Here is a 64,005-nt window from a genome sequence, read left to right on the forward strand (position 1 = left end):
TTGTTCATCTAGCGGAGTACTTCACCTGTTCACTCAACACCAGCTCCATCACCAAGAAAGCCCAGCGGCGTCTCTACTTCTTACAAAGGCCGAGTAAGGCACATCTCCCTCCCCCCATCCTGACCATGTTCTACAGAGGGACCATTGAGATCATTCTGAGCAGCTGCATCACTGTCTGGTTTGGGAACTGCACCATCTCGGATCACAAGCTGATAGTGAGGAAAGCTGAGAAGATCATTGGAGTGTCTCTTCCCTCTATCATGTACACTTACACCACACGCTGCATCCGCAAAGCCAACAGCATTGTGGACCTCACACACACCCAACACACACACTCTTCACCCCACAAGCATCCTTCACACAAACTCTTCACCCCACAATACACTGCCTTTTGTCTCTCATTGTCTTTTGTCCTGCACTGTTCTATGTAGCTCCATGGACCTGGATGAACTTTGTCTCATGTCACTCTGTACTGTATCACATATATATGGATGAAATGACAATTAAGGCTTCTTGACCTGACTTGTGTGTCAAGGAGTGATTTTAACATGAACCAGCATCAACACAGTGATGAATAAAACAATTGCATTCGCTCCTAGATATGAACTGAAATGTCTGAAATACATCTTTTTAAATTAATTTTAAACTTTAATTGTATATACTGGGGGGGCACGGTGGCTTAGTGGTTAGCACATTCACCTCACACCTCCAGGGTTGGGGGTTCGATTCCCGCCTCCACCTTGTGTGTGTGTAGTTTGCATGTTCTCCCCGTGCCTCGGGGGTTTCCTCCGGGTACTCCTGTTTCCTCCCCCGGTCCAAAGACATGCATGGTAGGTTGATTGGCATCTCTGGAAAATTGTCCGTAGTGTGTGAGTGTGTGAGTGAATGAGAGTGTGTGTGTGCCCTGTGATGGGTTGGCACTCCGTCCAGGGTGTATCCTGCCTCGATGCCCGATGACGCCTGAGATCACAGGCTCCCCGTGACCCGAGAAGTTCGGATAAGCGGTAGAAAATGAGTGAGTGAGAGTGAGAATTGTATATATTCACTTATTTCTTCTTCTTCTTCTTCTTCTTCTTCTTCTTCTTCTTATTATTATTATTATTATTATTATTATTATTATTATGTATTTAGCAATTTTTCTCTCTTCTGTTTCCATACTTCTGTAAAGCTGCTTTGAAAAAAGCGCCATACAAATGAATTAAATTGAACTGAATTGAATCACAAAGAAAATCAGATGAGTGGCCAGACAACAAAAGGTTTGCTGATCTTAAATCTAAATTTAAATATAATACACACATTATATTGCTCACCTGTCTCAGATATTGTGTTATTTTTTATTTCTGATGCTTGGAAGCAGTTTCTAGTTGTATCTGATTGACAGCTCCAGAGATCGAAACCTTTCCAAGCCTGATGAGGTTCTGTACAGTAGGTGTGCCCTTGGTGTGCTGTCATTGTGGGTAGAGATGTGTCTTTGTACGACCAAAGCTAATCATCAGACAAACAATAACAAATAAAGCAAAAGAAAAACAATATGTAATAAAAACATAAATAGATATGAATTAATTAATAGACAAAACAACTGCATTTCAGAAAGGTATGCAGTGTTAAATGAAAGTATATGGATTGTGTTTGTAAGGAAAGTTTCCTTAGATAAACAATCTATTTTTTTTTCATTCATGCCTCACAAATATTAACATTAATTAAAAAATGGTATCATGTTGATTGCAGTTTCTGTAAGATATAGTGCATCTGATTAATGAGGATGACCCATTTCCCATCATGCATATCTTTCTCAGATGAAAATGATATATTTCCCGCTAAAATGTACAAACAGGCATTTTTGTGATGTACTATCCTGTGTTTGTTTATAAGCAGTAAGGTGCATTAGGCAAATAGGAATTAATCTGAAAATAACTTTAACTCGAATAGTAAAGGCTTAGTGTACTTCTCAAGGCTACCAGCCCAAATCAAATTAATGTTTATTGTCATTCAGCCAGGCAACAGGATGTGCAGAGCAGAACGAAACTGAGTTTTTTCAAAGCTCTATTGTGCAGTTGTAAAATATACAACAGTCGACAACCAGAACAGATAACAGATACGCAGCACAATAGACAGTACAGTAATCAACTGGACGTATACAACAATATACACACCAGTTTACACTGAAAGTTTTTTTTGTTTGTTTTTTTATCGCACACAAAATACCATTTACATGGTTGGATTTTTGCACAATAATATATGCACCAGTCAGCAACAAGAAGTAGCACAATAAACATTCAGCATAATAAACAACAGTACAGGAAAAAAAATTTAGACAAACAAGGACATAAAAAAATAGTGCAAGTCAGTTCACAAACGTTAGCTTATTGCATAATAAATGTCAGTTCACATTGCTTGGTTTAGTGTATAAGTGGCACTACATGTAAAATCACTATATGTGATAAATAGTAAAGTGCTTAAGTGATAAAAGTGAATAGTTGCACATGACTAGTCTGGCTGTACAAGACTTATGGCATGTGGCAAAAAGCTCTTGCATTGCTCACTGCAGCAATATTTTCCAGAGGGAAGGAGTTTTTAAAAAAGCATTTTTCTGGTCAGTGAAGTGATTGTGGATTTACTGACCATAGGCACATTTTTGGATCACACTGTTTTGGATCAACTTGGCTATTGCAGAATTAATAGCATCTTAAGGGAAACATTATGCGCTATCAGGAGCTTATGCACAGCTCCAGGCTTTCTGGTTGGCACATGTTGTGAAATTTTTGATGATTGTTACATCTTCCACACACATCACAGACTCAGCCTACTCTCCTATATTGATATATCGATTGACATTGGCAGCTTTCTTAACACGTTCCATTCCATGCACCTTCAGTCCCGGAGTGCTGAAACAGCTCTTTTGGACCAGGTTCTTGTGTGCTTCAAAGATGGTTTACTTCTCACAAACAAGATGGTTTACTTCTCACAAACAGTGGCCTGTATCCCAGAATTAGTGCTACAAATGGTGAATCAAATTTGCAAGGTGGTGATGGGTTGCAAAGAACACATGTTGGTAAAGGTATGGTAGAACGGTCTTCGACACACTGTCTGGGGTAGCATTTATCATCATCCTGACCGTCTGTGTGTCTTTTATATTTCTAATGGGTGAATAATATACAACATAATGCTAATGTCTGTTGTTACAACCTGTGAAAATAGGGTATTGTATTGTGTTTTTTTGTACATGTCTGTGTGCAGGTTGATTCCAGGCCAGAGTTTGCAACCTGCCCTAGCCTGTCCTGATCCTGCCCCCCATATTGATGACATCACTAATGGTCTATATAAAGAGGAAGCAGAAGAAGAAGGAGGAGGGTGTTGTTAGTAGTGGTGGTTTGTTGTTGTGGCGTTGTGATAGTTGGATTATTGTTATTTTGTGATTGTTCTGGTATTGACTTCCACCTGTTTTTTGACTCTGAGCTTGGTTTACCCTTTGGACTTGTTGCTGTGTTGCTGTTTTGTATATATATATATATATATATATATATATATATATATATATATATATATATATATATATATATAATCACCGTACAATTGTCACTGTTTCACTGGCAGTAGGGGTGTGGCTGCCTTTTTTCTTTGGGAGTGGGTTCCTTTTTCCCCCGTGTGTGTTTGGTAGGGAGTTAGGGAAGTTCCCCTGTATTTTTCTTTTCTTTGTTTTCAGGTAAGCATAGTTATATCACTGTTAGCCCTTTTTGTTTATTATTTTGGCCTGGGCCCACCTTGAAGAGATGCCTGTGTACTGTTGGCTACATATCTATACTTTATATCTGTAATACACTTACCTACAAATTCTACCTTGTGTGGTTTCTTGTGGTATTTTTAAAGATATCCAATCACTGTGCAGCCCAACCCTAGACTGGGTTGTAACAGATTTGGGGGCTCATCCGGGATCTCTTTATATTCAGTGTATAGTGTGTGTGGGTATATTGTCTGTGTGGATCATGGCATTTGATTTAATCACGTTTACGCTGTGTCCTTCGTTGGAAGCTTTTGATAGGTGCAGGAAAGATGATCTGCTCCTCATTGCTGTTTTTTTTCAATGTGCCAGTTTGCCGGACAGCTAGCAAAAACGTAGTCAAAGCAGAACTATATGAGGCACTTGCGGCTCAACAGGTCCTACCTGAGCGGGAAGCACTCCCGGGGAGCACTGTACAGACCACCCAACCCCTCCAGGTTCACAGCAGAGCGGAGGCTAGGACGGAGCTGGGGGAGGCTGAGGTAAGTCTGGCACAGCCTCAAGCTGGTGTGGCAGATCCGGGTTGACAGCTTGCTCTAAAGGAAATGGAGATTAAGAGGCAAGAGTACAACACGCAGCTCTTGAGAGTCCGTGAACAGGAGTTGGATATTGAAGGGAAAAAGCTCGACCTGGCAGCTCAGCGGCAGAAGCCGGTGCCGCTGCCACGAACATTCAGTTCCTCGAAACCAACCTCCCCGTCTCCTATTGCCTCCGAATGCACCAGGCCACCGCCTGCTACAGCCGAGTCCTCATCCGTAAGTCCATTTGCCTTTGATGTTAGCTGACATATTGGTTTAGTGCCTGTGTTCCGTGAAGATGAGGTTGATGCCTACTTTGCAGTTTTTGAGAGAATAGCCACTACGTTGAACTGGCCTGAAAGTTTATACACATTGTTGCTGCAATGTAAACTGTCACGTAAGGCACAGGAAGCATATTCTGCTCTCACTCTTGAGCAGAGTTTGAATTATGACACAGTTAAAACGACAGTGCTCCGTGCATATGAGTGTGTGCCGGAAGCCTACAGACAAAACTTTAGGAACACTGTTGAGTCTCCTCACCAGACCTATGTTGAGTTTGCACGTGAGAAAACCACACTGCTCGATAAATGGTGTTCAGCTAATGGGGTAGAGTTGGTATTGCTGGAAGAATTTAAGTCATGTCTGCCAGAACAGTTGGCAGTGCATTTAAATGAACAGAAAATTGAAACCCTGTCTAAAGCTGCTATATTTTCAGATGAGTTTGTATTAACTCATAAGGTTGTGTTTAGTCCACCCTCATCTCGTAAAGATGCATCGGCACGTTCCTTTAAGCCTACAAATAGAACTGGAACCATGGCTAATCCCTCAGCTGGCTCTCGTACTTGTTTCTATTGTCATGAGATGGGTCATATCATTGCCAACTGTCCCGTGCTCAAACGGAAGCAAACTAAGCAGCCAGCAGAGGTTAAAAAGGTTAATGCAGTAGCGGTTTCAAAAGGCATCTCTGAGAGTCACTGCCTCATTGAGCCAATGTTTAGATCTTTTGTATGTTCAGGTTATGTCTCATTAAGTACTGAGGATGTGAAACAGTCTGTAAGAGTACTGAGAGATACTGGTTCGGCACAGACATGTGTGTTGGAAAGTACACTACCGTTTTCTGAAGCCTTGTATGCAGGTAGTGACGTCTTAATTCAAGGTATTGTATGGAGGTCATTCGTGTGCCATTACATCATGTATATTTGGAAACTGAGAATTTCTCTGGGCTGGTTAAGGTAGCTGTGCGCTCAGAGCTACCAGTCGCAGGAGTTTCAGTCATTCTAGGTAATGACATAGCTGGAAATAGCGTGTTCATTTTACCCGAAGTAGTTTCTGAACCAGTGACTGATACTTCTCAAGTTAGTGACCAGTATTCTTCTCTGTTCCCTGTTTGTGTCTTGACACGGGCCCAACAAAAGAAGTTTGGTGATGTAGTTGATTTGTCAATGTCCTTCCTATCTCAGGAGGAACCTTGTAAAAATGTTAGTGACAACATTGAGATGACAAATGAGAGTAATATCTATCCTGGCCCTGAGGTAGATTTGCCCATGTCTCGTGATCAGTTAATGTCTGCTCAGCAATCCAACCCTTCATTAGGACAGTGTTTTGAGTCTGTCTATAATCAGTCTGATGTTCAGCAGTATCAGAGCAGGTATTTTGTGGAAGATGGAGTGTTGATGAGGAAATGGTCCCCTCCCGGTAATGATGATCCTTGGTTGGAAATATTCCAGGTAGTGGTTCCTAGTTCGCTGAGAAATTATGTTCTCAACTTAGCTCATAATCATCCTTGTTCTGGACATGCAGGGATCCACAAGACTCATCCACGTATCTTGCGTTATTTCTATTGGCCTGGTATAAAGAATGATGTTGTACAATATTGCCGGACTTGTCATACATGTCAGTTAGTGGGTAAACCTAATCAGGTTATTCCACCGGCTCCCCTGAAACCTATCATAGTCAGCACAGACCCGTTTGAAAGGATTATAGTGGATTGTGTTGGTCCATTGCCTAAAACCCGTTCTGGTAATTCTTACCTTCTGACGATAATGTGTGCTGCCACCCGTTTCCCTGAAGCATTCCCTATGTGTACACTTAAGTAAAAAACAGTGGTTAAGGCCCTTATCAAGTTTTTCACCACATTTGGTCTCCCTAAGTGTATACAAACTGATCGTGGGACAAATTTTACATCACGGCTATTCTCCCAAGTAATGGACACATTGCAGATTTCTCACCAGCTTTCCAGTGCTTACCATCCGGAGTCGCAAGGTGCATTGGAGCATTTTCATCAAACTCTTAAAACCATGCTGCACACATTCTGTGTAGAAGCTGGTAAGGATTGGGATGAGGGGGCGCCTTTCGTACTATTTGCTGTACGTGATGCGGTGCAAGAATCTCTTGGTTTTAGCCTGTCAGACCTTGTGTTTGGTCACTCTTTGAGGGGTCCCCTGAAAGCCCTGCAAGAACAGTGGTTGGCTAAGTCTTCTCCCCCTTTGGGTAAAACAATTGTGAAAGATGTTCGACTTCTTCGTGAGCATTTAGAGTTAGCAAGAGAGATGGCAGGAGCTGCATTGCGCTCTTTACAAGCGGCTATGAAAGAGCGGTATGACCGTAAGGCTGTTTCTCGCTCATTTTGTGTTGGTGACCAAGTGCTGGCACTATTACCGGTGCCTGGATCCTCTCTCCAGACCCGGTTTGCTGGACCTTATGAAGTGAAGCAAAAGTTAAGTTCCACTAACTATGTTCTCAGTACGCCTGGTCGTAGACGTAGTACCCGTGTGTGTCACATTAACCTGTTAAAACAGTATCATGCGCGGCCTTCGCCAGCGGAGTCCAAACCTGCCCCAGCTGTGACATCGGTGATGACCCTCTCTGTAGGTGGGCAGATTCCTCCTGAACTCTGAAGCCTTACAGCAGCTGCCAGAAAAGTTAGGAGGGTTGCCTCTATCATTCCAGGAAGACATTAAAGGATTAATAGGTAAATTTCCTAAACTGTTTGCTGATGTGCCATCACGTACTACAGTCATTGAATATGACATTGATGTGTGTGATCATAAACCGATTAGACAACACCCATATCGGGTGAACCCTTCTAAGCATGCAATTATGCGGCAGGAAACTGATCATTTATTGGAAAATGGGTTAGCTACGCTGAGTGTGAGCCCATGGTGTTCCCCTTGTGTGTTAGTGCCTAAAGCTGATGGCTCCTTTCGTTTCTGTACTGATTACAGAAAAGTTAATGCTGTGACAAAGCCTGATTCATTTCCTCTCCCGCGAATGGAGGATTGTGTTGATTCTGTTGGGGCAGTAAGTTGGACCTTCTTAAGGGTTATTGGCAAGTTCCTCTTACCCCTCGTGCCGCTGAGATCTCTGCCTTTGCTACACCTGATAATTTCCTCCAGTATACTGTTATGGCGTTTGGCCTCCGTAATGCCCCAGCAACCTTCCAGAGGCTGATGAATAGAGTTTTGGGGGATATTCCGAACTGTGCAGCATACTTGGATGATGTGGTTGTCTTTTCGGATACTTGGAAGCAACATCTTAACCACTTAGAAAATGTTTTTACTCGACTCTCAGATGCGTCCTTAGATCTGAACTTGGATAAATGTGAGTTTGGTAAAGGAGTTGTCTCCTATTTGGGTAAGCAGGTAGGACAAGGGGAGGTCAAGCCATTAAGTGCCAAAGTTCAGGCTATATGTATGTTCCCAGCTCCTAAGACTAGGCATGAGCTCCATAGGTTTTTAGGTATGGCTGGTTACTACCGATGTTTTTGTAAAAACTTCTCTGATGTGGTTTTACCCTTGACTAATTGATTGTGTAAGAATGTGTTGTTCCTGTGGACTCCAGAATGTCAGTCTGCCTTTGCGTTTGCTAAACTTCTCCTGACTAGCTCACCAGTTCTGTCTGCTCCAGACTTGAAAAAACCTTTTAAGTTGGAAGTTGATGCGAGTGGCACAGGTGCAGGAGCAGTGCTTCTGCAAGATGATGATTTTGGGATGGAACACCCAGTCTGTTATTTTTCAAAGAAGTTTCTAAAACACCAGCTTAACTACAGTACGATTGAAAAAGAAGCACTTGCATTGTTGTTAGCGATTCAACATTTTGAAGTTTATCTTAGTGATAGCCCCATGCTGATACAAGTCTTTACTGACCACAACCCACTGGTGTTCTTAAATCAAATGTGTAATTCGAACCAGAGGCTAATGCGCTGGTCCCTGATCATGCAAGGTTTTAATTTAGTGATTGAGCATATAAAGGGCAGCCAGAATGTGTTGGCTGATGCCTTATCACTGGGTTGATGTTACGATTGTTGTTTGTTTGTTTTTTTTTTCTTTGATGATTGTGAACCAGTATTTGGTTCACACTTAGGTGGGGGGTGTTACAACCTGTGAAAATAGGGTATTGTATTGTGTTTTTTTGTACATGTCTGTGTGCAGGTTGATTCCAGGCCAGAGTTTGCAACCTGCCCTAGCCTGTCCTGATCCTGCCCCCCATATTGATGACATCATCACTAATGGTCTATATAAAGAGGAAGCAAAAGAAGAAGGAGGAGGGTGTTGTTAGTAGTGGTGGTTTGTTGTTGTGGCGTTGTGATAGTTGGATTATTGTTATTTTGTGATTGTTCTGGTATTGACTTCCGCCTGTTTTTTGACTCTGAGCTTGGTTTATCCTTTGGACTTATTGCTGTGTTGCACTTTTGTAAATATATATATATATATCACTGTACAATTGTCACTGTTTCACTGGCAGTAGGGGTGTGGCTGCCTTTTTTCTTTGGGAGTGGGTTCCTTTTCCCCCCGTGTGTGTTTGGTAGGGAGTTAGGGAAGTTCCCCTGTATTTTTCTTTTATTTGTTTTCAGGTAAGCATAGTTATCTCACTGTTAGCCCTTTTTGTTTATTATTTTGGCCTGGGCCCACCTTGAAGAGATACCTGTGTACTGTTGGCTACATATCTATACTTTATATCTGTAATACACTTACCTACAAATTCTACCTTGTGTGGTTTCTTGTGGTATTTTTAAAGATATCCAATCACTGAATCACTAGACTGGGTTGTAACACTGTGAACTCCCTTGGCAATTAGTATGGTTGGCATTTTTTAACATCAGAGGTTCTATGTTGACGTCCAAAGCTAGTAACCTGATGGATAAGTCACCAGAAATGTTAGACTAATTATGGATTTGACTGAGATAAATTAATTGGTACATGTGACATAAGTCCCCCTCCTTGAACCGTCACCTTATTGTGGTGGAGAGGTTTGCGTGACTGAATGATCCTAGGAGCTGTGTTGTCTGGGGCTTTCTGCCCCGGTAGGGTCTAACAAGGCAAACAGGTCCTGGGTGAAAGCCAGACAAAGACCGGTTCAAAACCCCTTTATGAGAAAAGATAAATCAAGGTCTGTGAAGTCACCCGGTATGGCGCAACCGGGGCCCCGCCCTGGAGCCAGGCCTGGGGTTCGGGCTTGCATGGGAGCACCTGGTGGCCGGGTCTTGCCCGGGCCCGGCCAGGCTCAGCCCGAAAGAGGGACGTGGGGCCGAACTCTTGTGGGCCCACCACCTGCAGGAGGAATCGTAAGAGGCCGGTGCAATGTGGATTGGGTTGCAGTCGAAGGCGGGGGCCTCGGCGACTCAATTCCCGGACACGGAATCTGGCACTAGGGACATGGAATGTCACCTCGCTGGGGGGGAAGGAGCCTGAGCTGGTGCGGGAGGTTGAGAGATACCGACTAGAAATAGTTGGGCTCGACTCCACACACAGCTTGGGCTCTGGGTTCCAACTCCTTGAGAGAGGCTGGACTCTCTACTACTCTGGAGTTGCCCGCGGTGAGAGGCGGCGGACTAGTGTGGGCTTGCTCATAGCCCCCCATCTCAGCAACCAAGTGTTGGAGTTCACCTCGGTGAATGAGAGGGTCATTTTCCTGTGCCTTCGGGTTGGGGATAGGTTTCTCACTGTTATTTGTGCTTACTGGCCATATGGCAGTGTAGAGTACCCAACCTTCTTGGCTTCTCTGGAAGGGGTGCTGGAAAGTGCTCCGACCGAGGACTCTGTCATTCTACTGGGGGACTTCAATGCTCACTTGGGCAGCGACAGTGACACCTGGAAGGGCGTGATTGGGAGGAACGCCCCCCCCCCCGACCTGAAACCGAGTGGTGTTCTGTTATTGGACTCCTGTGCTAGTCACAGTTTGTCCATAACGAACACCATGTTCAAGCATAAGGGTGTCCATCAGTGCACGTGGCACCAGGACAATGTAGGTCGGAGGTCGATGATCAACTTTGTGGTTGTTTCATCTGACCTCCGGCAGTATGTCTTACACTCTCGGGTAAAGATGGGGCGGAGCTGTCAACTGATCACCACCTGGTGGTGAGTTGGATCCGATGGTGGGGGAGGAAGTTGGATAGACTTGGCAGACCCAAACATACTGTGAGGGTCTGCTGGGAATGTTCGACAGAGTCTCCGGTCAGAGAAATCTTCAACTCCCACCTCCGGTAGAGCTTTAACCAGATCCTGAGGGAGGTTGGAGACATTGAGTCTGAGTGGACCATGTTCTCCACCTCCATTGTCGATGCAGCCACTCGGAGCTGTGGCCGTAAAGTCTCTGGTGCCTGTCATGATGGCAATCCCTGAACCCGGTGGTGTACCTGGGAAGTAAGGGATGCCGTCAAGCTGAAGAAGGAGTCCTATTGAGCCTGGTTGGCTCGGGGGACTCCGGAGGCAGCTGATAAGTAACGGAGGGCCAAGTGAGCTTCAGCCCGGGGGGTTGCGGAGGCAAAAACTCGGGTCTGGGAGGAGTTCGGTGAGGCCATGGAGAAGGAATATCGGTTGGCCTCGAAGAAATTCTGGCAAACCGTCCGGCGCCTCAGGAGAGGGAAGCAGTGCCCTGCCCACACTGTTTACGGTGGGAGTGGGAATCTGCTGACTTCGACTGGGGACATCCTCGGACAGTGGAAGGAGTAATTTGAGGTTCTCCTCAACCCCATCGACATGTCCTCCACTGAGGAAGCTCAGTTGTGGACTCGTCGATCCCCCAAGCTGAGGACACTGAGGTAGTTGAGAAGCTCCTCAGTGGCAAGGCAGCGGGGATGGATGAGATCCACCCTAAGTACCACAAGTCTCTGGATGTTGTGGGGCTGTCTTGGTTGACACGACTCTGCAACATTGCGTGGAGGTTGGGGACAGTGCCTCTGGACTGGCAGAATGGGGTGTTGGTCCCTCTGTTTAAGAAGGGGGACCAAAGGGTGTGTTCCAACTGTAGGGAGATCACACTCCTCAACGTCCCGGGAAAAGTCTATGCCAGAGTACTTGAGAGGAGAATTCGGCCAATAGTCGAACCTCGGATTCAGGAGGAACAATGTGGGGGGTGCTCTGGGAGTATGGGGTCCGGGGCCCTCTGCTAAGGGCTGTCCGGTCCCTATATGCCCGGAGCAGGAGTTTGGTTCGCATTGCCGGCAGTAAATCAGACTTGTTCCTGGTGCACGTTGGACTCCGGCAGGGCTGCCCTTTGTCACCGGTCCTGTTCATTATTTATATGGACAAAATTTCTAGGCACAGTCGGGGGCCGGAGAGAGTCCGGTTTGGGGACAACAGGATTTCGTCTCTGCTTTTTGCAGATGATGTCCAGTTGGCTTCCTCAAATCAGGACCTTCAGCATTCACTGGAACGGTTTGCAGCTGAGTGTGAAGCAGCGGGGATGAGAATCAGCACCTCCAAGTCCGAGGCCATGGTTCTCCGGCGGAAAAAGGGTGGCTTGCCCCCTTCAGGTTGGTGGAGAGCTCCTGCCTCAAGTGGAGGAGTTTAAGTATCTAGGGGTCTCATTCACGAGTGACAGAAGGATGGAGCGGGAGATCGACAGGCGGATCGGTGTATCTTCTGCAGTGATGCGATCTACGTCCCTACTCTCACCTATGGTCATAAGCTTTAGGTCATGACCGAAATGACAAGATCCTGGATACAGGCGCCCGAAATGAGTTTCCTCCGCAGGGTGACTGAGCACTTCCTTAGAGATAGGGTGAGGTCACTCGGGAGGAGCTCAGAGTAGAATCGATGCTTCTCCACATTGAGAGGAGTCAGCCGAGGTGGCTCGAGCATCTATTTTCGGATGCCTCCTGAACACCTCTCTGGGGAGGTGTTCCGGGCATGTCCAAATGGGAGGAGGCCCCAGGGAAGACCTAGGACACGCTGGAGGGACTATGTCTCTCGGCTGGCCTGGGAACGCCTCGGTATTCCCCCGGAAGAGCTGGAGGAAGTGTCTGGGGAGAGGGAAGTCTGGGCATCACTGCTTAGACTGCAGCCCCGCGACCCGGCCCTGGATAAGCGGTAGAAGATAGATGGATGTAACATAAATCACATAAAATATGTGCATTTAAAATTAATTGCACATTTAAGAATCCAGCAGGACTTGCTGCTGCAATACAGGGTGATGGGTTTGTTCATTTCTGCAGCAGCTAGTTCCAGAGAAGGTGTCATTTACTGTAGCCTAGTGCTACTGTGTGTTGTGTGCTATTATGCTGATGACACTCAACTTATCTCAAAATTTAGCTGCACAAATTTCTTTCAACATTCCAAAGCTTTATGAGCTATGCTCCCTCCACTGAACTCTGGTAGCTGCCCGATTCCGATTTATAACTCTAATGTTTGCTTACAAAGCCAAATATGGACCAGCACCAAGTTTCCTCAAAGCACTTATTGCTGCTTGCTCTGTATGTTTCCTCAGACCTTATAGCAATTTATATATATCCGAACAGCCCTGTCACTGGCAGTCCCCAAGTAATGTGAAAAGACCTACTTCCAGAATAAACTAGAAACTAGCATTTGTGTGCAAAAGCCTGCGTGCTTCTCTTACTGTATTTGCACTTAACAGCGTTTTACACTCATGGTATTCTTAGGCTATTGACAATTGATACACTATCGATGTTCACTGACAGAGACTTAGAGAAATGTATGTTTGTGAATCATTCTGGATAAAAACATCTTCTAAATACCTTAAGTCAAATTTACATGTAAATCCATCACTCCAGATCTAGAGCTCCACCACAACAAGTAGAAAAACTGAAACAACAAAACAGTAAAAGAGTACACAAACACAGAAATATGCAGACATTTGAAAAAGAAAGCAAAAACAAAAGAAACACTCCAATGAGAAGCATCAGATAATTCATGGGGAATAAAAGAAGAAAGAAAGAAAAAAATGCACAATGCGGTGTAAGACAGGAATGCAGATTAACCAGAATCGTAACTAATGTGTGCTTAGAAATATTGTGTTATTTAAAAAAATGCTAATAAAATACAGTCTCAAATAGGAAACACGTTGTATAATATTTTAATGGAATACCACAAAATACAAAAGTATTCATACCCACTAAACTTTTTCACATTTTGACAGGTTACAACCACAAACAAAAATGTAATTTTATTAGGATTTTATGTGATAGACCAACACAAATTGGGAAGGAAAATGATAAATGGTGTCCAAATCTTTTTTTACAAATAAATATCTGAAAAGTGTGTTGTGCATTTGTATTCAGCCCCACTGAGTCAATACTTTGTAGAACCAACTTTGGCTACAATTACAGCTGCAAGTCTTTTGGGGTTTGTCTCTACCAGCTTTGCACATCTAGAGAGTGAAAATTCAAATTCAATTTATTTGTATAGCACTTTTAACAATTCCTATTCCTCCCACACCTCAGGGACTACCATGTGCTAGTGCACACAGACAACACTGTGGTGGTTTCCTACATCAATCATCAGGGCAGTCTGAATTTGCACCCCCTGTTCAGGTTGGCACAGCAGACTCTGGTCTGGCCAGAGACCAGGTTTCTTTCACTGAGAGTGATTTTTATCCCAGGACATGTAAATCGGGATGCATAATTATTGTCATGGCAGGTGCATCACCACCCCAGGCATTTTTTTCAGATTTTCAGACAAGCGACAGTGGATCTGTTTGCCCCTTCACTAGTCGACCCACTGTCCTATATGGTATTTTCTCTCTCATCTAGTCAAAAAAATTTGTGCTACAGCAGGCTGCGCCTCTCTGCACACCTTTTATCAGGTTCTATCACCTGGACCTGGACCCCATGCTAGGATCCCAGGTCCTGCAGGCTATTAATGTTCTGTTCCCAGTCCACAAAGGGCTCTCATACAGCCTCTGGCACACTCATTGATGGGGTACTGATGTTCCCATAGTGCAGTGGTGTAGTATAGTTTTTTGTAGTGAGTATACTCTGATTTTTTTTCCCCCCTCCCAGCCTCATACGCACCCATCCTAGAGCGACACCCCATAGGCACCACCACACTCACTAATGCATAAAATATGTATCTACATGTAATTTAGAGCATTATTAAAGACTGCTTATGTGTTATCAACATTACAATTTATTATAAGCAACAAAAGACAGTCAGCTGATAAAACCTGTGCTCCAGGTCCCATATTCATATAACATTTAAGGCTAAATGTAGCTCTTAAAGGTAAAGTTCACCCAAAAATGAAAATTGTGTTATTTCCTCACCCTCAATTTGTTCCAAAACTGTATGAGTTTCTTTCTCCTGTTTAACACAAAAGATGATATTTTGAAAAATAACACAATTTTCATTTTTAGGTGAACTTTATACATTTAGCCTTAAATGTTATATGAATATGGGACCTGGAGCACAGGTTTTATCAGCTGTCAATTTTCAATGTACATTTAAGAGTGAACAATAAACATTTGTTCAGTTCTATCACCAACACACTTTCATTGCAGAATACTATAAACTGAATGAACTGGTAGTTTACAAAGCTTTCCAAATACATTTGTACTCGGGCTGTGGGTGAAATGTCACCCGAAGCTGCTGTATCTTTAGGCGCAGGCTTCCGAAAACACTCAGAGTGCAGTTTGGGTCTGCTTTCATTTCATATCTTCTTTTACATTAGTTAGTTAATTTCTAATTTGTGCCAAAAAACACCATCAAGCAACTGATTTTCCTCCTTGGTAGGTGACGTCAGATCAGGTCACAGGCCACAGAAGCCCCAATAGTCCAAAAACTTTATTGATTCTCAATCGCGACCACAGTCTGTGTTCGCAACACAGACGGGTTGAATTTATGAATGAAAGTTCTGTCACAAAACGATATTGTTACGTATCCTCACGCTTTTTAAGTGGGTATACGAAAATCCTTGGCCTTTCCTAGTGGGTATACGGCGTATACCTGCGTATCACGTAGACTACACCACTGCCATAGTGTCAACCTGAGACTGGGTAACATTGAAAAACGAATATGTGTAGTTTTTTCTCCCACATACTGTATCATGAGAATTTCAATTCTAAAAATAAAACAGAAGTGTTATGCAGTGTTTGAAGTAGTGTCAAATGATGATAATCGGACACATACTCAGTGTTTAAATGTAGTCTGAATGTAGAATCATTTATTCAAGCTTTTTGAGAAGGTAGATCTTGATAGTTCATAGACATAAAGTTTTCAGGTGAACTGGGATGTATGGATGCTGTTGCACCCCGAGTCTTAGGGTTGGTGATGGTGGAGATCATATTTATCTCACCTGATGGCTCTACCTTTTATTTTCGCTGTCATAGCTAGACTTGATAACTTCAACAAAACAGGCAAATCTGTCCCTGGAAACCATTAACAGGAGTGGAGATAATACACTCACTCACTCTCTCACTCACCCATTTTCTACCGCTTTATCCGATCTTCTCGGGTCACGGGGAGCCTGTGCCTATCTCAGGCGTCATCGGGCATCGAGGCAGGATACACCCTGGACGGAGTGCCAACCCATCACAGGGCGCACACACACACTCTCATTCACTCACACACTCACACACTACGGACAATTTTCCAGAGATGCCAATCAACCTACCATGCATGTCTTTGGACCGGGGGAGGAAACCGGAGTACCCGGAGGAAACCCCCGAGGCACGGGGAGAACATGCAAACTCCACACACACAAGGCGGAGGCGGGAATCAAACCCCGACCCTGGAGGTGTGAGGCGAACGTGCTGCCCACTAATCCACCGTGCCCCCCCCGGCGATAATACACACCGTTGCAAAATAACGTTCCATGTTACTCTATGACGTTCATGCCAAGGCACCTGCACCTTGACAAAATAAATCTGAAATAAAAGGATTTAAACATGGAGTCAGTACCACTCTGTGTAATTCTACTCTAATAAAAAAGAATTTCTCATTTTTGGATTATGATACATAAATGTTCCACAGTTGGTGTGAAAACGTGTGATTAAAAAAAAAAAAAAAAACCTATGCAGACAGGAATGAGGATGAACCAGAAATTCAGCTGAGATGTAGTTGTTTATTGTATTATGGCAAGGATGTAGAAATATGCAATTATTTTTGTGTAAGTAGAAATAAGAAAAGAAAAAATAAAATAAGCAGTGTCAAGGCACTAGGGGAGGAGTCTACTGCATGGATATGTTAGATTACATTTTGTTAAAATATCTCAGAATAATTCTGCTAATCTTTTGTTATGTCTCATCATATGTTGTTAAACCTAGTTATCTTTCTCAGCTCGCCCTCTTACTGAAAAAATGTTGGATATTTGCCAAGCTGATATGGAAGCTACTGTATATAAAGAGATGCTAATATTTCTGGTGTATCAGTTTGCATGCGTGAAATACAGTGGTATTCTGAACACGAGAACCAGCACAGGTGAGTGATTTAACAATGCAAAGGGTTACTGCTAACAGAGAACTATAATTGACAATGGATTAAACTTTAACAGCTTACAAATTATACGTATAACTTTAATTATATATAGAAATACAGAACTAATTCATGTGATGTATTACTATATAACTTTAATTATATATAGAAATACAGAACTAATTCATGTGATGTATTATTATTATTTATAGTAGTAGTGGTAGTAGTAGTAGAATTTCTTTTATTCATTCTTTTTTATTGTTAGGTTATTTAATGACTGATTATTTTGTAAAATCTTACCAATTAATCTCATTTAAAACAAGTTCTTTAAAAACTTTTCAGACATGTAATTTGTTTGTTATTTTGTTTTATTTTTATTATTTTTTTGTTTTTGCCTATTAAGGAATTATTTATATATATAATTTATGATGCTTCAAATGTGCAATATTAATGCAGACATATTCATATTTTATTATTATTTTTATTTTTATTATTTGATTGCAGAATCAAATCATGCTGCTGTTCCTGATGTTGGCTTTGTCCTCACTGGTCCACTCGGCTCCTCTCTTTAACACGTCCCTGCCACTGGACTGTGAAGATGTTTATGATCTAAAGATAAGCATAATGAAGAACGCCTCTGTTCCCAGTGGAGTGTACACCATTTACCCAGCAGGGCCTAATAAACCTGTGAAGGTGTACTGTGATATGGGCTGCCTGGAAAATGGTGGCCACCAGGATGAGAAGTGGACAGTGAGTAAGAGCATGAATCTGTTTAAGGCTGAGTGAGATCACTCTAATGGTAAATAAAGGTGATGAACTGTTTGCTTCAGGTTTTCTGAAATCTATTCAGTTTTCCTCATTGTTTTTTTCCTATGTACACCATGCTGTATAAACCACAATCCAGGTGATTCAGAGGAGAATCAACGGCAATGTGAGTTTCTATCGACCATGGGAGCAGTATAAGAATGGGTTTGGTGATCCTGCTGGTGAATACTGGCTAGGTGAGAGAACACAGTGGCATTTTGTAACCATAGGAGCATATGGACTTTCAATCAAAAAAGCCAAATAGCCAAAAGCCTTGTTTTTATGTGCATAGTTAAACTCTCTCAGGTTCCTGGAAAATTTTTTAAAAAGACACATCAGAGATAAGTTTTCGAACAGCATCTAGAATAGGAAACTTTAGCTTTAAAAACAAACAAACAAATGAAAATTATTAATAAAACAGACAAAAGTGATGATAAAAATTCTGTATAGCAAGCATGAAAATACATTTAAAATGAGTTTTTCACTACAATGAAGTCACTACTCTGTGTATTATGAAATAGCACCTGTTATTGGGAATTACCCTCTTTTAGTGAGTGTAGTGAGTGTCTTTATATTGCCAGCTCATGATTTATTTTTTACTAAATTTAATTCCAGGTCTGGAGAACATGTACGTGATGACCAACACAGAGAAGTATCAGCTGAGAGTGGACATGGAGGATTTTGACAAAGGCAGTGCCTACGCCCAGTACAATACATTCTATATCAGCCAAGAATCCACTAACTACATGCTGAACATTGCTGGCTACATCAACGGAGGAGCAGGTGAGCATCTCAGTACACACCACTTCTCATACTGAAATTACACATATCAGTATTTAGACGTAATACTGTCTATATTTTATGCATTCAAATAACCTAAATAGTAATTTCTACAGTACTTACACGGCTGCAGACAGTCACCCAGTGTGATATGTCAGCAAATACAACTTTTCTGTACACTATCTTTAACGCATTACAGAATGATTGATTTGCTTGTTCTTCACACTGTCCTCTGTGATGTCTTTTGCAGGTGATTCTTTGTCCTATGTGAATGGAAGAGGTTTTTCAACCTTTGACAAAGATCCAACAGGAAACTGTGCCGAGTCTAATGCTGGAGGATTCTGGTACAGCTGGTGGCCATGCCACTACGCCAACCCCAATGGCCTGTACAAATATGGGAATGTGGGCACAGCATATTCAGGGATCATGTGGCAGTCCTGGAAAGGGTACTACTACTCTATGAAGACCATTGTGATGAAGATCAGACGGATAAATCTGGAAGACCTCTCAAGCCTTTAGCTTGTCAGACCTAGAAATCCAGAAGAGTAGAATAAAATCTAATATCACTGAATTGGTATAGGTGGCAGAACGTCAGGAAAATGTCAAGATCTACTTATCCATTAATCCTAATCTTCAGTAATTGAGTTTATACTGTGGTACATACCCCTGTCATGTCTTCCTTTCTCGGGTGTATTAGTTTCCTGTCTTAATGAAAGCATTTTTAATTAAAAGTTTTTTGTGTTTATTAATCTTTCACTTTTTTCGACTTCATATAATGAATTAAAATCCAATATATTCTGAATGAAATAAAGATTGATCAAGAGCAATTGAGTCCAGTCTTACATTCCTCAATTTTGTAACAAAACACCTTGCCCATTACTTTATTCACATGAAACTGGTGAAAAGGCTGCAGCTTTAAGGTCACCCATATGAGGATGGGTTCCCCTTTGAGTCTGGTTCCTCTCAAGGCTTCTTCCTTCCATTCAAAGGAGTTTTTCTTTGCCACTGCTGCCCGAGTCACCTCAGACTTGCTCATTGGGGATTAAATGTAAAGCACTTTGAATGACCTCTGTGTATGAAATGTGCTATACAAATAAACTTGCCTTGCCTTGCCTAAATACAAACACACTTCTAGTTATCTAATATTGATCTTGAATTCTGTATTATATTAATCTTTATATTATTCTTTATAATAACCTTTTGTTCTATGTTTTTTGTTTTGTAAAGCTGCTTTGAGACAAAAACAAAAACCTACACACTCTATTCATCAAAGCTAAGCATATAGTAAAGTTTTATTGTCTCACAAGTCATTAACCATTAAAAAACCTGAGAAGTTCCTTAGTAATACACATGTACACGTGACCCTTTGAAGGATGTTCCCATTGTTCATTAAGACACCTTGTTGGTGTCTACAAAACAACATACAATCACATTGTAATATCTCAGTAGTAACAGACCTTATATATGCTTATTTATAATAAAGGCATAACACACACCTGGTCAACATCTGAGCAGTTTATTTCCCCTTTGAGACCATGTACAAAAATTGGTATAATTTCCGAAACTCAGCAAATTTATAATTAATTTATAGCTAATCTGCTCATATTCATTATTTAATTTATATTTTATTATACTCTCGTAGACTACTTAAACAATTAATTCAGTGTCTGAATATCTATGGACCTGTCTTTGTATGCATGTAAGTATTAAGGCACCCAGTTTTATTTATTTAGTACAAACTGATGTTTAGTTTTATTTATAGTCTCCTGTGTTATCAGTACACAACATTTTGCAACTTTTAATGAAATGTAGAAAAATGAATGTCAGGAACGAAAGCCACATATTTTGCAAAAGCCACATTTTAGTCAATTCTACTGCTGGGAAAAAAGAAGTGAATGTGACAGTCTCATAATGAACTGCTGCAGAGTGTCCTATGCAGTAAATATAGGAGGAATATGCGTACAGGCCTGGACAGGTTAGAGTCTGGAGACATGAAAAGTGGGGTGAATGCACAACACCCTGGGGAGCTTGAGCCAGACTGCCACTGGATTTATAACCAGTAATTTATTTAATATATAATTTATAAGGGAAGATCTTTAGTCGAAAGCCACACCCGTTGTCCGACACATTATGGGGGAGCTGGGCGGCACCTGCAAAGAGTAACTTTGGGAGGACTCCTCCATTCCAGAAGACAACGTCTAACAAGAGACAAGGCCAAAGGAACCAAGGCTTCCAGATTCTGAGTGGAGAACAATGGGAGTTGATAGCCATAGGAAGCCTGAAAAGGGGATAGACCCGTGGCAACGTGTTGTAGGCATACTCAACCCATACCAAGTTGGAGGCTGAGGAAGAAAGCACAGTCTCCAGCTCCTGGTTAAGCCATTTCGTCTGGCCATTGGACTGGGGTAAAACCTTGAGGAGAGGCTAATGGAGACACCTAAGAGCTGGCAAAATTCCTTCTAAAAGTTGGAGGTAAACTATGGTCCTCTGTCCAAGACTATGTTCTGGGGAATGCCATGGAGTCGGAAAACATGCTGAAGCAGGAGCAAAGCCGTTTTTTCAGACGAAAGGAGTTTGGTCAGGGGAACAAAATGGGCAAGCTTAGAAAAGTGATCGACCACAGATAGAATAGTGGAGTAGCCATCACAAAGAGGGAAACCGGTGACGAAATCTAACGAGATGTGAGACCATGGTCAGCAAGGAACCGGCAGGGGCAAAAGGAGACCGAATGGGAGAGATCGAGGGCTCTTATGCTGAGTGCATACTGGACAGGTAACGACAAAGTCGCTCCCAACAGGACAGTCCCAAAAAGTGCCCTCTAGGAGAGAGCTTAGATCTGAAAATTGACCATGCCTTGACCATGGAGCCACCAGCAACTGGTAAACTTGGCCCTGGTGCACACCTACTGGGTGCAGAGCTATTGGGGGAATAGTGTACAGGTAAAGAGTTTGTAAAAAGCCCTAAAGCAGCTGGAGGAGTGAAGAAAACTAGAGGGGACAGCGGGTTGACTGCTCAGAGGTAAACAAATCCATTTTGCTTGGCTGAATATCTGTCATTCACAATCTGCAGTTATAGTTGCGATTCCACTGGCTGCAGTCCATATCTTGACAGGAAAACTATTCATGGATGATATGCCCTGGAATGTAGATATAACAAAGATCTCTATATAACAGAGGACCCAAGCTCAGCCTACCTTGATGTCTGTTAATCATCATAATCATAATGTTGTCGTTGTACATGTTGTACAAATTAACACATGGTAGCCCCTGTGGGAGATTTTTTTTTTTCAGAGCCAGAAACCCAGCCCTAATATCTAGGCTGTTTATGTGCTAGGAGAGGTAATGGCATTCTTAAAACATAGGCATGATGGCCATCAAAAACCCATCAAAGTCCCAAGAGTGGGACACAAGGTGAGAAACCGGGATCTTTTCCACATATGAAGTATACAAACCCCATGGTGCTTAACCCTTATGATCTTAGACAGGTGATTGCAGGGAGCAAAGAAAATGTTGAATGTTGCTGCCATGAATCCAACAGAAAGGTGTTGGTCTAGCTTGTTGTGGCTCACAGCATTCAGTACTGACCCTACATGAGTGGGAGGCAAGTGTGCCTGCATATTTGCCCTAGAAAAATATTACTCATGAAGGGAGAAACTATACAAGGTTTCTTAGGTAACCCGGTTCCCTGTAAGGGAATGAGATGCTGAATCAGGGCTGAGGCTTTGGGAACACTTCTTTGAGGAAGTTGTGTGTGAAGCTCTGTATGCATACACGCCAATTTGATAGCATGGGAAGGACATGTGACGTAGTGAAGATAAGGGTATCTATGGGAACTCTTTATATAAATCCTTGTTTCTTGTTTTCTGTTTCCCCATTAATCCATAGCCATAGTTTGTATGATGTTTTGTTCTCATGTTTTTGACCTCAGTTTCTGTCCCATGACCTCTAGACCTCTATATTCTTACTCCTGATTATTTATAACAAGCTAAAAGTGGATCTGGAGGACCATGCTGGATTGAAAGTGTCTGCTCTCTACACAATTTTCTCTCTCTAATAACAATGGACAGAGGTTCTCCATGGGTGAAATTATCACAATAAAAGGTATCCTTGTAACTGTGCTAAACTGCACCTTGGGGACTTGTACTATGCAAGCTATGTTGCAAATTTGAAAGGTATACACCTGGGAAGACAGGACTGCACACATTATAGTATCAATAAAGTGTGGGACAAAAAGAGGGGACTAGATTAATTCCATTATGAAAATCAGACATGTGTCTTAAACCTGTCAAGCAAAAGCATGAGGATTTTTATCCTGGATCTAAAATAACAGTGTCAGCTCCTATTTTCTAGTTAGTTAGGGTCAATTATAATGATATTAAATATATATATATATATATATATATATATATATATATATATATATATATATATATATATAATATATACATATATGTATATATGTATATATATATACATATATGTATATATATATGTATATATATATATATATATATATATATATATATATATATATATATATATATATATATATACATAACACAACACATGGCGGGTGAGCTGGGGGGCTATGAGCAAGCCCACACCAGCCCGCCGCCTCTCACCACGGGCAACTCCAGAGTAGTAGCAAGTCCAGCCTTTCTGAGTTGGGTTCCCGTACTGAATCTTCCTGTGATAAAAGAAATTAAGGAATATTCTTAAATTTCTTATATGATTTTATTTTTTGTTTCATTTGTAATTGGGTTCTTGGGTATGAGTTATGAACTGATGTTTTCTTCTCACTCATGTTTTCTAATACATATTATTACAACTAAATAAAACTCTTGCTTTCAGTGTTCAGAGTTGTACCCTGGTGGTAGCAGTTGAACCCCTGATAAAGATCTGTTACAACATGAGAGTGGGTTCCAGATATTTAATTAGTATAGTGCCAAACAGTCAAACAAGCTTAGTCAAAGCTTTTTTGTGAAGGTTTGGATGTTGCTGTAGTTTCAGGTTCCAGGTTTGCTGATGGTGGAGTGGCTGATCACTTAATGTCCCAGAATACCCACATATTTATCTCACCTTCTGACTCTTCCTTTTACTTATACTGTCATAGCTAGACTTGATTATTCAACAAAACAACATAACAGAAGTTGAGATTATACACACAGAGCAAAACTAATGTTTCAAGCTCTACATAAGTCAATCTGAAATGGAATGATTTACACATGGAGTCAATGTCACTCTGTATGTAAAAAGGATTCATATTTTAGTCTACTGCACATGTAACTCTATTAAATAAAGGATTTTTCATTTTCTAATTCTGTTTCACACACAACATACTGTACATGCTTGGTGTGAAAACTGAGTGATTAAACAAACAATACAATGCAGGCTAAGACAGGAATGCAGGTCCACTAGAATCTCAGCTTACTGTACGTGTAGATCATGAGTAATCAATCACATGGCTGTAAAAATATACCAATTCTTTTTAGTTTGTAGAATAAAAAAAGATAAAAATAAACATTGTTTTAAAGCACAGGAGACCGCTGTATGGATAAGTTAGGTTACATTTAGATAGAATATGATAATTCTCCTAATCTTCTGATGATTCATCATGTGATGTCAAACCTCGTAATTTCCCAGCTCAGCCTCTCACCAAAAAATGTTGGATTTTTGCCAAGCTGGTTTGGAAGATATTTAAAGAGATGCAAATGATGCTGGAGCATCATTATCTTGTCCAACTCACATAATAATATTCTGCTCACTAGAACCAGCACAGGTGAGTGTAAATGGAAACATCTATTTCTGTTAAGAAAGAACTATAATGAATAATTAATTAAACAAACACATTATTATAATTGTGATTATGTATAGAAACTTTTCATGTAATGCAAAAATTTATAATAATAATAATAATAATAATAATAATAATAATAATAATAATAATAATAATTAAATAATTCTTCTTCTTCTTCTCATTATTATTATTATTATTATTATTATTATTATTATTATTATTATTTTATTGTGACTGTTAGTTAGTAAAATCAAAACAATTAAACTCACTTTAAACAAGACATTTTACAATCCTTTACAATGTTGAATTATGACTGAAAGATGAAAATTATATATATATTAAAGGAATTTTAAGTTGATTATTGTCAATTGTTTTATTATATATTTAGCTTATAATGCTTAAAATATTCTATATTAAAATAGACATCTTATATTATTATTATTATTATTATTATTATTATTATTATTATTATTATTATTATTATTATTATTATTATTTGATTACAGAATCAAGTCATGCTGCTGTTCCTGATGTTGGCTTTGTCCTCACTGGTCCAGTCGACTCCTCTCTTTAACACGTCCCTGCCACTGGACTGTGAAGATGTTTATGATCTAAAGATAAGCGTAATGAAGAATGCCACTGTTCCCAGTGGAGTGTACACCATTTACCCAGCAGGGCCTAATAAACCTGTGAAGGTGTACTGTGATATGGGCTGCCTGGAAAATGGTGGCCACCAGGATGAGAAGTGGACAGTGAGTAAGAACATGAATCTGTTTAAGGCTGACTGAGATCACTCTAATGGTAAATAAAGGTGATGAACTGTTTGCTTCAGGTTTTCTGAAATCTATTCAGTTTTCCTCATTTTTTTTTCCTATGTACACCATGCTGTATAAACCACAATCCAGGTGATTCAGAGGAGAATCAACGGCAATGTGAGTTTCTATCGACCATGGGAGCAGTATAAGAATGGGTTTGGTGATCCCGCTGGTGAATACTGGCTAGGTGAGAGAACACAGTGGCATTTTGTAACCATAGGAACATATGGACCTTTAATCAAAGCAACCTTGTTTCCATGTGTATAGTTAAACTCTCTCAGGTTCCTGTAAAATTTCTTAAAAAGACACATCAGAGATAAGTTTTTGAACAGCATCTAGAATAGAAAACTTTAACTTTAAAAACAAATAAACAAATGAAAATAATTAATAAAGCAGACAAAAGTGATAGTTCAAATATAGCAAGCATGAAAATACATTTAAATAGAGTTTTTCACTACAATGAAGTCACTACTCTGTGTATTATGAAATAGCACCTGTTATTTACCTCTTTTAGTGAGTGTAGTGAGTGTCTTTATATTGCCAGTTCATGATTTATTTTTTAATAAATTTAATTCCAGGTCTGGAGAACATGTACGTGATGACCAACACAGAGAAGTATCAGCTGAGAGTGGACATGGAGGATTTTGACAAAGGCAGTGCCTACGCCCACTACAATACATTCTATATTAACGATGCATCCAGTAACTACGTGCTGAATATCGCTGGCTACATCAACGGAGGAGCAGGTGAGCATCTCAACACACCACTTCTAATACTGAAATTACACGCATCATTATTCAGACCTCTTATTTAATTACATACTTCAGCAGAGTGAATCTGATTAACATGAACTCTGACTATATTTTATGTATTCAACTAATCTAAATAGTAAATTTAAAGTGATGAACACACAAATATCATTCACACATAATACAATTTCATAAACCCATTTTTTTACCTCAATTCTATTTAACTCTAGAAATGAGTATAAATATATAGGGAACTTAATAATCTGAATGTGGAGCTCAGAAATTCAATTTATTCTGTTTGGTTTGTTGCTGAAAATTACATGACAGTGTTTATTTCTCATTAAATAGCATTTTATTACACTACATCATCAAATGTTCAAACTGCTTGTCACACTGTCCTCTGTTGTGTCTTTTCCAGGTGATTCTTTGTCCTATGTGAATGGAAGAGGTTTTTCAACCTTTGACAAAGATCTAACAGGATACTGTGCCGAGACTAATGCTGGAGGATTTTGGTACAACTATTACTACTACTATTGGTACTGGTCAAACTGCCACTTAGCCAACCCCAATGGCCTGTACAAATATGGGAATGTGAACACAGCATATTCAGGGATCATGTGGCAGTCCTGGAAAGGTTACTACTACTCACTGAAGACCATCGTGATGAAGATCAGGCGCGTTCGTGTGGAAGATCTCAAAAAACCTTAGCTTTCCAGACCTAGATAGCCAGTAGAATAGTGAGAAAGTCTATTATCTCTGAATGCTATTGGTGACCGATCTTCAGGGAAATATCAAGATCTACTCATCCATTAATCCTAATAATCCGTAACTGAGTTTATCCTGTAGTACAAATCCCTGTCATGTCTTACTTTCTCGGGTGTATTAGTTTCCTGTCTTAATGAAATAGGAGCAGTTCTATGAAGGATTACTTTTTCCCTGTATGCAATTTTGATTAAAGTTTCTTTGTGATTATTAATCTTTCACTTTTGTTGACTTCATATAATGAATGAAAATCCAATATATTCTGAATGAAATAAAGATTGAGCAAGAGCAGTTGAGTCCAGTCTTACATTCCTCAATTTTGTAACAACACACCTTGCCTATTATTTTATTTACATGAAACTGGGAAAAGGCTGCAGCTTTAAGGTGTTAATGAAAATCTTCATCATTATAGTGTGCAGATGACACACAGTACTCTACACAATCTACTATATGTTTAGCTAGGATGAATAAAGGATTTTTGACTCACAAGTCATTAACCACTAAAAAAACCTGTGCAGTTCCTTAGTAATACTGTATACAAGACCATTTGAAGGATGTGGCACTTGTTCATTAAGACACCATGTTGGTAAATTCTATCAAATCAAAGCAGCTTGAACAAACACATCAGTGATGTCTGCAAGACAACATACCATCACACTGTAATATCCCAGTAGTAACAGACCTTATATGTCCTTATTTATAATGAAGGCATAACACACACCTGGTCAAAATCTGAGCAGTTTATTGTCCCTTTGAGACCATGTACACACATTTTCATTTATTTAGAACACCCAGTTTTATTTATTTAGTACAAATTGATGTTTAGTTTTATTTTTAGTCTCTTGTATTAACAGTACACAACATTTTGCAACTTTTCCAACAGAAAATGAAAGGCAGAAAAATTAATGTCAGGAAAGAAAGCCACATATTTTGCAAAAGGCCAAATTTTAGACAATTATACTGCTGGAAAAAAACAAGTGAATGTGACAATCTTATAATGAATTACTGCAGATTGTCCTATGCATTAAAACCTCCCAACTTGTTTTCTTATACACCTGCACACAGTGTACCTGAGACATCTGATGTGTTTTAAAGCAAATGATGGTCACACAAATACTGACTTTGTTTAATTTATTACTGTTTATTTGCACTTTTTATTGTTGATTTTATTATTTTTATTTTTAGATATATATAAAAAATATTTTAAAATGCCTTTCAAGTTTATTATCTAAAGAACAATCTGATAGCATCAATCATTACACAGGGGTAAATATGAAGAGTATTCAGTACTTTGACCAGCAGGCAGCTAGTTGGACTGGTCCTGTCTGTCTTTGATGTTTACGATCAACTCATTTATAGGAAAAAATACACTTATTTCCTCATACTTAATGAGTTTGTTTTTGTAAATGTGTCATTTTCATTTTTTTGTACTGTTGAGTACCACACCCAATTTTTATTTCAAACTAATCAAATAAAGGACAGCTTCATTCATCAGTCTGTCAGGAAGCTGAACTCGCTCTCGAACTTGCCTCCACTTCCCTTTTCTGCCACAGGCACCACAGATCTATGAACCCAACACACCCCTCCAGATCCCACATCCCCAGGTCCTTCCACTCCCCCCTCCCACTAACATACAACAACATGCACCAGTCACTTTGTGCAGCATTGGTCTGCTCATTTTTCACTTTATCTGCATATGTCTTGCACTGCTTTATTTAAATCCCATTGTTAATATTTTGCAACTTGGGACTGAGAGAAATACAATTTCAATTCTCTATGTATGTACTGTACATGTGGAAGAGTTGACAATAAAGAAAACTTGAACTTGAAATTGAACCATATTGGCTGAGACAGAGAGCATAGTATCATCTGCAAATTTCAAGAGTTTAACAGTTGGGTTACTTGAAGTGCAGTCATCAGTGTAGCGGGAGAAAAGCAGTGTGAAGAGGACACGTCCCTGTGGAGCGCCACTGCTGATTGTCTGAATACTGGCAGTAACACCTCCCAGTCTCACCTGTTGTTTCCTGCCTGTCAGGAAGCTGTTGATCCACTGACAGATGGCAGGGTGTATAGTTAGCTTTAGGAAATCGGAGCTGAGAATTCCGGAATTATTGTATTAAAAGCCGAACTGAAGTTGACAAACAGAATCCAGGCATATGTCCCTGGACAGTCCAGGTGTTGTATGTCCAGAATGTCCAGGCAGTCCAGAATGTAGTGCAGCTCTGTTGACCAGTTGATCTCTTTGCTCGGTAGTCAAACATTAGGGGATCCAGCATCCATCTGTTAGAGTCTTTAGGTGGGCCAATACCAGCTGTTCAATGGTCTTCATGACAACAGATGTCAGAGCGACAGGCTTGTATTGATTCAGTCTGGTGATGGAGGGTTTCTTGGGGACTGGGATGATTGTGGAGATTTTAAAGCACGAGGGGAATTCACACAGCTCCAGTGATCTCTTGAATATATGGGTGAATATAGAATCCAGTTTGGTCAGCACATGCGTTGAGACAGGAGGGGGAAACACCATCTGGGCCGGGGACTTTCCTTGTCTTCTGTCTTTGAAAGAGCCGATTCACGTCTTCACAAAACCTTGAATGCTGGAAGGAGTTGGTAAAGCGGTTCTCAGAGGTGTAATGTGTGAAGGTGTGAATATATTGTTCTCAATCCTGCGATGGTGTTGAGGTTGTCAGCCAGGTTTTTGTTTGCTTCAGTGGGGGGTGGGCTCCTGTAGTTTGTAGAGAGCTTCTTCTCGAGCACCCAATAAAGTGGTTCTCTGAGAAGGTGAAAGCACACTCTTTTCTGGGTTCAACCTGAGACCTAGAGAACTCATTTGGGAAAGCATAGCATCTCGGTGACTGGCTGCCATAGCCTGGGGTCTGGGCAAGCACATTAAGTACATAGATGATCTGGAGATGCAGCAGTGCCAGGGCAGCGTCCATGCACTTTGTAAATGTGTGTGGAAAAAGAGCTAGGCCAAAAGGAAGAGCACAATACTTGTATGCTTCGCCCCTGAAAGCATACAGTAGGACCATATTCCTTTGTTGTTCCTCAAACCTGAAGATCTTGCTGTGCTCTTTATACAAAAGTAAGTACCTTTGAGGTCTATTGTAACAAAATAGTCCACAGACCTAATCAGGGACGCAATTTCCTTGGGTGTAAACATCTTGAACTTGTAAGTCTTCAGAGTTCAGTTCAGAGCCTACACATCCACAATCAGATGCAGCCCCTCATTTATCTTGGGAACAACAAAATTTCGGCTCTACAAGCCAGAGTCCCTCCTTGGGAGGGTAACATGTTTCATCCCTTTCTTTCCCTTTCCTCAGGAGCAAGATAAGTTCTTGGACGAAACTTGGGATCCTCTTAGGTACACTGAAACTGTGCACTGTCCGGTGCTAATGCAGGGTACAGATCTGTGCAAGGACAAAAAAGCAGGCACAAACCCTATTGCTCCCTGAAGCAACAGAGGTGAGGGAGCAGGAAGTATGGGAAGCCTTCCTGAAAAGTATGCTCCTAGGAACCTTAGCCCTATAGTGTCAGGATTCACTCTATGCCTGCCTGGCTGAGAAGATGGACCGGAAAGTCCCTCTCGCTGACGGGTCTGGGCCTGAGCATGCTGACCAGCCTCTATTGTCTTTGATAGAGGGCTCAGGCTACCACAGAGCTACCCCGCAAGCGTCTCTTCCATCCTAAGCATTACCCTATTCCCATGATTTTCAAACCTTATTTTAGCTAAAAATTCAGAAATAGTTGGGGAAAAAAGATTGAAAAGACTGAAAAGGGATTTTCCCAAGACTTCGATACATTGGCAAGTTTGCCTCAAAGTCAGAAAGCGGCTGTCTAGCTAAGAATGGACGACAGTGACTTCCTCTTCAGGCCAATCTAAATTCAATTTATATACAGCACCTGTCACCACTGATTATGGCGAGAGATCAGAGGAGGAAAGCCCCTCTTCACCCACATCCAGTGCCTGATGTGGAATGCAGCATGCTTTATTCCGGGTCAAATTGCAGCACAAGCACCCAAAACCGATACAGAGTGAACGGAGTCAGGGGAGAGGGCAAGAGAAAGTTAAGGACCCGTCTCTTGCTAAACTTCCACTAACACAGTGTGCTACAGTTCTACAGTCTGGTTCCACCTGATATTGCTTTTGATGTCCACACTAGATGCATCTTGACAGAGATGCTAAGCATAGTTTAAGACCTACTTGGTATGATTTGAACATCCACTGTATGATAGAATTAAATTAGATTTTAATGTGACGCTTGACTCAACTCTTCCATATTGAACTGACTTTTTTAGCTCCTTTTTTTAATTGAAGAATCCTCTTAAATTTCTTTAATGATTTTATTTTTTGTTTCATTTGTAATTGGGTTCTGGGGTATGAGTTATGAAATGATGTTTTCTTCTCACACTCATGTTTTCTAATACATATTATCACAACTGGAAACTATTTCTTTCAGTGTTCAAAGTTAAACAGAATCAGAAAGAGCTTTATTGCCAGGTCTGTTTTCACATGCAAGGAATTTGTTATAGTGACAGAAGCTCCACAGTGTAGCAGAATGACATATACAACATATACAGTGTGAAATGAGCAATTGAAATATACATAGTATATGTTTTAAGTAAATAGTGTGTGAGAATAGTGTGCGTTTTGTGTATGTTAAATGTTCATCAGATGAATTGCCTGTGGGAAGAAACGGTTCCCATGTCTGGTCGTTTTGGTGCTCAGGGCTCGGATTCGGTAGCTGAGCTGAACCAAACAGTAATTGAGGTGCAGAGGATGGTTTCAATGATGGCAGTGTAGAACTGTTTCAGCAGATCCTGTGGCAGGTTGAACTTCCTCAGCTGACGAAGGAAGTACAACCTCTGATGAGCCATTTTCACAATGGAGTCAATGTGAATGTCCCACTTCAGGTCCTGGGAGATTGTGGTTCCAAGGAATCTGAATGACTCCATTGCTGTAACAATGCTGTCCATGATGGTGAGTGGGGGGAGAGCGGTGGGGTTTCTCTTGAAGTCCACGATCATCACTGTCTTCAGCGTGTTCAGCTCCATGTTGTTGAGACTGCACCAGACAGCCAGCCATTCAACCACCAGTCTGTAGGCACCGTCACTGTCCTGAATGAGGCCGATCAGTGTGGTGTCATCTGCAAACTTCAGGAGCTTGACAGAGGGGTCATCAGAGGTGCAAACAGAGTAGATATGTTACACAATGAAAAAGGGTTTCAGATATTTATTTAGTATAGTGCCAAACAAACATTCAGACAAGCTTAGTCAAGCTTTTTGTGAAGGTTTGGATGTTGCTGTATCCCCAGTTTCTGGTTCCAGGTTTATTGATGGTGGAGTGGCTGATCACTTAATGTCCCAGAATACCTACATATTTATCTCACCTTCTGGTGCTTCCTTTTACTTATACTGTCATAGCTAGACTTGATTATTCAACAAAACAACATAACAGGAGTTGAGATTATACACACAGAGCAAAACTAATGTTTCAAGCTCTACATAAATCAATCTGAAATGGAATGATTTAGACATGGAGTCAATGTCACTATGTTTGTAGAAAGGATTCGTGTTTTAGTCTACTGCACATGTAACTCTATTAACTAAAGGATTTTTCATTTTCTAATTCTGTTTCATACATAACATACTGTACATGCATGGTGTGAAAACTGAGTGATTAAACAAACAATACAATGCAGGCTAAGACAGGAATGCAGGTCCACTAGAATCTCAGCTGATGTGTAGATCATACATAGTAAATCACATGGCTGTAAAAATATACCAAATCTTTTTAGTTTGTAGAATAAAAAAAGATAAAAATAAACATTGTTTTAAAGCACAGGAGACCACTGTATGGATAAGTTAGGTTACATTTAGATAGAATACGATAATTCTCCTAATCTTCTGATGATTCATCATGTGATGTCAAACCTCGTAATTTCCCAGCTCAGCCTCTCACCAAAAAATGTTGGATTTTTGCCAAGCTGGTTTGGAAGATATTTAAAGAGATGCAAATGATGCTGGAGCATCATTATCTTATCCAACTCACATAATTATATTCTGCACACTAGAACCAGCACAGGTGAGTGTAAATACAAACAGCTATTTCTGCTAAGACGTAACACGTATAATGAATAATTAATTAAATTAACACATTCTTACAATTGTGATTATGTATAGAAGCTATTAATGTAATGCAAAAATTTATAATAATAATAATAATAATAATAATAATAATAATAATAATAATAACAATAATAATAACAACAATAATTATTATTATTGTTGTTATTATTATTGTTATTATTATTATTATTTTACTGTTAGTTTCATTGTGACTGATTACTTGGTAAAATCAATAAATAAGACATTTTAAAATCCTTTACAATGTTGAATTATGACTGAGAGATGAAAATTATTTGCATGTATATATTTATCCATTTTTAAGGGAATTTTAAGTCAAATGTTTTATTATATATTTATTTTATAATTCTTAAAATGTTCTATATTGATATAGACATATTATTATTATTATTATTATTATTATTATTATTATTATTATTATTATTTGTTTACAGAATCAAGTCATGCTGCTGTTCCTGATGTTGGCTTTGTCCTCACTGGTCCACTCGACTCCTCTCTTTAACACGTCCCTGCCACTGGACTGTGAAGATGTTTATGATCTAAAGATAAGCGAAATGAAGAACGCCTCTGTTCCCAATGGAGTGTACACCATTTACCCAGCAGGGCCTAATAAACCTGTGAAGGTGTACTGTGATATGGGCTGCCTGGAAAATGGTGGCCGTCAGGATGAGCAGTGGACAGTGAGTAAGAACATGAATCTGTTTAAGGCTGAGTGAGATCACTCTAATGGTAAATAAAGGTGATGAACTGTTTGCTTCAGGTTTTCTGAAATCTATTCAGTTTTCCTCATTGTTTTTTCCTATGTACACCATGCTGTATAAACCACAATTCAGGTGATTCAGAGGAGAATCAATGGCAATGTGAGTTTCTATCGACCATGGGAGCAGTATAAGAATGGGTTTGGTGATCCCGCTGGTGAATACTGGCTAGGTGAGAGAACACAGTGGAACAAACAAACAAACAATTATATAAATAAATATTTAAATAATAATAATAATAATAATAATAATAATAATAATAATAATAATAATAATAATAATAATAATAATAATATAAGAATAAGGCAAGCTAAATAAAAGTACTACAAATATATAAGATTAATGTTGTATGAATCCTAACTGTAATTATCACATTAATAGCTCTTTATATACTCATTATTCTGCAGTTAAAAACAGCACTTGATACAACACCTTCTATTACTAGGAATTTCCTTCTTTTAGTGTGTGCAGTGAATGTTACTCATACATAATAAAGTTCATGATTTATTTTTTTTAATAAATTTAATTCCAGGTCTGGAGAACATGTACGTGATGACCAACACAGAGAAGTATCAGCTGAGAGTGGACATGGAGGATTTTGACAAAGGCAGTGCCTACGCCCACTACAATACATTCTATATTAACGATGCATCCAGTAACTACGTGCTGAATATCGCTGGCTACATCAACGGAGGAGCAGGTGAGCATCTCAACACACCACTTCTAATACTGAAATTACACACATCATTATTCAGACCTCTTATTTAATTACATACTTCAGCAGAGTGAATTTGATTAACATGAACTCTGACTATATTTTATGTATTCAACTAATCTAAATAGTAAATTTATAGTGATCAACAAACAAATATCCTTAACAGATAATACAATTTCATGAACCCATTTTCTTTTTTACCTCAATTCTATTAAACTCTAGAACTGAGTACAAATATATATAGAACTTATATACTTATATTATTATCAGTTATACTGTTTGGTTGGTTGCTGAAAGTTACATGACAGCATTTATTTGTCATTAAACGGCAGGTTGTTCAAATGTTCAAACTGCTTGTCACACTGTCCTCTGTGGTGTCTTTTCCAGGTGATTCTTTGTACTATGTGAATGGAAGAGGTTTTTCAACCTTTGACAAAGATCTAACAGGATACTGTGCCGAGTCTAATGCTGGAGGATTTTGGTACAACTATTACTACTATTGGTACTGGTCAACATGCCACTTAGCCAACCCCAATGGCCTGTACAAATATGGGAATGTGAACACAGCATATTCAGGGATCATGTGGCAGTCCTGGAAAGGTTACTACTACTCACTGAAGACCATCGTGATGAAGATCAGGCGCATTCGTGTGGAAGATCTCACAAAACCTTAGCTTCCCAGACCTAGAAAGCCAGTAGAATAGTGAGAAAGTCTAATATCTCTGAATGCTATTGGTGACATCTTCAGGAAAATGTCAAAATCTACTTATTCTTTAATCCTAATAATCAGTAATTGAGTTTATCCTGTAGTACAAATCCCTGTCATGTCTTCCTTTCTCGGGTGTATTAGTCTCCTTTCTTAATGAAATAGGTACAGTTCTATGAAGGATTACTTTTTCCCTGTATGCAATTTTGATTAAAGTTTCTTTGTGATTATAAATCTTTCACTTTTTTTGACTTCATATAATGAATGAAAATCCAATATATTCTGAATGAAATAAAGATTGAGCAAGAGCAGTTGAGTCCAGTCTTACATTCCTCAATTTTGTAACAACACACCTTGCCTATTACTTTATTTACATTAAACTGGGAAAAAGGCTGCAGCTTTAAGGTGTTAATGAAAATCTTCATCATTATAGTGTGCAGATGACACACAGTACTATACACACTCTACTATATGTTTAGCCAGGATGAATAAAGGATGTCGCACTTGTTCATTAAGACACCTTGTTGGTAAACTCTATCAAATCAAAACAGCTTGAACAAACACATCAGTGATGTCTGCAAGACAACATACCATCACACTGTAATATCTCAGTAGTAACAGACCTTATATGTTCTTATTTATAATGAAGGCATAACACACACCTGGTCAAAATCTGAGCAGTTTATTGTCCCTTTGATACCATGTACAAACATTTATGTAATTTCTAACACTCAACTAATTTATAACATCTGCTCCTATTCATTATTTAATTTAGATTTCTTTATACTCTTGTAGACTGCTTAAATTATTACGTCAGTGTCTGAATATTTATGGACTTGTCTGTATAGCTGTACTTTGTATACATGTAAGTATTAAGGCACCCAGTTCTATTTATTTAGTACAAATTGATGTTTAGTTTTGTTTTTAGTCTCTTGTATTAACAGTACACAACATTTTGCAACTTTTCCAACAGAAAATGAAAGGCAGAAAAATTAATGTCAGGAAAGAAAGCCACATATTTTGCAAAAGGCCAAATTTTAGACAATTCTACTGCTGGAAAAAAAAACAAGTGAATGTGACAATCTTACAATGAATTACTGCAGATTGTCTGATTGCAGATACTGACTTTGTTTAATTTCTTACTGTTTCTTGCACTTTTTTATTGTTGAATTTATTATCTTTATTTTTAGATATATATAAAAAATATTTTAAAATGCCTTTCAAGTTTATTATTTAAAGAACAATCTGATAGCATCAATCATTACACAGGGGTAAATATGAAGAGTATTCAGTACTCTGACCAGCAGGCAGCTAGTTGGACTGGTCCTGTCTGTCTTTGATGTTTACGATCAACTCATTTATAGGAAAAAAAACACACTTATTTCCTCATACTTAATGAGCTTGTTTTTGTAAATGTGTCATTTTCATTTTTTTGTACTGTTGTGGAATTTTGGAGAAAATAACACACTGGCAGGAATGGGTAGGAGTAAAAAGGTTAACAATTTATTTGTACTGCTGTGCAACAAGACCAAACACTCTGTGAAACATGAAAAAGAAAAATCCCCCATCAGTTGTTACAATGGGTATTTATAATCAACTTTTAGTCACAAACAACATCTCATTCTAAAATTTCCCATTTGAGTACCACACCCAATTTTTATTTCAAATTAATCAAATAAAGGGCAGCTTCATTCATCAGTCTGTCAGGAAGCTGAACTCGCTCTCGAACTTGCCTCCACTTCCCTTTTCTGCCCCAGGCACCACAGATCTATGAACCCAACACACCCCTCCAGATCCCACATCCCCAGGTCCTTCCACTCCCCCCTCCCACTAACATACAAGAATATGCACCAGTCACTTTGTGCAGCATTGGTCTGCTCATTTTTCACTTTATCTGCATATGTCTTGCACTGCTTTATTTAAATCCCATTGTTAATATTTTGCACCGTGGGACTGAGAGAAATACAATTTCAATTCTCTATGTATGTACTGTACATGTGGAAGAGTTGACAATAAAGAAAACTTGAACTTGAACTAAACTATCTTGGCTGAGACAGAGAGCATAGTATCATCTGCAAATTTCAGGAGTTTTACAGTTACGTCACTTGAAGTGCAGTCATTGGTGTAGCGGGAGAATAGCAGTGGGGAGAGGACACGTCCCTGTGGAGCGCCACTGCTGATTGTCTGAATACTGGCAGTAACACCTCCCAGTCACACCTGTTGTTTCCTGCCTGTCAGGAAGCTGTTGATCCACTGACAGATGGTAGGGTGTATAGTGAGCGTTAGGAAATCGGTGCTGAGAATTTCCGGAATTATTGTATTAAAAGCCGAACTGAAGTCGACAAACAGAATCCAGGCATATGTCCCTGGGCAGTCCAGGTGTTGTATGTGTGGCGGGAGCAATGTGGTGTGTTAGGAGGTACGAGTGAAAGCCGTACAGCTTATCACACACAAACCCAAGTTTATCTATTCGGAACCAATTCGACTACGCCACCTGGGAGGGTTAAACCCAGGAAATAGAAGTAAACCCCAGTGTTTGTTATCAGATCACACAAGTTCGATTCTCTTAAAATAAGTGTAGGCAAGAAACGTGGGCATCATAAAAAGTACAACGTTTATTAAATACTTGCAATTAAAATAAAAACTCACTTAATATGCTCAATCCTAAAGAGCCGTTACTAACAGCTCAAACCAACATTGCAACAACAACAAAAAGAAAAGATGTCTTCACTGTTAAAAAGGTGCAGTGACAGACAAATACACAAATAACAATGATCAAATGAAAGAAATAATAAACAACCACTTTACGCAACTTCTAAACAGACAAAACAAAATATCACAATTAAATACAGGGCTGGGGTTATCCACTGAGGCGATCACCTGGGTTAGTTATCCAACCGTACACTTCCACACACACACACCTCCCCGTGAACTCAGAGCACGCACTCGTACACTTCAAGAATGTTGCACAGCACACGTTGGAATAGCACCACCACCAAAAAGGTCTTTCACCCGTGGGACCCCCAGCTCCAAGTGCGGATAAAGGAGTTCACGAGGATCAATTCGCCGCTCAGGATACGCAGCCCTCAAATAACCCGCTGAAAGGTGGGCAGTAAACAGATCCGAACAGCATCCGACAGGGACACACACAGTGATGAAAAGACAGGCTAAGGGTGCAATAAACGAGCCATTAGTGCAACGAGTAAAGATAAATAAAAACGAATTAGCCAACGCTACATGCTAACAGCACATACCTGAAATCGCTAGAGTAACCGAAAACGGGGAGGACGCATCCCAGGCTCAAAACCAACCCGCTCTAAATAGTGCCTACTTGACACTGATTGGTGGTCATGAGCGTCAATCACCACTCATACCGCGTCCATACGGTCACATATGTACAGAATGTCCAGGCAGTCCGGAATGTAGTGCAGCCCTGTTGACCAGTTGATCTCTATGCTCGGTAGGCAAACATCAGGGGATCCAGCATCCATCTATTAGAGTCTTTAGGTGGGCCAATACCAGCTGTTCATTGGTCTTCATGACAACAGATGTCAGAGCGACAGGCCTGTAGTCATTCAGTCTGGTGATGGAGGGTTTCCTGGGGACTGGGATGGTTGTGGAGATTTTAAAGCACAAGGGGACCTCACACAGCTCCAGTGATCTGTTGAAGATGGTGAATATAGGAGCAGGTTTGGTCAGCACATGCGTTGAGACAGGAGGGGGGACAACATCTGGGCCAGGAACTTTCCTTGTCTTCTATCTCTGAAAGAGCAAACTCATGTCTTCTTCACAAAAACTTAAATGCTGGAAGGAGTTGGTAAAGGGTTCTCAGAGGTGTAATTTGTGAAGGTGTGAATATATTGTTCTCAATCCTGCGATGGTGTTGAGGTTGTCAGCCAGGTTTTTGTTTGCTTCAGTGGGGGGTGGTCTCCTGTAGTTTGTACAGAGCTTCTTCTCGAGCACCCAATAAAGTGGTTCTCTGAGAAGGTGAATGCACACCCTTTTCTGGGTTCAACCTGAGACCTAGAGAACTCATTTGGGAAAACATAGCATCTCAGTGACTGGCTGCCATAGCCTTTTGTCTGGGCAAGAACATTATGTACATGGATGATATGGAGATGCAGCAGTGCCAGGGCAGCATCCATGCACTTTGTCAATGTGTGTGGAAAAAGAGCTAGGCCAAAAGGAAGAGCACAATACTTGTATGCTTCGCCCCTGAAAGCATACAGTAGGACCATATTCCTTTGTTGTTCCTCAAACCTGAAGATCTTTCTGTGCTCTTTATACAAAAGTAAGTACCTTTGAGGTCTATTGTAACAAAATAGTCCACAGACCGAATCAGGGATGCAATTACCTTGGGTGTAAACATCTTGAACTTTTAAGTCTTCAGAGGTCAGTTCAGAGCCTACACAACCACAAACAGATGCAGCCCCTCATTTATCTTGGGAACAACGAAATTTCTGCTCTACAAGCCAAAATCCCTCCTTGGGAGGGTAACATGTTTCCTCCCTTTCTTTCCCTTTCCTCAGGAGCAAGAGAAGTTGTTGGATGAACCTTGGGATCCACTTAGGTACACTGTGCACCCGCCTGGCTGAGATGATGGACCGGAAAGTCCCTCTCGCTGACGGGTCTGGGCCTGAGCATGCTGACCAGCCTCTATTGTCTTTGACAGAGGGCTCAGACTACCACAGAGATACCCCGCAATCGTCTCTTCCATCCTAAGCATTACCTAATTCCCATGATTTTCAAACCATATTCTAGCTAAAAATTCAGAAATGGTTGGGGAAAAAAGATTGAAAAGACTGAAAAGGGATTTTCCCAAGACTTCGATACCTCGGCATGAAGTTTGCCTCAAAGTCAGAAAGCGGCTGTCTAGCTAAGAATGGACGACAGTGACTTCCTCTTCAGGCCAATCTAAATTCAATTTATATAAAGCACCTGTCACCACTGATTATGGCGAGAGATCAGAGGAGGAAAGCCCCTCTTCACCCACATCCAGTGCCTGATGTGGAATGCAGCATGCTTTATTCCGGGTCAGGAGAAATTGCAGCACAAGCACCCAAAACCGATACAAAGTGAACAGAGTCAGGGGAGAGGGCAAGAGAAAGTTAAGGACCCGTCTCTTGCTGAACTTCCACTAACATAGTGTGCTACAGTTCTACAGTTTGGTTCCACCTGATATTGCTTTTGATGTCCACACTAGATGCATCTTGACAGAGATGCTAAGCATAGTTTAAGACCTACTTGGTAGGATTTTAGGTTTTAATGTGACGCTTGACTCAACTCTTCCATATTGAACTGACTTTAGCTCCTTTTTTTAATTGAAGAATCCTCTTAAGTTTCTTTAATGATTTTATTTTTTGTTTCATTTGTAATTGGGTTCTGGGGTATGAGTTATGAATTGATGTTTTCTTCTCACACTCATGTTTTCTAATACATATTATAACAACTGGAAACTATTTCTTTCAGTGTTCAAAGTTAAACAGAATCAGAAAGAGCTTTATCTGTTTTCACATGCAAGGAATTTGTTATAGTGACAGAAGCTCCACAGTGTAGCAGAATGACATATACAATATAGACAAATTGTATGTACAAATGTACAAGTGTGAAATGAGCAATTGAAATATACATAGTATATGTTTTAAGTAAATAGTGTGTGAGAATAGTGTGTGTTCCGTGTATGTTAAATGTTCATCAGATGAATTGCCTGTGGGAAGAAACTGTTCCCAAGTCTGGTCGTTTTGGTGCTCAGGGCTCTGTAGCGTCGACCAGATGACAACAGTTCAAAGAGGAAGTGTCCTGGATGTGAGGGGTCCAGAGTGATTGTCTTTGCCCTTTTTCCTCACTCTGAACAAATACAGGTCTTGGAGAGTGGGGAGAGCCAATGATTCGCTCAGCAGTCCGGACTACCCTCTGCAGTTTTCTGAGGTCAGATTCGGTAGCTGAGCTGAACCAAACAGTAATTGAGGTGCAGAGGATGGTTTCAATGATGGCAGTGTAGAACTGTTTCAGCAGATCCTGTGGCAGGTTGAACTTCCTCAGCTGAAGAAGGAAGTACAACCTCTGATGAGCCTTTTTCACAATGGAGTCAATGTGAATGTCCCACTTCAGGTCCTGGGAGATTGTGGTTCCAAGGAATCTGAATGACTCCATTGCTGTAACAATGCTGTCCATGATGGTGAGTGGGGGGGAGAGCAGGGGGGTTTCTCTTGAAGTCCACAATCATCACTGTCTTGAGCGTGTTCAGCTCCATGTTGTTAAGACCGCACCAGACAACCAGCCATTCAACCTCCAGTCTGTAGGCAGACTCGTCATCGTCCTGAATGAGGCCGATCAGTGTGGTGTCGTCTGCAAACTTCAGGAGCTTGACAGAGGGGTCATTAGAGGTGCAAACAGAGTAGATATGTTACAAAATGAAAATGGGTTTCAGATATTTATTTAGTATAGTGCCAATCAAACATCAGACAAGTATAGTCAAGCTTTGTTGCTGTACCCCCAGTTTCTGGTTCCAGGTTTATTGATGGTGGAGTGGCTGATCACTTAAATGTCCCAGAATACCTACATATTTATCTCACCTTCTGGTGCTTCCTTTTACTTATACTGTCATAGCTAGACTTGATTATTCAACTAAACAACATAACAGGAGTTGAGATTATACACACAGAGCAAAACTAATATTTCAATCTCTACATAAATCAAGCTGAAATAGAATGATTTACACATGGAGTCAATGTCACTCTGTATGTAGAAAGGATTCGTGTTTTAGTCTACTGCACATGTAACTAAGAATTTATTATTTTCTAATTATGTTTCATACATAACCTACAGGCATGGTGTGAAAACTGAGTGATTAAACAAACAATACAATGCAGGCTAAGACAGGAATGCAGGTCCACTAGAATCTCAACTGATGTGTAGATCATACATAGTAAATCATGTGGCTTTAAAAATATAACAATTCTTTTTAGTTTGTAGAATAAAAAAGGTTTAAAATAATCATTGTGTTAAAGCACAGGAGACAACTGTATGGATATGTTAGGTTACATTTAGATAGAATACGATAATTCTGCTATAATCTTCTGCTTGTCTCATCATGTGATGTCAAACCTCGTAATTTCCCAGCTCAGCCTCTCACCAAAAATGTTGGATTTTTGCCAAACTGGTTTGGAAGCTATTTAAAGAGATGCAAATGATGCTGGAGCATCATTATCTTATCCAACTCACATAATAATATTCTGCACACTAGAACCAGCACAGGTGAGTGTAAATGCAAACAGATATTTCTGCTAAGACGTAACACGTATAATGAATAATTAATTACTAAATAATAAATAATTAATGAATAATGAATAATTAATAATTAATAAATAACACATTCTTACAATTGTGATTATGTATAGAAGCTATTAATGTAATTCAAAAATTTATAATAATAATAATAATAATAATAATAATAGTAATAATAACAATAATAATAACAACAACAATAATAATAATTATTGTTGTTGTTATTATTATTGTTATTATTATTATTATTATTATTATTATTTTACTGTGAGTTTCATTGTGACTGATTAGTTGGTAAAATCAATAAATAAGACATTTTAAAATCCTTTACAATGTTCAATTATGACTGAGAGATGAAAATTATTTGCATGTATATATTTATTCATTTTTAAGGGAATTTTAAGTCAAATGTTTTATTATATATTTATTTTATAATTCTTAAAATGTTCTATATTGATATAGACATATTATTATTATTATTATTATTATTATTATTATTATTATTATTATTATTATTTGTTTACAGAATCAAGTCATGCTGCTGTTCCTGATGTTGGCTTTGTCCTCACTGGTCCACTCGACTCCTCTCTTTAACACGTCCCTGCCACTGGACTGTGAAGATGTTTATGATCTAAAGATAAGCGAAATGAAGAACGCCTCTGTTCCCAATGGAGTGTACACCATTTACCCAGCAGGGCCTAATAAACCTGTGAAGGTGTACTGTGATATGGGCTGCCTGGAAAATGGTGGCCACCAGGATGAGCAGTGGACAGTGAGTAAGAACATGAATCTGTTTAAGGCTGAGTGAGATCACTCTAATGGTAAATAAAGGTGATGAACTGTTTGCTTCAGGTTTTCTGAAATCTATTCAGTTTTCCTCATTGTTTTTTTCCTATGTACACCATGCTGTATAAACCACAAACCAGGTGATTCAGAGGAGAATCAATGGCAGTGTGAGTTTCTATCGACCATGGGAGCAGTATAAGAATGGGTTTGGTGATCCCGCTGGTGAATACTGGCTAGGTGAGAGAACACAGTGGAACAAACAAACAAATAATTATATAAATAAATATATAAATAATAAGAATAAGAATATAATAAGAATAAGGCAAGCTAAATAAAATTACTACAAATATATAAGATTAATGTTGTATGAATCCTAGCTGTAATTATCACATTAATAGCTCTTTATATACTCATTATTCTGCAGTTAAAAACAGCACTTGATACAACACCTTCTATTACTAGGAATTTCCTTCTTTTAGTGTGTGCAGTGAATGTTACTCATACATAATAAAGTTCATGATTTATTTTTTTAATAAATTTAATTCCAGGTCTGGAGAACATGTACGTGATGACCAACACAGAGAAGTATCAGCTGAGAGTGGACATGGAGGATTTTGACAAAGGCAGTGCCTACGCCCACTACAATACATTCTATATTAACGATGCATCCACTAACTACATGCTGAATATCGCTGGCTACATCAACGGAGGAGCAGGTGAGCATCTCAGTACACACCACTTCTAATACTGAAATTACACACATAATTATTCAGACCTCTTATTTAATTACATACTTCAACAGAGTGAATCTGATTAACATGAACTCTGACTATATTTTATGTATTCAACTAATCTAAATAGTAAATTTATAGTGATCAACAAACAAATATCCTTAACACATAATACAATTTCATGAACACATTTTTTTTTACCTCAATTCTATTAAACTCTAGAAATAAGTACAAATATATATAAAACTTACATACTTATATTATTATCAGTTATACTGTTTGGTTGGTTGCTGAAAGTTACATGACAGCATTTATTTGTCATTAAACGGCAGGTTTTTCAACTGTTCAAACTGCTTGTCACACTGTCCTCTGTGGTGTCTTTTCCAGGTGATTCTTTGTACTATGTGAATGGAAGAGGTTTTTCAACCTTTGACAAAGATCTAACAGGATACTGTGCCGAGTCTAATGCTGGAGGATTTTGGTACAACTATTACTACTATTGGTACTGGTCAACATGCCACTTAGCCAACCCCAATGGCCTGTACAAATATGGGAATGTGAACACAGCATATTCAGGGATCATGTGGCAGTCCTGGAAAGGTTACTACTACTCACTGAAGACCATCGTGATGAAGATCAGGCGCATTCGTGTGGAAGATCTCACAAAACCTTAGCTTTCCAGACCTAGAAAGCCAGTAGAATAGTGAGAAAGTGTAATATCTCTGAATGCTATTGGTGACATCTTCAGGAAAATGTCAAAATCTACTTATTCTTTAATCCTAATAATCAGTAATTGAGTTTATCCTGTAGTACAAATCCCTGTCATGTCTTCCTTTCTCGGGTGTATTAGTCTCCTTTCTTAATGAAATAGGTACAGTTCTATGAAGGATTACTTTTTCCCTGTATGCAATTTTGATTAAAGTTTCTTTGTGATTATTAATCTTTCATTTTTTTTTGACTTTATATAATGAATGAAAATCCAATATATTCTGAATGAAATAAAGATTGAGCAAGAGCAGTTGAGTCCAGTCTTACATTCCTCAATTTTGTAACAACACACCTTGCCTATTATTTTATTTACATGAAACTGGGAAAAGGCTGCAGCTTTAAGGTGTTAATGAAAATCTTCATCATTATGGTGTGCAGATGACACACAGTACTATACACACTCTACTATATGTTTAGCTAGAATGAATAAAGGATTTTTGACTCACAAGTCATTAACCACTAAAAAAACCTGTGCAGTTCCTTAGTAATACTGTATACAAGACCATTTGAAGGATGTGGCACTTGTTCATTAAGACACCTTGTTGGTAAATTCTATCAAATCAAAACAGCTTGAACAAACACATCAGTGATGTCTGCAAGACAACATACCATCACACTGTAATATCTCAGTAGTAACAGACCTTATATGTCCTTATTTATAATGAAGGCATAACACACACCTGGTCAAAATCTGAGCAGTTTATTGTCCCTTTGATACCATGTACAAACATTTATGTAATTTCTAACACTCAACTAATTTATAACATCTGCTCCTATTCATTATTTAATTTAGATTTCTTTATACTCTTGTAGACTGCTTAAATTATTACGTCAGTGTCTGAATATTTATGGACTTGTCTGTATAGCTGTACTTTGTATACATGTAAGTATTAAGGCACCCAGTTCTATTTATTTAGTACAAATTGATGTTTAGTTTTATTTTTAGTCTCTTGTATTAACAGTACACAACATTTTGCAACTTTTCCAACAGAAAATGAAATGCAGAAAAATTAATGTCAGGAAAGAAAGCCACACATTTTGCAAAAGGCCAAATTTTAGATATATATTCTACTGCTGGAAAAAAAAAACAAGTGAATGTGACAATCATAATGAATTACTGCAGATTGTCCTACGCATTAAATCCTCCATGCTTGTTTTCTTATACACCTGCACACAGTGTACCTGAGACATCTGATGTGTTTTAAAGCAAATGATTGTCACACAAATACTGACTTTGTTTAATTTATTACTGTTTCTTGCACTTTTTTTTATTGTTGAATTTATTATCTTTATTTTTAGATATATATAAAAAATATTTTAAAATGCCTTTCAAGTTTATTATCTAAAGAACAATCTGATAGCATCAATCATTACACAGGGGTAAATATGAAGAGTATTCAGTACTCTGACCAGCAGGCAGCTAGTTGGACTGGTCCTGTCTGTCTTTGATGTTTACGATCAACTCATTTATAGGAAAAAACACTTATTTCCTCATACTTAATTAGCTTGTTTTTGTAAATGTGTCATTTTCATTTTTTTGTACTGTTGTGGAATTTTGGAGAAAATAACACACTGGCAGGAATGGGTAGGAGTAAAAAGGTTAACAATTTATTTGTACTGCTGTGCAACAAGACCAAACACTCTGTGAAACATGAAAAAGAAAAATCCCCCATCAGTTGTTACAATGGGTATTTATAATCAACTTTTAGTCACAAACAACATCTCATTCTAAAATTTCCCATTTGAGAACCACACCCAATTTTTTATTTCAAATTAATCAAATAAAGGACAGCTTCATTCATCAGTCTGTCAGGAAGCTGAACTCGCTCTTGAACATGCCTCCATTTTTCTGCCCCAGGCACCACAGATCTATGAACCCAACATACCCCTCCAGATCCCACATCCCCAGGTCCTTCCACTCCCCCCTCCCACTAACATACAGCAACATGCACCAGTCACTTTGTGCAGCATTGGTCTGCTCATTTTTCACTTTATCTGCATATGTCTTGCACTGCTTTATTTAAATCCCATTGTTAATATTTTATAACATTGTATTAAACATTGTTAATATTTAATATAACTTGGGACTGAGAGAAATACAATTTCAATTCTCTATGTATGTACTGTACATGTGGAAGAGTTGACAATAAAGAAAACTTGAACTTGAACTTGAACTATCTTGGCTGAGACAGAGAGCATAGTATCATCTGCAAATTTCAGGAGTTTTACAGTTAGGTCACTTGAAGTGCAGTCATTGGTGTAGCGGGAGAATAGCAGTGTGGAGAGGACACATCCCTGAGGAGCGCCAGTGCTGATTGTCTGAATACTGGCAGTAACACGTCCCAGTCTCACCTGTTGTTTCCTGCCTGCCAGGAAGCTGTTGATCCACTGACAGATGGCAGGGTGTATAGTTAGCTTTAGGAAATCAGAGCTGAGAATTTCCGGAATTATTGTATTAAAAGCCGAACTGAAGTCATCAAACAGAATCCAGGCATATGTCCCTGGGCAGTCCAGGTGTTGTATGTCCAGAATGTCCAGGCAGTCCAGAATGTAGTGCAGCTCTGTTGACCAGTTGATCTCTTTGCTCGGTAGGCATCATTAGGGGATCCAGCATCCATCTGTTAGAGTCTTTAGGTGGGCCAATACCAGCTGTTCAATGGTCTTCATGACAACAGATGTCAGAGCCACAGGCCTGTAGTCTTTCAGTATGGTGATGGAGGGTTTTCTGGGGACTGGGATGATTGTGGAGATTTTAAAGCACTAGGGGACCTCACACAGCTCCAGTGATCTGTTGAATATATGGGTGAATATAGGATCTAGTTTGGTCAGCACATGCTTTGAGACAGGAGTGGGAGACACCATCTGGGCCGGGGACTTTCCTTGTCTTCTGTCTCTGAAAGAGCCGATTCATGTCTTCTTCAAAAAAACTTGAATGCTGGAAGGAGTTGGTAAAGCGGTTCTCAGAGGTGTCATGTCTGAAGGTGTGAATATATTGTTCTCAATCGTGCGATTGTGTTGAGGTTGTCAGCCAGGTTTCTGTTTGCTTCAGTGGGGGGTGGGCTCCTGTAGTTTGTACAGAGCTTCTTCTCGAGCACCCAATAAAGTGTTTCTCTGAGAAGGTGAAAGCACACTCTTTTCTGGGTTCAACCTGAGACCTAGAGAACTCATTTGGGAAAGCATAGCATCTTTCAAGAGAAGTTCTTGGACGAACCTTGGGACCCGCTTAGGTACACTGAAACTGTGCACTGTCTGGTGCTAACGCAGGGTACAGATCTGTGCAAGGAAAAAGAGCAGGCACAAACCCTATTGCTCCCTGAAGCAACAGAGGTAAGGGAGCAGGAAGTATGGGAATCCATCCTGAAAAGTATGCTCCTAGGAACCTTAGCCCTAGGGTGTCAGGATTCCTTCTAAGCCTGCCTGGCTGAGATGATGGACCGGAAAGTCCCTCTCGCTGATGGGTCTGGGCCTGAGCATGCTGACCAGCCTCTATTGTTTTTGACAGAGGGCTCAGGCTACCACAGACATACCCCGCAAGCGTCTCTTCCATCCTAAGCATTACCCGATTCCCATGATTTTCAAACCCTATTTTAGCTAAAAATTCAGAAATGGTTGGGGAAAAAAGATGCACTGAAAAGGGATTTTCCCAAGACTTCGATACCTCGGCATGAAGTTTGCCTCAAAGTCAGAAAGCGGCTGTCTAGCTAAGAATGGACATCAGTGACTTCCTCTTCAGGCCAATCTAAATTCAATTTATATACAGCACCTGTCACCACTGATTACGGCGAGAGATCAGAGGAGGAAAGCCCCTCTCCACCTACAACCAGTGCCTGATGTGGAATGCAGCATGCTTTATCGGGAACAATTGCAGCACAAGCACCCAAAACCGAGACAGAGTGAACGGAGTCAGGGGAGAGGGCAAGAGAAAGTTAAGGACCTGTTTCTTGCTCCACTTCCACTAACAAAGTGTCCTACATTTCTACATTCTGGTTCCACTGGATGATAGAATTAAATTAGGTTTTAATGTGATGCTTGACTCAACTCTTCCATATTGCACTGACATTTATAGGCCATTTTTTAAATTGAAGAATTTTTTTTAATTGGAGATTATACACACAGAGCAAAACTAATGTTTCAAGCTCTACATAAATCAATCTGAAATGGAATGATTTAGACACAGAGTCAATGTCACTCTGTATGTAGAAAGGATTCGTGTTTTAGTCTATTGCACATGTAACTCTATTAACTAAAGGATTTTTCATTTTCTAATTATGTTTCATACGTAACATTCTGTACATGCTTGGTGTGAAAACTTAGTGATTAAACAAACAATAAAATGCAGGCTAAGACAGGAATGCAGGTCCACTAGAATCTCAGCTTGTGTGTAGATCATACATAGTCAATCACATGGCCATAAAAATATACCAATTCTTTTTTTTTTGTAGAATAAGGTCAATATAAAAGGTCAATATAAACAAAGCACAGGAGACCACTTTATGAATATGTTAGGTTACATTTAGATAGAATACGATAATTCTGCTAATCTTCTGCTTGTCAAACCTCGTAATTTCCCAGCTCAGCCTCTTACCAAAAAATGTTGGATTTTTGCCAAGCTGGTTTGGAAGATATTTAAAGAGATGCAAATGATGCTGGAGCATCATTATCTTATCCAACTCACATAATTATATTCTGCACACTAGAACCAGCACAGGTGAGTGTAAATGCAAACAGCTATTTCTGTTAAGAAATGAATATAATGAATAATGAATAATTAATTAAATGAACACATTCTTATAATTGTGATTATATATAGAAACTATTCATGTAATGCGAAAATGTATAATAATAATACTTATTATTATTATTATTATTATTATTTTACTGTGAGTTTCATTGTGACTGATTACTTGGTAAAATTAATAAATAAGACATTTTAAAATCCTTTACAATGTTCAATTATGACTGAGAGATGAAAATTTGCATGTATATATTTATTCTTTTTTAAGGGAATTTTAAGTCAAATGTTTTATTATATATTTATTTTATAATTCTTAAAATGTTCTATATTTATATAGACATATTTTATTATTATTATTATTATCGTTATTATCGTTATTATTATCGTTATTATTATCGTTATTATTAACGATAATAACGATAATAATAACGATAATAATAATAATGATGATATTTTTATTATTTAAAGTGAGTTTCATTGTCACTGATTAGTTGGGAAAATCAAACCAATGAAACTCACTTTAAATAAGACATTTTAAAATCCTTTACAATGTGGAATTATGTCACGATGTGACACGGTGAAACAAAAGGCAAGAGAGGATCCAAATGCAGATAGGACTTTACTGGACAAAAACAAGAAACAAACATACAGGCAGGCAAAACAGATCAGGACACGGAACAGGAACAGAGAACAACATGAACCAAACACCTACAACGACCAACACCAGGGAAGTGAACAGACAGAGTAGATATAGTGGACAAGAGCCAATAACAAAGCAGAGACGATTAGAGACAAAGACAAGACACCTGGGGAAGAGATGGAATGTGATTAGTGTCCATGGTGAGCAATGAGTGGGCGTAGCAAAACAATTAATACCAGGGAGAGACGGCAGACAGAAACAAGGGGAAAACACAGACAGACACATTATAGAGCCCCCCCCCCTACGAGCGGCTTCCAGACGCTCCCAAGTCCACAAAACCCAGTTCAGGCGGGTGGAGCGAAGGCGCAACCAGGGTGGGAGGGCGGGTCGGGTTCGTGTAGTGGTGGCGCCCGCTGAGCAGGAGGCCGGGGTGGCGCCAGACGAGCCGGAGGCCGGGGCGGCGCCGGCAGAGCAGGAGGCCGGGGCGGCGCCGGCAGAGCAGGAGGCCGGGGCGGCGCCGGCAGAGCAGGAGGCCAGGGTGGTGCCGGAGGCAGAGCAGGAGGCCAGGGCAGGACCGGAGACCAGGGCGGTGCCGGAGGAGGAGCCAGAGACCAGAGCAGGACCGGAGACCAGGGCGGTGCCGGAGGAGGAGCCAGAGACCAGAGCAGGACCGGAGACCAGGGCGGTGCCGGAGGAGGAGCCAGAGACCAGAGCAGGACCAGAAACCAGGGTGGTGCTGGAGGCGGAGCCAGAGACCAGAGCAGGTCCGGCGACCAGGGTGGTGCTGGAGGCAGAGGCAGAGCCAGAGACCAGAACGGAGTTGGCAGCCAGGGTGGTGCTTTGGGCCTATGAACAGGGACAGGAGGTAGAAGTGCTGGCAAGTCCAGCGAAGCAAAACACAGGAAAACAGAAACATGCATAGGTTCAGGCCAGGCAGAGAGTTCAGGTAGCTTGGGTGTCATGATGTCGACCGCGTTCTCTGACTCAGTCATATCGGTCGACCCGGCCGATTCGGCTGGTTCCGTCAGCTCGGCCGGTTCCTTCGACCCGGTCGGTTCCGTCGACCCGGTCGGTTCGGCAGGTTCCGTCGACCCGGTCGGTTCCGTCGACCCGGTCGGTTCGGCAGGTTCCATTGACCCAGTCGGTTCTGTCGACCCGGTCGGCTCGGCAGGTTCCGTCGACCCGGTCAGTTCCGTCGACCCGGTCGGTTCGGCAGGTTCCGTCGACCCGGTCGGTTCCGTCGACCCGGTCGGTTCGGCAGGTTCCGTCGACCCGGTCGGTTCGGCAGGTTCCGTTGACCCGGTCGGTTCCGTCGACCCGGTCGGTTCGGCAGGTTCCATTGACCCAGTCGGTTCTGTCGACCCGGTCGGCTCGGCAGGTTCCGTCGACCCGGTCAGTTCCGTCGACCCGGTCGGTTCGGCAGGTTCCGTCGACCCGGTCGGTTCCGTCGACCCGGTCGGTTCGGCAGGTTCCGTCGACCCGGTCGGTTCGGCAGGTTCCGTCGACCCAGTCGGTTCCGTCGACCCGGTCGGTTCGGCAGGTTCCATCGACCCGGTCGGTTACGGCGACCCGGCTGGAAGCTGGCGGCTTAGGGATGCCGGCCGCCCGAGCCGACCTCATCGGGGTATCCGCCAGTTTGGAGGCCAGCCGGTTAGCACGGACCTCAGCCGAGCTCGCCGGTACGGTAGCCATGGGAACTGGCTCAATCACGGGTGTGCACGGGACTGGTCTGGGCGGAGAAACTGTGGAGCATTCGGGCGTCCGTGGCTGATTCCACTCTGTGGCCCACGGACCCCGATGCTTGCTGCCCCCCCCCAAAAAATACTTACGGCCGGCTTCCGTCTCTACAGTGCTCACGCTCAGCGTGGACCCGTCCAGGAGCAACGCCAAGTTGACGAACACCGAGAATGTCTTTATTTCTCTGGTAGACGGCATCAAATACCGCAGGATGTCCCTTAGTCCGTGCTTAAAAATGTCTTTGAGCGCCTTCTCATCGAAGTTGACCTGATTGCACAGGTCCACGAATACCTCCGTATATTCCTCAACCGGGGAGTCCTCCTGACAAAGACAAAACAGTATTTCTGCTGGATCCATTGGGTTGGTCATTCTGTCACGATGTGACACGGTGAAACAAAAGGCAAGAGAGGATCCAAATGCAGATAGGACTTTACTGGACAAAAACAAGAAACAAACATACAGGCAGGCAAAACAGATCAGGACACGGAACAGGAACAGCTAACAACATGAACCAAACACCTACAACGACCAACACCAGGGAAGTGAACAGACAGAGTAGATATAGTGGACAGGCACCAATAACAAAGCAGAGACGATTAGAGACAAAGACAAGACACCTGGGGAAGAGATGGAATGTGATTAGTGTCCATGGTGAGCAATGAGTGGGCGGAGCAAAACAATTAATACCAGGGAGAGACGGCAGACAGAAACAAGGGGAAAACACGGACAGACACATTACAAATTATGACTGAGAGATGAAAATTATTTGCATGTATATATTTAGTTAATAATGCTTAAATTGTTCTATATTAATATAGACTTATTATTATTATTATTATTATTATTATTATTATTATTATTTGATTACAGAATCAAGTCATGCTGCCGTTCCTGATGTTGGCTTTGTCCTCACTGGTCCACTCGACTCCTCTCTTTAACACGTCCCTGCCACTGGACTGTGAAGATGTTTATGATCTAAAGATAAGCGAAATGAAGAACGCCTCTGTTCCCAATGGATTGTACACCATTTACCCAGCAGGGCCTAATAAACCTGTGAATGTGTACTGTGATATGGGCTGCCTGGAAAATGGTGGCCACCAGGATGAGAAGTGGACAGTGTGTAAGAACATGAATCTGTTTAAGGCTGAGTGAGATCACTCTAATGGTAAATAAAGGTGATGAACTGTTTGCTTCAGGTTTTCTGAAATCTATTCAGTTTTCCTCATTGTTTTTTTCCTATGTACACCATGCTGTATAAACCACAATCCAGGTGATTCAGAGGAGAATCAATGGCAATGTGAGTTTCTATCGACCATGGGTGCAGTATAAGAATGGGTTTGGTGATCCCGCTGGTGAATACTGGCTAGGCGAGAGAACACAGTGGAACAAACAAACAAATAATTATATAAAAAATATATAAATAATAATAATATAACAAGAATAAGGCAAGCAAAATAAAAGTACTACAAATATATAAGATTATTGTTGTATAAATAGTCCCAGTTGTAATTGTCAATTTAATGGCTCTTTATGTACTCATTAATCTGCAGCACCTTGTATTATTAGGAATTTCCTTCTTTTAGTGTGTGCCGTGATTGGTACCCATTTATAAAAAAGCTCATGATTTAATTTTTAAATTACTTTAATTCCAGGTCTGGAGAACATGTACGTGATGACCAACACAGAGAGGTATCAGCTGAGAGTGGACATGGAGGATTTTGACAAAGGCAGTGCCTACGCCCACTACAATACATTCTATATCAGCCAAGAATCCACTAACTACATGCTGAATATCGCTGGCTACATCAACGGAGGAGCAGGTGAGCAACTCAGTACACACCACTTCTAATACTGAAATTACACACATCATTATTCAGACCTCTTACTTATCTACATACTTCAGCAGAGTGAATCTGATTAACATGAACTCTGACTATATTTTATGTATTTGACTAATCTAAATAGTAAATTTATAGTGATGAACACAGAAATAGGGGGCATGGTGGCTTAGTGGATAGCACCAGGGTCGGGGTTCAATTCGCGCCTCCGCCGTGTGTGTGTGGAGTTTGCATGTTCTCCCCGTGCCTCTGGGGTTTCCTCCGGTTTCCTCCCCCGGTCCAAAGACATGCATAGTAGGTTTATTGGCATCTCTAGAAAATTGTCTGTAGTGTGTGAGTGTGTGAGTGAATGAGAGTGTGTGTGTGCCCTGTGATGGGTTGGCACTCCAGGGTGTATCCTGCCTCGATGCCCGATGACGCCTGAGATAGGCACAGGCTCCCCGTGACCCAAGGTAGTTCGCATAAGCGGTAGAAAATGAGTGAGTGAGAGTCAGTGAGAACACACAAATATCCTTCACACATAATGAAATTTCATAAACCCAATTTTTTACCTCAATTCTTTTAAACTCTAGAAATGAGTACAAATATATATAGAACTTACATACTTATATTATTAACATTTATACTGTTTGGTTGGTTGCTGAAAGTTACATGACAGCTTTTATTTGTCATTAAATGGCACATTTTATTACACTACATCATCGAATGTCCAAACTGCTTGTCACACTGTCCTCCATTGTGTCTTTTCCAGGTGATTCTTTGTGGTATGCGAATGGAAGAGGTTTTTCAACCTTTGACAAAGATCTAACAGGAAACTGTGCCGAGTCTTTTGGTACACCTCTTGGTACTACTATTGGTACTGGTCACCATGCCACTACGCCAACCCCAATGGCCTGTACAAATATGGGAATGTGAACACAGCATATTCAGGGATCATGTGGCAGTCCTGGAAAGGTTCCTACTACTCACTGAAAACCATCGTGATGAAGATCAGGCGCATTCGTGTGGAAGATCTCATAAAACCTTAGCTTTCCAGACCTAGAAACCCAGTAGAATAGTGAGAAAGTCTAATATCTCTGAATGCTATTGGTGACAGATCTTCAGGAAAATGTCAAAATCTACTCATCCATTTATCTCATAATCAGTAATCCAATATATTCTGAATGAAATAAAGATTGAGCAAGAGCAGTTGAGTCCAGTCTTACATTCCTCAATTTTGTAACAACACACTTTGCCTATTACTTTATTTACATGAAACTGGGAAAAAGGCTGCAGCTTTAAGGTGTTAATGAAAATCTTCAATATTATGGTGTGCAGATGACACACAGTACTATACACAATCTACTATATGTTTAGTGTGAGAATAATTGTATGAAATACTTCATCTTTTCTGATAATGTTGCAGACTTTCTGTACAAAGCACAATGTTCTTTTCTTACACACAATCACATACACACACACATACTCTCTCTTTCTCTCTCTCTCTCTCTCTCTCTCTCTCTCTCTCTCTCTCTCTCTCTCTCTCTCATACACCCACACAAATACCTTGATTTTAGCGTAACCTCCTCTCCCTAGCACATCTGCTCCGCTTTGTATGAAAGAAGTTATGAAAAACATGATACTGCTCTGGGAGGTTTCCTGCTTCATGATAACAGTCAAGGTATCGTCTGCTGATACTAGCATTAAGCTCCACACACACATTATGTCCTTCCTCTATATATTCATGTTTGACATAATAAACTTTGGAACTTCTCTTTGAAAGACTGACGTGTGTTTCATTGAGACTTCCCCAAGGCCTTGTGGAGAACAGAAACCGAGCAGAGGAACGAGAGACTGCATTTTGTTATCTGGTACGGATAAAGCACTTCTGCCGAGTACGAGTATTATACAAGTAATACGAGTCAATATCTGTGTTCGGATTGAATGAAAATCATTATTGGGTATCTGATTGTGTCAGCGTTCTGTGATAGGCTAGTCACAGCGCCCCTCCCCCACACACATACACGTGTTGTGTTGTTGTGTCTCGCTCTGCTCACTCACAGTCACACACAACAGCTCTCTGTCTCTCCCTCAGTCACTCGGGTTCGCGGGGCTTTTCTGTTAACGTTTAGGGTTTCTTCAGCTTTTTACTTCGGGTTGTAACGTTAATAATACGTACTTACTAACCAGTAGAGTTCCGGTAAACGTGGGTTCGTTCAGACGTGGTGCTTGCTTGGTAGAATGCGACTCGCATTGCGTCTCTGCCTGTCGGAGATTTTTTTCTTTTTTAAACCTTCAGCTGTCTCTAACCAGTAACCACACACTGAGTGTCTCACACGTTTTTGCTGTAGTAAAGTAGTAGTAAGCTAGGTAGTAAGCTAGTGTTATAAATATTACAAATTAATTATTAAGCTACACACACACTCTCACACACACACACACACCCCTGGTGTGGAAGTAAAAAATAAAAAAGAACCAAAAAATTAAAAAAAATCACACTGATCATAAAAAAATTTAAAGTTAAAAAAGAAAGTTATGTTGTTCATTACATTTTACTTCATAATTGCACTGCATTGTTTTGTTTTCATTGTTGCAAAACTTGTTCTGTAATATAGTTTGTTTGCTATCATGATCAAAACCATTGATCTGAAGCTCAATCCTGATGCTGTTCTGTAAATATTTTTCTAATCAGCAATAAATATAACAATTTCTGATCAACCCATATCAATTGCGTGCTTAAAATAACATACCGGTCCATTTCACCGGTCCATTTCACCGGTCCACCTCAGTAACTGTTTGGTTCAGCTCAGCCACCAAATTCGATCTCAGAAGACTACAGAGGGTAGTCCGAACTGCTGAGAGAATCATTGGCACAACTCTCCCCACTCTCCAAGACCTGTACTCCTCCAGAGTGAGCAAAAGAGCAAAGAAAATCACTCAGGACCCCTCACATCCAGCACACTCACTCTGGACCCCTCACATCCAGCACACTCACTCTGGACCCCTCACATCCAGCACACTCACTCTTTGAACTGTTACCATCTGGTCGGCGCTACAGAGGCCTGAGCTCCAGAACGACCAGACATAGGAACAGTTTCTTCCCTCAAGCAATCCATCTGATGAACAATTAACACCATGGAACACACAACTCCTAATATTTGCACTATGTATACCGCAATAGCACATTTCATACTTGCACTCTGTACATACATACATACATACATATTGTCTGTACTGTTTACTTCAACTGCACAGTTCACAATTGCATGTGTACATACAAATTGTATATATTGTATACTTATTTGCATATGTATATTTCATATGTTTATTTAAACGGCACATTTTCACACCTGTAAATGTGTACATACAATTTCTTCTATACTGCATATGACATCCTGTTACACTGTGGAGATTATGTCACTAAAACAAATTCCTCGCATGTGTAAACATGCCTGGCAATAAAGCTGATTCTGATTCTGATTTCAAGACAAGCCCCGCCTACTTCCGGGTTAGGCCCCACCCACTCCGAGTACAGATACAGATACAGATAATTCATATGGTTAACAGATACAGATACAGATAATGCTGTACTCGCTCATCCCTATTATTGTCCCTTCGATTCCATGTACAAAAAATGGTGTACTTTCTATTTAATGTATATTTCATTACACTCTTGTAGACTGCATCCCGGTCCCCAAGAAACCCTCCATCACCAGACTGAATCACTACAGGTCTGTCGCTCTGACATCTATTGCCATGAAGACCATTGAACAGCTGGTATTGGCCCAACTAAAGACTCTAACAGATAGATGCTGGATCCCCTGATGTGTGCCTACCGACCAAAGAGATCAACTGGTCAACAGGGTTGCACTAGATTCTGCAACACCTGGACTGCCAAGGGACATATGCATGGATTCTGTTTGTTGACTTCAGTTCGGCTTCTAATACTTACATGTATACAAAGTACAGCTATACAGACAAGTCCATAAATATTCAGACACTGTGTTAATAATAATGTGGAGAGTTTAAAGCAGGAGGGGACCTCACACAGCTCCAGTGATCTGTTGAAAATATGGGTGAATATAGGAGCCAGTTTAGTCAGCACATGCTTTGAAACAGCAGGGGGAGACACCATCTGGCCCGGGAGCTTTCCTTGTTCTCTGTCTCTGAAAGAGCCCATTCACATCTTCTTCACAAATTGTGAGTGCAACTTGAATGCTGAAAGGAGTTGTTAAAGGGGTTCCCAGAGGTGTAATGTGTGAAGGTGTGAATATATTGTTCTCAATCCTGCGATGGTGTTGAGGTTGTCAGCCAGGTCTTTGTTTCCTTCAGTGGGGGAAGTGGTTTCCTGTAGTTTGTGATGTCTTTCACAAGCCTTTTAGATCCAACACTCAACACTGCATCAGGGCTGCCGCTATGGGAATGAATCTTTTGAGAGAGGCCAGGGCTAGGAGCAGAGCTGTCTTCAGGGTCAAAACCTTTTCAGAATCTGACTCCATGGGCTCAAAGGGGTTTTAAGCAGCCCCTCCAGGACCACAGAGAGGTCCCTGGAAGGAAGGCACAGAAAAAGGAGCAGATCTGGAGTGTTCATGGGCATACAGTGTTTGGTCAACTGGGATGTCTGGATGCTTTCGGCTTACCACCCTCAGAAGTCACTCAGGTTTGCAGACTGTGGGGTGGTGGGATGCTTTATATCCCAGGGCTCTAGCCTTTTAGTTATGCTGTCATAGCTGGTCTCGATGGCCTGTCTGCAGGTTGCACATAATTTACATTGTCCATCACCTGAGTACAATCATACCTAACAATTTTCTCCTCTCTCTCTCTCTCTCTCTCTCTCTCTCTCTCTCTCTCTCTCTCTCTCTCTCTCTCTCTCTCTCTCTCTCTTACTCTCTCTCTAATATATGCTCAAGCTCCCAGTGTTACTAGTTCCTAGCCTGGTTGTCTTTTCTTATGGAGCTACTTCGTCTGATAGTCTGATAGGTGCTGAGGGATGATTGTATTGAATTCTGAACTAAAGTCTATGAACAGCATTTTTACATAAGTGTTTTTATTGTCCAGATGGGTGAGGGCTAAAAGGAGGGCTGTGGCAATGGCATCGTCTGTGGAGCAGTTTGGATGATACTCAAACTGTGGGGGGTCCAGTGAGGGTGGTAACTGGGTCTTCATGGCTTGACCCTATGTCAATGTCTATATTGACACTGTCACATGAAAACTTTAGCCATCTGGCACCATGCAGAAAGCAAGAGACGAGAGGATACTTCTCAACAGAAGCCCTGAGGGCAGGTGCATGGCAAGCCACAATAAATGCTGCATACCCCTTCAGAGTGGAATGTGTTAGCACCTGGATTTTGTTATGATATGCGTCCTTTTAGATATATCATGAGAAATCAGTGTGCTGGCAGGAAACAACTGAAGGGGCTGTGAGGGTGGGCCATTGAGGCACCCAGCTTCTGTGGAGATCCCACTTAGCAGGTAGAGACTTTTATGAAAATTTTGGATTTCAGATAGATGGTTTGTAGACCAATCTGCCCCTGGGGGAGCTGTTCTTTTGCACCCTAGTCCTTGGAAAACAGGTTTTATTCTTAGCCTGTCTTGCAGAGATGACAGACCTACGGTCCTCTATCACCTGGTGGGGATTTTCCTGAATGTTGTGGCTGAACACCTGTCATTGCAACGGGGAGCATGGGTCACCCAAGGACACCACCAACTGACACTTACAAACTGTCTCCTGATATGTCAACAGCAGTGTTTACTACATCACCACACAGGCCCCGAGGAGACACTGGGGCATCCAGAAGAAACATTTTGTCCTATTTAAAATATTTGTAAGATTTAGCCCACAGAGCCTCTCTGTGATAACCAGGACAGCCATGGAAAGGATGATGGCACAAGCTGTTTTCTTAGTAGCACGACGGGCAAGATTTGTGGCCCAAAATACTTCTGCTACTGTCTTCATGTTTAATCCCTTACTGCAGTCTAAGTCCTTCTGCCAGAAAGATTGGTAGGTCTGCAAGACCTCCACAGCTGGCAATGACAAGACAACCTCAAAAATTGGGTGCAAAGCACTGTTCCATGCCAAGGCCAATGGTGCAGCCTTCCAAGCCAGGTTCCAATCCCTGTGTTCAAAGCCCTATGTAATGCCAAAGTCTTTGTGGTGGATTTCCTCTCAATCCAAACTGAATGCCAAGACCAAGGTGGTAGAATCACAGACCATGTCGCAAACCATGCTTACTGCAGAGGCCAACATAGTGGCCTCCCAATCCCTGTTACAAGTGAAGACCATTGCCAAGGCCTATGTGGCAAACCCAGGCATTTAGCCAACTCTGGGCCACACCAAACTGATAAAGCTAAAAATAAACCAGATCTTCTTGTGCTATTATTTTAATTATTATGGAATGACACATTAATAAGTGATTAAAAATAATTTTCAGTTGCCATTCACTGTGTTTGTTATGTGGTGATTGTTGTTTGTCCGATAAATTTTACAGAGAAAGTCATTGGTCAACTATATGATATTTTATTAACAGAGCTTGTGTACGACATACGACACATCACATACAAACCAAGCTCTCCTACGTTCTTAGTTAATACGGACGTTCTCAAAGAGCCCAACACATGTTTGAGGTGCATTACATTGTATTTCTGAACAGATCATTTATCACAATGATCTACATCCCCTTCCTTTATCTGAAACCTCCTATCAGAGGGAAGAAAACATATTTAACAATGAACAGTACTGGCATGACACTGACTTGATCAATAACCAAAAATATGAATGACTTCCATTATAACATTGTATCCATTACAGTGAATAAATGAACATTAACAGATACAAATCTCAAGATGTTTTCTATATGCATGGAATAAACTACAACAAACAATGACACTGGCAGTGTGGAAATGTCCAAAATAAACACATTTAAACAGGTACTCAAAATAATAACCAAAGTGTCACTAAATATGCCATTACTAGAACTCACTGTTCATATCTTGGATTATGCTTGCAGATACGACCTGAATGTGTTCTGTAAGGTGTCTTACTGGCCTTAGTAGGAAATTGTATAGTGTGTTTTAGCAGGTCAGTAAGAGTGGATTTCGGTTGTGGAAGGTGTATCTGTGGTGAATGTGGTGTAGGGGGAGCAAAGTCCTGTGTATGTGTAGTGTTGTTCTGAGAGTCAATGTCCTTGGGGTTGAACCGTGATAGAGGGGGCTCAGCAACCGAAAGGATGTGGCGTCGGTTCCTCCTGTATGTTCTCTCATTGCATTGGATAGTGTATGACCGAGGCTCCTTATTCACCTCCTTTATTGTGCCAAGGTGGTCGTATCCTTTCGGGTTTGCATTCAAACAACTTGTCCCTCTGCTAATGGTTGCAGTGGATGACTTGAGGCATCGTAGTACCGCTTCTGGGTCATTCTCTTATGACGGAGCTGACCAGTTACTTGCTGGGCATGTTTGGGAGCTGGCTCCAATAGACTAGAATTAACAGGAATGGCTGACCGTGTCTGTCATGACAGCAGGTGTTGTGCAGGGGAATGTTTCTCAGATTTAGGAGATTGAGAAATACATTCGTCCCATCTCTGTGAGATTTCTCCATCAGCTGTTTGTTACTGCAGACCGCTCTTTCTGCCAGACTATTTGACTGTGGGAACTCTTGACTACTGGTGACATGTATAAAGTCCCACTGTTTGGCAAAGTCCAAAATGAGTCTGTGAGGTGTGCCATGCACAGAGAAATGTCTCTTCAATTTCTTTATTACAGCTGGCGATGTTATGTCACAGAGAAGGTCAATCTCATACCAACCCGAGTATGAATCCACAAGCACCAGGTAGTTTTGGCCACGCCACACAAACATATCTGTTGCCACGGTACACCAAGGGAAGTCTGGAACAGGGTATGGCTTTAATGGTTCTTTCAGTTGATGTGGCTTTGTGCTGTTGCAGACTGAGCATGTTAGGAGTTCTGCAGTAATATCAGCTGTCATTGTTGGTCAGAAAAGTATACCTTTACCTCTGTAGCATCCAGGAATATCATTTATAAAACTGTGCATAGGATCCTTACTAAAAGTTTACATGCGTCTCAGGGGGTAGACAGTGTCACCTGCAGGTTAGAATTATATTAAAAGCAACATTGTTATAATTATGTTAAAAGCAAAATTATTACAGTTTCTACTTTTTAATATTGTTATATTGATATTATGACACTCAGGGACGGCTGTGATATACCAGACCTATAGGGTGAGATGATGGATTCCAATAGAATTTCATATACAAAAAGGTCTTAGAGACAAAGTTGAGGATTACTTATAGTTTTTTATATAAATAATTTACCTGTCTGCCAATTCCCGCTGGAAACAGCCGGTTGCCAAGAACCCCAGAGTGGTGAGGACTTGAATTTGGACTGGGATGGCATGGTTCCGGCTTGTTGCCCTCTCTAATACTGGACCAAATTCAGCACATAGATCCAAGAGCACAGCTCTAGGGAATCTAAATCGGCTAAATCGGGCCAGGAAATCATCATGGTCCCTGAAAACTCGTTCTCTCCTTATTCTGCCATTGGTGTAATCCTCCAACAGTGCCAGCAGTGCCATCATGAAGCATTACATACCCGAGTCACCAGAGGATTTATATGTTTCTAGCAATTAGACTGATCGTTAACACCTTGACAAAATCACAGAATTAATTTGTGAGTGAAAATTTAAGATGAAAATGTTATAGTGAGCACATGCTTCTTCATGACAGTTTTGTAATGAACACCGTAATAGTTAGGACCGATGATGAGGAGCGATTGTGCTTCATGACTGTATTTGCAGACTTTGACATTTTATGATAGATGTACATTAAGGAAAATATTTAGTTTGTACACTGTGTTCTGCAGTTCTCTAATAAAAGGGTATTTCATGCTATTCTGTATCACATGTAGTCGTGCCATCTCCTCCTGCGCTCCCGTTATGGACAATGTGACTGTAAGGCAGCGCTGATTATTATTATTATTTTTTTGAATAAATTTTGAATTACGTTTGGATTTTACTAGATGTATATAGCCTAAAACAATCGGCACAAATAACACTGTTGGATTTAATCTTTAAAGCAATATGGATATAACGTATGAAATGAAATTTGCGTTTAACAGGGTTTAGCTTGAGCTTGACCTCACGCACTCTGTCCAACACTCTTTTCAAATTAATGTTGTGTTCAGCAATGTTGCGGCCACCGACAATGATGTTGTCAACAATAATCAAGCACTGGAACACTTTGCTTGCAGAGTTTATCCCAAAAAGCATAAAAAGAAATCTATAACATCTAAATGGGTTGCTAAATCATCATGGAGGACTTGCGATCTAAGCGAATCTGCCAGAAAGATTTCTTCGCGTCCAGCACTATAAATACAGTTGCTCCCGACATCTGGGATGCCACTTCCTCTACGCTGCGCATTGGGTGATGTGGTCTTTTTAAAGCACAGTTGAGATCTTTTGGGTTGATACACAGCCTGATTTCTTACCTGTCCTTTTTATGTGTAGCCAGCATGGACGAGACCCAATCCGTCGGTTCTGAGATTGCCATTATGACGCCAAGTCTCTCCATGCGGACTAGCTCTGCTTTGACACGGCTTTACATTGCATGAGGAATGCGATGAGCAGGGCAAACTACAGGCTGTACGCTGGGGTTCACAGTGTGGAAGTAATGGAAGTGAATGATTTTGCCCATATAGGCCACACTGCAATGTCACTAAGCCTTTTGTTTCGATTTTACTTCCACCATAAGCTAATCGGTTACTGTAGGTGTTTTTGATTGCTTCACTTGTCGTTCATTATTGCCAATTTGTTCGAAAATTATTTGTGACATTATGTTACATTTGCCCCATTGTCAACTTTTACATCAATTGGAGTTTTGTTTATGTGTAAAGTGACAAATCCCTCCTCCAACCCTGGCATTTGAGGGTTGACAGTATTGACAAACTTGTCAAATTCGATGCCATCAACATAAAACGTGGCATCATGGTCAAGGGGTTTGAGTACTTCGATGTACCGCTTTCCTATGACTGAATTTCCTTCTGACCAAACTGACTGCGTGATTTGCAACATTTCTTGTAATGATTCATTTACTTTCAGTTATTACACTGTTCTCCAAAAGCTGGGCATTTCTCTTTCTTTGCTGCATGATTGCTTCCACAGTTTCTACAATTGGTTATGGTTGGTGAACCATATTGCACTGTACTTTGTTTATGTCTTGTGTGTTGGCACCTGCTTCTGGAATTTGGCTGTATTGCATCCACATTAGTAGCAGTCTGAGGTACTGTATAGCCAATGTGTTGTTATTTTCCTCTGTCATTTCATATATGTGAGAAATTGAGATGGCTTTAGTTAGAGTTAGATCACTGTCTCTCAACAGTACTTTCTTTAAGCTTTCACTGTTGATTTCACATACTATCCTATCACAGATCAGCTCGTCAGTCAGTTCTCCAAATTGACAATATTAATTCTGACATCACTGATGAGTGCCTCAATAGGCTCACCTTGTTTTTAGTTTCTAGAGTG

At 40.5% G+C, this 64,005-nt stretch overlaps 4 protein-coding genes and 1 pseudogene across 4 annotated transcripts; all 5 read left to right on the forward strand.

Moving 5' to 3' along the window:
• Window positions 1–16,836: 16,836 nt before the first annotated feature.
• Window positions 16,837–19,233, forward strand: LOC113646633 (microfibril-associated glycoprotein 4-like). The gene is made up of 5 exons (XM_027153010.2): window positions 16,837–16,946; window positions 17,445–17,690; window positions 17,845–17,941; window positions 18,360–18,527; window positions 18,775–19,233. The coding sequence occupies exons 2-5, from the start codon at window positions 17,454–17,456 to the stop codon at window positions 19,041–19,043; spliced, it is 771 nt and encodes a 256-aa protein (XP_027008811.1). The 5' UTR covers window positions 16,837–16,946; window positions 17,445–17,453; the 3' UTR covers window positions 19,044–19,233.
• A 4,981-nt stretch (window positions 19,234–24,214) lies between these two features.
• LOC113646631 (microfibril-associated glycoprotein 4-like) lies at window positions 24,215–26,847 on the forward strand. The gene is made up of 5 exons (XM_027153007.2): window positions 24,215–24,302; window positions 24,827–25,072; window positions 25,226–25,322; window positions 25,714–25,881; window positions 26,303–26,847. Exons 2-5 carry the CDS (start codon window positions 24,836–24,838, stop codon window positions 26,590–26,592), a joined length of 792 nt encoding a protein of 263 aa, XP_027008808.2. The 5' UTR covers window positions 24,215–24,302; window positions 24,827–24,835; the 3' UTR covers window positions 26,593–26,847.
• A 5,820-nt stretch (window positions 26,848–32,667) lies between these two features.
• On the forward strand, window positions 32,668–35,285 carry LOC113646632 (microfibril-associated glycoprotein 4-like). The gene is made up of 5 exons (XM_027153008.2): window positions 32,668–32,728; window positions 33,225–33,470; window positions 33,624–33,720; window positions 34,081–34,248; window positions 34,651–35,285. The coding sequence occupies exons 2-5, from the start codon at window positions 33,234–33,236 to the stop codon at window positions 34,935–34,937; spliced, it is 789 nt and encodes a 262-aa protein (XP_027008809.1). The 5' UTR covers window positions 32,668–32,728; window positions 33,225–33,233; the 3' UTR covers window positions 34,938–35,285.
• Window positions 35,286–42,126: 6,841 nt separating this feature from the next.
• Window positions 42,127–44,788, forward strand: LOC113646630 (microfibril-associated glycoprotein 4). Its single transcript, XM_027153006.2, has 5 exons — window positions 42,127–42,226; window positions 42,783–43,028; window positions 43,183–43,279; window positions 43,591–43,758; window positions 44,161–44,788. The coding sequence occupies exons 2-5, from the start codon at window positions 42,792–42,794 to the stop codon at window positions 44,445–44,447; spliced, it is 789 nt and encodes a 262-aa protein (XP_027008807.2). The 5' UTR covers window positions 42,127–42,226; window positions 42,783–42,791; the 3' UTR covers window positions 44,448–44,788.
• A 4,320-nt stretch (window positions 44,789–49,108) lies between these two features.
• LOC113646634 lies at window positions 49,109–54,971 on the forward strand (annotated as a pseudogene).
• Window positions 54,972–64,005: the final 9,034 nt, after the last annotated feature.

The sequence above is a fragment of the Tachysurus fulvidraco genome, chromosome 18 (genome assembly GCF_022655615.1).
Source record: "Tachysurus fulvidraco isolate hzauxx_2018 chromosome 18, HZAU_PFXX_2.0, whole genome shotgun sequence".
NCBI classification, from domain to species: Eukaryota; Metazoa; Chordata; class Actinopteri; order Siluriformes; family Bagridae; genus Tachysurus; species Tachysurus fulvidraco.

What these genes read in the sequence shown, in the direction of transcription:
- LOC113646633 (XM_027153010.2), top strand. Translation starts at nt 17,454, where the DNA reads ATGCTGCTGTTCCTGATGTTGGCTTTGTCCTCACTGGTCCACTCGGCT. An exon ending in TGCTGGTGAATACTGGCTAG is followed by an intron (nt 17,942 to 18,359) that starts GTGAGAGAACAC and finishes ATTTAATTCCAG; the next exon opens with GTCTGGAGAACATGTACGTG. An exon ending in CTACATCAACGGAGGAGCAG is followed by an intron (nt 18,528 to 18,774) that starts GTGAGCATCTCA and finishes TGTCTTTTGCAG; the next exon opens with GTGATTCTTTGTCCTATGTG.
- LOC113646631 (XM_027153007.2), top strand. Translation starts at nt 24,836, where the DNA reads ATGCTGCTGTTCCTGATGTTGGCTTTGTCCTCACTGGTCCAGTCGACT. An exon ending in CGCTGGTGAATACTGGCTAG is followed by an intron (nt 25,323 to 25,713) that starts GTGAGAGAACAC and finishes ATTTAATTCCAG; the next exon opens with GTCTGGAGAACATGTACGTG. An exon ending in CTACATCAACGGAGGAGCAG is followed by an intron (nt 25,882 to 26,302) that starts GTGAGCATCTCA and finishes TGTCTTTTCCAG; the next exon opens with GTGATTCTTTGTCCTATGTG.
- LOC113646632 (XM_027153008.2), top strand. Translation starts at nt 33,234, where the DNA reads ATGCTGCTGTTCCTGATGTTGGCTTTGTCCTCACTGGTCCACTCGACT. An exon ending in CGCTGGTGAATACTGGCTAG is followed by an intron (nt 33,721 to 34,080) that starts GTGAGAGAACAC and finishes ATTTAATTCCAG; the next exon opens with GTCTGGAGAACATGTACGTG. An exon ending in CTACATCAACGGAGGAGCAG is followed by an intron (nt 34,249 to 34,650) that starts GTGAGCATCTCA and finishes TGTCTTTTCCAG; the next exon opens with GTGATTCTTTGTACTATGTG.
- LOC113646630 (XM_027153006.2), top strand. Translation starts at nt 42,792, where the DNA reads ATGCTGCTGTTCCTGATGTTGGCTTTGTCCTCACTGGTCCACTCGACT. An exon ending in ACCAGGATGAGCAGTGGACA is followed by an intron (nt 43,029 to 43,182) that starts GTGAGTAAGAAC and finishes ACCACAAACCAG; the next exon opens with GTGATTCAGAGGAGAATCAA. An exon ending in CGCTGGTGAATACTGGCTAG is followed by an intron (nt 43,280 to 43,590) that starts GTGAGAGAACAC and finishes ATTTAATTCCAG; the next exon opens with GTCTGGAGAACATGTACGTG.